This window comes from Phyllobates terribilis, unplaced genomic scaffold (genome assembly GCF_046119375.1).
Source record: "Phyllobates terribilis strain yellow unplaced genomic scaffold, ASM4611937v1 Scaffold_1450__1_contigs__length_283581, whole genome shotgun sequence".
NCBI classification, from domain to species: domain Eukaryota; kingdom Metazoa; phylum Chordata; class Amphibia; order Anura; family Dendrobatidae; genus Phyllobates; species Phyllobates terribilis.
Window position 1 is genome coordinate 210,537 of NW_027364210.1, and position 72,089 is coordinate 282,625.

General features: G+C 54.3%; 1 long non-coding RNA gene across 1 annotated transcript; it reads right to left on the reverse strand.

Annotated features, from left to right (window-relative positions):
* Positions 1-1,494: 1,494 nt before the first annotated feature.
* Positions 1,495-59,358, reverse strand: LOC141244118 (uncharacterized). The gene is made up of 3 exons (XR_012308093.1): positions 59,178-59,358; positions 4,235-4,387; positions 1,495-1,571 (listed from the first exon to the last, which is right to left on the reverse strand). It is a non-coding gene; the product is annotated as an uncharacterized lncRNA (long non-coding RNA).
* Positions 59,359-72,089: the final 12,731 nt, after the last annotated feature.

Genomic DNA, 72,089 nt, shown 5'->3' on the forward strand with positions numbered 1-72,089 from the left:
GCAAGGAGGAACAGGAGGAGCACTGCCAGAGCCCTGCAAAATGACCTCCTGCAGGCCACAAATGATCCTCCTTAAGACTGTCAGAAGGAGCTCACTGATAGATTCTCAGTTAGCTAATTTTGCAGCCAGGAATAGACAGTGCAGCACAGATGCTACAGAAGGCAACATTTTCAATGAAACTCAATTACAGAAATCAATTTTAGCCCCAAATACTTGCATTAAAGTAAAAAAAACAAATGACCCCAAATCTGGACAACCGCTTTAACTCCTTACCAACATCTGCCATACATGTATGGTATAAGTCAGTAGCGGGTGTATGGAGCAGAGTCAGCTCGCCCCGTACATGGCAGATAATGGCTGTGACAAACAACCAGGACCTGCCTCTAAGAGCTGCGAGTGGAGCGAAGATCTGCCCACCGCTGTTAACCTGTTCAGTGCTGCTGTCAATCTCTAACAGCAGCATTAACAGCGCGCCGACATTGGGACGCATCGTTGCATGCGCCCACCGGCGCTCCTGTGACGCGATCACAGGGCGCCGATGGACTGCTATGACATCCGGGGGTCTGCTGAAGCCTCCGTGCCTGTCATCATAAAGCTTCATTTGGGCTGTAAAGAAGACCGTGATTTTGCTATATGGAGCATTACTGTGGTATCGCTGTATATAGCACAAGCAATCAGATAATGTATACAAATGCAGTGAAAATATATAAAAAAAAAAAAAAGTTTAAAATATTAAAACCCCACACGTTCAACTCACCTCCCACTAAAAATAAAGATAATAAAAATATACACATTTGTGGTATGGTCTCTTTCAGAGAAATACAATCTATCCAAATATAAAAAACAAATGATCAGTGAACACAGAAAAAAATTCAAAAAGCCAAAATTGCATTTTTTTCGTTCGCCACAATACTACAGAAAATCCTGTAAGAAGCGATGACCATGTCATATGTGTCCCAAAATGTTATCAATAAAGTCCTCTTGCCCTTCAAAAAATAAGCCCCCACACAGCTCCATCAACCCGAAAAACGAAAATGTTACGGGTCTCAGAAAAAATGGTGACACCATAAAAAAAAGTTTTTTTCTTTTGCCAAAACTATTGGAGAAGTTTGGTCTTGCTGTGATCACACTGAGGAGTAGGATCCTATCACCAGGTCATTTTTACCACACTATGTACGCCGTTAAAACCCTTCCCAGAAAAACAGTGTCAGGCTTTTTTTTTCCTCGCACTTTTACTGCACTTGGACTTTTTTCCCGTTTTCTAGTACTATGTGGTAAATGAATGGTGTGATTTATAAGTACCGCTCATCCTGCAAAATAACAAGACCTCACACTATGTGGACAGACAAGAAAAAGTTATAGCCCTTGGAAAAAGCCAAGGAAAAAACAGAAAAAAAACATCAATTGGTTCTGTTGGGAAGGGGTAAAGCTGAAGAAACGCATGTAACAGCAGAATATGGAGGAAGGTGAGATATCACAGGCTGGTGGATACTACCTGCTCCATCGCTGGCAGAGTAACCCATCCCCATGGAGGCCGCTGAGATCTTCTCTTGTAGAAACGGATCCAAAATCTATAAAACATGGGGAACAGTCAGCAGAGGGTTTGGTGATTGGCTCATATTGACAATATACCCAGGGGCATTACTGGGCACAGGGAAGATTGGGAATGAATAGGATTGGCTGTTAGATATGTGATCTCTTCAATTAAAGGGGATGTCTAGTTGGAACAAGTTCTCACTGATCTCTGGATAGGTGATGACTCTTAGATCGGTGGGTTTGGCCGCTATGACCCAATCAGCAGAACAGCACTTATAGATAGAAGTGAGCGAAGTGCAAATGTTCAACCGCCAGTCCGTTCATTCTCTATGGGGGGCGCTGTACTCCGCTTTCTCCTGCATAGAGAATGAATGGAGCGGTGGTCCGGGGAGGGTCTAGCAGGGATTAGTTGGGTTCCCAGCAGATCTAGAAGTTGTCACTTATCATGTGTTGGGGAATAATGACTTCTCCTCTGATAAATGTGCTGATTCCTGTCAGTTGTGGTCGCTGAGTGCGTGTGATGGGATGTGGCTCCGTCCGTTATATTATATCACGTCTTATACCTATAATCTCGCTGATCGCAGGTGTCTGTCTTCACACTCAGATGAGATGGAACAAACTGACCATATAGAACTTTTTTTTTTTTTCTTCAAATTCAAACCGAGCAATCCTATTGGCTGAGTATGAATGCAGTTACCATGGTGACAGAAGTAGCTGCAGATTTAAAGGGACAAGATACTAATATTGTACTAAAGTGTATTTTATTATATAGTTCACATAACTGACTGGGTACACCTTGGTGCTGGTGGGATGGCTTTTTTTTTTTTTAATCAAAAACCATGTTTACTAAGTACCCTATATTATATATATTTCCTATTGCTTTTTACTTACTTATAGCAGGGTATATGTTCATATTGTTTCTATCCTAAGTTTGTCTATTTTCTAATAGATGGGTAAACTTCTTCCTCGCCTTTGAAGCACAGCTTTCAATTATTCCTATTGTAAACGAGGTAAAAAGCTTCGAGCCGAGCACGATCAGACTCCTTCAGTCCCGCAGCAGGTAAATCTGTGACCATCGCCGGCACTCCTGCTGTTCCTAGTACCGATCCCTCTGAGCGGCTGTGCAGTAATGAAGGCTGGATTCACCCCAAACTTGCTCGTCTTTTTTTTCGATTTCCAGTTCTGGTAATTAGTGATACACATGTGTATATCCAGTGGTCAACTCAAAACCTGTGTATGGAAAATTAATTGTTTGCTGTATGCATCTCATTTGTAGGATGCACACTATTCATTTCAATATGGAGCGGAGTAGGAGGAGACTTTCATTGCTGTCGCCCTTTACTTCCTCCCTGCTGATAGGAAATGCCATGCTGTTTGCTTGTGTCCTGTGATTACAGCAGCCTGCAACAGTTTTCAGCGTGCACTCCCCGGCTCAGGCATCAAGCAGTAAATGATAACATTAAAACGCTGCTACCCCTTTGTTAGTCACTTTTTTATCTTCTTCCCCTTCTACGAATGCTATAGTCCGTTATTCTAGAACTGCTCTGAAAATGGTTCTCTCTGGAGTGTTGGGATTTGGGTTTAGGGTGGGTTATGGGAATTGAAGTTCAGATACTTTGTTCATATTTTTACTATGGAATTACTATGTCATGTATGTTATTATTGGAGTTTTTCAATAAAAATGATTTGATTAAAATAAATATGAAATTAAAATTCCTCTGTTCTTGATAAAGCATAGGATTTTTACTAAGAGGTAAATTGCACGTTCCTTGTTTTCCGGGCACTTACTTTACATTTTTGCTAGTTTTGTACGATTACACAATCCCTTTTATAGGCCAGAGCCAGTTGTACATCTCTCCCTAAACTCTTGTTCACACTATATTTTATGCCAGTTTTCTTATATGGTTTCTAGATGTTGTCCAGCTTTGATAAATAATTAGTATTTATACTTTTGCTTTTAGATAGACTTGAAGAATGCAGATCCGGAAAGGGTGGAGAAACAAATTGAGAAGATGTTTGACGTTCCCGCTAGTGACTGTATCCGGGTACGATGCGCTCCAGATCAAAATCATTCCTGTAGGCAAATTTAACTCCGCTGTCTGTACCTTGTCTTTTTATTTTTTTCTACAAAATGTGGCTGGAAAAGGGGCAATGTAGCGAGGAATTTACATCAATTTTTGGTGTTAAAAAAAAAAAAAAAAACCTTTTGTGACGCATCATTTTTGCGCAAAAATGTGCAGCTTCCGATTTTACAACACTCTTGCAACTTTTAGAAATTGGGCTTGGTAAGCTACACAGGTCTAAGAACGACGGGTGACGTTAAAAGTGGATAAAGATACACGGTGGCTCAGGGGTTAGCATTGTTGTTTTGCAGCACTGGGATCCTGGGTTCAAATCCCACCAAGGACGACATCTGCAAGAAGTTTGTATGTTCTCCCTGTGTTTGCGTGGGTTTCCTCCGGGTTCTCCGGTTTTCTCCCACACTCCAAAGACATACTGATAGGGAATGTAGATTGTGAGCCCCGATGGGGGCAGTGATGATAATGTCTGTAAAGTGCTGTGAAATTAATGACGCTATATAAGTGAGTAAAATAAATAAAGATAGATGGAAGTGCTACATAAACATTTATCAAACATCGTGCAACACTTTGATACATTTGGCACAAATAATGGTAACACAACCACAAGCAAAACTGACCTGAGAAAGTCCCTTTATGATACATTTTTCAGAAAGAATTTGAAAGATTTAAAGCGTTAGAAATGAAGAAGATTATCCAATATCCCAGAAAAAGGAAAAGTCTCCAGATGTCTTTATGCCGGATGCCGGTCTGTGTCCATACCTAAAGAAGAGCTGCCAAAAGAATGGGAAAGGAATCCTTTAGTAAACATAAATATCCATTGGGGTTTTAGGTGTTAAAAAAATGATCATATGAAAGATTTTGTGATCTGTGGTTACATGATTGTAATAACAACATTAAAGCCCCATTCAGATGTACAGGTTTTATCCATGAGAAACTGAGCAGAATGATATATAGGTTTGTGGGAGAAGATTCAGTATAAATTGTAATTTATTCATTAGATTTGAGAGTCTTCAGTGGTTGATACCTTTAATGGCTAACTGAAAAGATGGTAACAAATTGCAAGCTTTCCAGACTACTCCGGCTTCTTCATCAGGCAGACCTGAGACCTGAGTAGTCTGGAAAGCCTGCAATTTGTTACCTTTTAATGGCTAATGGAAAAGATGGTATCAACCACTGAGGACTCTCAAATCTAAATACTCTTCTATCTACTGGCTAATACGGTACAAAGATAGATATTTTTCCTGTATCAATTTATTCAGTGGAATCCTGCTGTTTGTACAGATGAGTCCAGTGGGCGGTCCTACTAATGATTGACAGCTATCTTTGCCTGCATGGTCATACAGGGAACTGTCAATCACTTAGTAGGACCGCCCACTGGACTAATGTACATACGGTAGGACTTTCACTGCATAAAATGCCAGTTTTGCTGACTCTCTTCCCACAGATATGTCTATCAGTCTGATCAACTTCTCTGCTCTACAACACCCCCTACAGATCTTATACCATTTCAGCATGACAGGTTCCTTTAATCACCTGCAGATGACATAAGTAGCCATGTTCTGTGTGGCTTACGGAGGGGCTTGATTGCTTGTCAGCTTCAAACAGGTTTCATTTCTTCTGATTCGTTGTAGCCGAGTTCTAAACTGTATTAAGAAATTCATTTCTCTGTTTATTTCTATTAGATGTCGGGGAAGCTTGGAACAAATGTGGAAAGTGTTCTTCAAGAAGTTGTCAGGAGGCTTCCACCGTGAGTACGGACTAATGCGGCTCTATCCATCTTCTCTTTATTAAAGGGAACCTGTCACCTTGGAAAATGCTATGTACCTGCAGGTATAGGGTTAATCTGCAGATAAATATTGTTACAATGCTGCCCGGCCGCCTTATTGATAGTCTAGGTACCGGGAGAAAATTAACTTCTTTCCTCCCTGCAGCCGCCGGCCTTCACTCATCGTTGTGCACGGAGCGGCTACAGTCTTGGATCACAGCACCGCTCGCTATATCAGGGGCGACGGCTGTAAACCCGGCCCGGATTTTGATTGACAGCTTGCTCTGCACAGATGCGCTGCAGAACCACTTAGAATCTGAGTGAAGGAGTAGTATGTTCACAGATAGAGAATATGGCTCATCCACGTGCAGATCTGCTCCACGTCCGATTACATATTTGTGGGAGAAACCCTAGTGGCAGCCTCATATTTCTGACATGGATCCTCTAGTGCTATTTGTGAAACTGCGGCTCCCAGCATAACTTGATGAGAGACCGTCAGTCTGCTGGGACCTGTAGTTTCACTACAGCAGGAGTGTCACAAGCTGCGGACCTCCGCTCACTCCAGCACTGGTCGGCATTTTCAGCACGTGAACGTACGCTATGCTTTCTGGAGACACAAGGGTGTAGATAATTTTATCAAACCCTTGACTGTATGTTTGCTGAACCCTAAGTGGATTATATTGTTCCCACAGTTTCAGTTTTGGGGAATTTAAAGGGTTCTGGCCACTGATTTTCCTTAAAGGGGATCAGTATCCCTGTATGTCTTTGTATATACTTGATAAAGACCTATAACAGGTCGAAACGTTATGTGATGGCGGAATAAACTTTGTCTTTTGGAATTCATCACTCTGGACTGAACGCGGTTTACTTACCTTTATCCCCCTTAACAGGATGTCTTATTTTTGTGTTTTAGTCCCAAGATTGAAAAGGGCAGCCCTCTTAAAGCCCTGCTGTTTGACTCCACGTTTGATCACTACAGAGGCGTCGTAGCAGCATCGCCCTGTGTGGAGGTGACGTGTGTAAAGGCAATAAAATCGTGTCTGCCCACTCTGGCAAGTGCTATGAAGTCAATGAGGTTGGCATACTGACCCCAGAGGAAGTGCCAGCCGAAAAACTAAGTTTTTTTTTAATAATTTTATTAGCCTTTCCCTCTGTCTTCACCAATCAGCCCTCTGTATTGATGATCAGATCAAAGATCTAGACAGGGATTGTCTCACGCTGCATCTCCTTCCTGATTGTATCACTGAGAAGACAGAAGCTGCCCCATCCCATTCTCCAAGAAATGCAGAACCCAATGCATCTGCTGTCCGTGATCCGCTTATTGTCAGAGGACATCATTAGGGACTGCATTTTCTCATTGCTTAAGAAATTGTTGGGGGATCCAGCTAATTGCTGAATAATAAAAGTGCAGCATCGCTCCATTTAAAGCAGTGTTTCCCAAACTCCAGTCCTCATGGCCCCCAACAGGTCAGGTTTTCAGGATTTCCTCAGTATTACACATGTGATGAAAGTATCATCAAGGAATCATGAATTCTCTCACCTGTGCAATACTGTGGAAATCCTGAAGACATGACCTGTGGGGGGCCGTGAGGACTGGAGTTTAGGAAACACTGATTTTAAAGGGACTGTCAGCACAGAATGACTGTTGAAGCCAAGTACAAGCGCTCCGTGGATCACGGCGTGGGCCAATCCTTTATATACTCCTTCCCACCTGCTTGTTTCACCTCTGTCTCCTTCCTTCTCTGGTTCTATGAAGCCAGAGCTGTCAATCAAAGAAGAGGAGGGTGTGGATAGAGGGCAAACAAGCAGGTGGGAAGGTGTATATAAATGATTGGCCCCGTCATGAAGCACCGAGAGTTGGGACTTAGTTTAAACAGTCATTCTGTGCTGACAGTCCCTTTAGGTGAACGAGATCCAGATGCAGCTCATTTCACCGCGTAAGGCTGTGTGCCCACTATGCGTTTTTTAAGCGTTTCCGCAGCGGCAATTCCGCCGCAGGAACGCTTAAATGCTTGGTAGAAGGTCTGCAATGTTCCTCAATGATAATCCGCATGTGCTGTGCACATGCTGCGGAGATTTCCGCTGCGGATTATCATTGCGGAAAAATCCGCAGCACTACCAATTATTTTGCGTAAGCGCGGCGTTTTTGCCGCCATTGACTTGCATTGAATCGCTTAATATCCGCATGACTACATGTACACATGCGGATATTAAGCGATTCTATGTGCGGATGGTACCCGGGTCTGGAGAAGAGGAGACTCTCCTCCAGCCCCGGGTACCATAGTACCTGTTAAAAAACAAAGAATTTAAAATAAAAAATAAACCTTATACTCACCTTCTGATGGCCCCCGGTCTCCTTAGTGATGCGTTCTGGCTCCCCGGCGGCTCGCGATGGTCTAAAAGGACCTTTCATGACGTCATTTAGTCATGTGACGGGTCGCATCGGATAAGGAGACCGGGGGGCATTGGAAGGTGAGTATAATGTTTTTTTACATTTTTTTACCATTTTTATTCTTTTTTTTAACTAACTTGGTCACACTATATAAAATCCATGCCGGTTGCATGGATTTATATAGTGTGACCAAGTTGTCAAGCACTTTTCCATGTGATGCTAAAATCGCTTGGAAAGCGCTTGACAACCCGCATGCGAAATCGCATGTGCAAAACGCGTGACAAACGCTTGTCCCTGGCTGAAAAAAACGCATGTGAAATCCGCATGCCAGGGAGATACAGAAACATTCAGGAAAAAACCGGAGCATTTCTGCATCGTAGGCACATAGCCTTAGAGTGCCGCTGTGCAGGCAAAGACTGCATCCCCCTCTTTCTGAGAATCAGTGGGGCTTGAAGGGGTACGGCCCCCCATCAGTTATAAAGCCATGTCATATCATCAATCATATGAGTGTTATGAGGCAATGGCGTTGTCTTGACAGCCAAGGATCCTACTGAAGGCCTCCATGTCTTCCATGATTGTACAACTATGAAGCCCGTCCCATAACTGGGATTAATAGGAGATTGGTCATTTTACTCTACACTGTAGCGGTAAAGCGATTGGATGTTTTCAGTGACCTGAGCCTGCAAAGTTAAATTCTCCCGTTACATCATTTTTGGCTTCACCACATCTGTTCGTGTTAAAACTAAAAAAAATATCTTCTAGAAATCCTATCGAGTGGATGATGGAATGAAAAAGAAAAAAAAAGATGAAGCGGCAGAATCTCTGGAGTTTATTTTGTTCACTTTGCCTCACCAAGAAAAGTAATAAAAAGATCAGAAAATATTTATAAAAACTACAGCTCTAACTGCAAAAAAAGTCCAGATACAACGAATCTACTGGAAAAAAAGCCCAGATACAACGAATCTACTGGGAAAAAAGCCCAGATACAACGAATCTACTGGAAAAAAGCCCAGATACAACGAATCTACTGGAAAAAAGCCCAGATACAACGAATCTACTGGAAAAAAAGCCCAGATACAACGAATCTACTGGAAAAAAAGCCCAGATACAACGAATCTACTGGAAAAAAAGCCCAGATACAACGAATCTACTGGAAAAAAAGCCCAGATACAACGAATCTACTGGGAAAAAAGCCCAGATACAACGAATCTACTGGGAAAAAAGCCCAGATACAACGAATCTACTGGGAAAAAAGCCCAGATACAACGAATCTACTGGGAAAAAAGCCCAGATACAACGAATCTACTGGGAAAAAAGCCCAGATACAACGAATCTACTGGAAAAAAGCCCAGATACAACGAATCTACTGGGAAAAAAGCCCAGATACAACGAATCTACTGGGAAAAAAGCCCAGATACAACGAATCTACTGGGAAAAAAGCCCAGATACAACGAATCTACTGGGAAAAAAGCCCAGATACAACGAATCTACTGGGAAAAAAGCCCAGATACAACGAATCTACTGGGAAAAAAGCCCAGATACAACGAATCTACTGGGAAAAAAGCCCAGATACAACGAATCTACTGGGAAAAAAGCCCAGATACAACGAATCTACTGGGAAAAAAGCCCAGATACAACGAATCTACTGGGAAAAAAGCCCAGATACAACGAATCTACTGGGGAAAAAAGCCCAGATACAACGAATCTACTGGAAAAAAAAGCCCAGATACAACGAATCTACTGGAAAAAAAAGCCCAGATACAACGAATCTACTGGAAAAAAAAGCCCAGATACAACGAATCTACTGGAAAAAAAAGCCCAGATACAACGAATCTACTGGAAAAAAAAGCCCAGATACAACGAATCTACTGGAAAAAAAAGCCCAGATACAACGAATCTACTGGAAAAAAAAGCCCAGATACAACGAATCTACTGGGAAAAAAGCCCAGATACAACGAATCTACTGGGAAAAAAGCCCAGATACAACGAATCTACTGGGAAAAAAGCCCAGATACAACGAATCTACTGGAAAAAAAAGCCCAGATACAACGAATCTACTGGGAAAAAAGTTTTATAGCTTTTAGAAGGCAAGGATAAAAAACAATTGTAAAAGTGAAGATTATCCCACATGCACTTTGTCACCCAAGGATCTGCATAAACTGCAGCCGGCCCATCTCAGCACCACTTCTTTTGTTTGTGCTTTTTCCTTATTGCTTTCTGTGTCTTTTTAAAAGGGTTTTTCCATCATTTTTTTAAAGTAATTTTTTCCGATATCCAAAGCATTTAAAATTGTGTGCGACCCTGTGCAGGATATAATAGAGCGACATTTTATCACACTAGGAATATTCTTATAGTGCCACTAGATGGCGCTCTAATCCTGCATGCAGTAGTGATGCTCCTCGGTGCTGCTTTCTATGAATATACATGGATGTTTGGTGCCCAGGAGAGTGCAGAGCTGAAAGGGGAATCTGTTATTAAAGCAAATAAAATGCCAATATTGTGTTATGGAAAGTTCTGCAAATTAAAATACAATTTTGTGTTTTTATTGCCATTCAATACAAATCTCTTGTGGCCGCATGATGGTTCTCAGCTGGTTACAGTGCGATTAGCAGAGCTCTCTGATGTGGTATTTAGGCTCTGGGAAGTTATAACATATATGTTGATAGATCCAAAATAGTTTTACATCCAAAATTCAGTGCTGACTAATCTCACAGCATTTCTGACTTAAATGAATGTAACTAGATGAAATACTATTTTTGCTGCATGCAGCCACCACCAGGGGGAGCTGTTGACATGTGATTATGTACAGCTAGTATTGGACCCAACCGCAGCAGTAGAAGTCTGTCTCCAGTGAGCGCCCTCTAGTGCCAGCTGTATATAGCTGTAGTGAACTCATGCAGTGCTGGGTCTCAGAGCCGTTGCTACCTTCTTTTATGGCTGATTTGTACCTGATATTCAATGTAGAATTTGATGAATCTGCACTAATTGTGAATATATATTACTCTCATTGTTTCTAAGATATGCTGGGCAAGTAGGTTATCTAATGGCTGGGATGAAGGACGCACAGGAAGCACAAATAGGAGACACTCTGCATTTACTGAAGCAGCCAGTGGCTCTGCCCGGCTTTAAGCCTGCGAAACCCATGGTGTTTGCAGGTGAGTTGAACCCTAATACAAATTAAATGGTCCCTGTACTTGATCTCATTCAATAGATAATGTGCAAAATCCCTTTATAAAGTTCAATTAAGTTGGAGTTACTTTTCAGGGGTTAGATAGCCTAAAAGTGTCGGCCGGTAGGGTCTCCCTTCTGTCTAAGTGTAATTTGTCTCTAGCAGCAGAAACCCCCCTATATGGATTGCCGGAAGTGGGGCTTGGCCTTCGACTCTCTGCTCCTGCCTGTCAAACTGTATATGCAGGCTTAACAGAGATTCAGTCTTTCAGTTACTTGTAGGCATCTCATTAAGCAATGTCGGAAGCAATACGTGATGAGTAATGAGAGAAAGGATGTCCCAGGACCTATAGTGCTGACAGAATGCTGTCAGAGGAATCGTCCACTCCAAAAGAGTGGATGGCAAGTTACAGAGCATGTGTATTGGTACTGTTCCAGGACATACTGTTTTATCTACAGTCCATTTAGAATCAAAACTCTGTTCTACATAATATTGTACATGGAACAGAGTATTATGCCAATGTAACTGCAACACGCATCGAAGTCAAAATCTCTGCAGAATTACACCTATAGCCCCCTCAGACTATGCAAAACACCAATTGAGCTTTAACAACTTCAGCTCAAGTGCTCAAAAACTGTAACGGGGTCGGAAAGCTATTGTACAGTATACAGTATATATTTTATTAGCGTAATATTAAAACCTGTATTACAAGAGCACTTAGTTCAAGATTCAGCCTCCAGATGGCGTGACATCAGAGATTAGACACATCTGCAAGAGCGTCCTCAACAATGAATATATAGTCAATCACAGGGACTAGACGTGTAATGTATCAGTACAACAGTATAACGAGTGTTGTGTAGAGATGAGCGAACCCGAACTGTAAAGTTTGGGGTTCATACCGGACACCTAGTGTCCAATGCTGAACTCCGAACACTGACAAGTCCGTTTTAAGAGTGAGAGACCTCCTAGCCCTTACTACGACCATTTTACAGCATCAAAGTTTGTGTCTCTATTGACTTCTATGGGGTTTGGATTCAAGTTCTGGTACCCGAACCGAACTTTGGACTAAAGTTTGGTCGAAACCGAACATCCACGGGGTTCGCTCATCCCTAGTGTAGTGTAAATTCTACATATTTTGCGCCTGAGTACCAGTAATGAGGAGATCCTTACCCATTATGTACCTGCCACTCTCCTAAACACGCGTTTCACTTTTTTAGCTTCTTCAGAGGGACACAGAGTATACCAAACACTGCCCCCCGGGCACCAGATGTACCCCACTGTATCAATTCCTTTAAGGCTAAAGTTACAGCTATAGAATAGATTGACCTTGACAATTCAAGTGCTTTCTTGTGGGAAGTATGTGCACCTCCCGATCATTTCAGTGGAGAGCGACCATTCCCAGCCACCTCTATTGAGAATCCATGACCGACACAGGCGCTGTACCCTCGCCTGTCACACTTTAGTAATCCTACTAATTCCTTGTAACAGCCAGGAACGCCTCCATGATTGGATTAGGAACGGTGATCACAGAGTAGATAAATGCCAGAGAACCTTTATTCTGCAGCCGCATCTTTCATCCCATTAGACTCGGCCTATTTTACCGAAGCCGAGATAATTGAGGAGAGATGTAAGGAAGGAACCTCACGATCCTCCAGGACTAGTCAGCTCAGAGCCGTGACGTGTGGACAAGGTTTTTCTACATTGTGGGGTTGGTAATGACACGCCACCGTGACACATAATGCATGGACTGTCTCCTCTCATTTGTTCTTTGAAGCTTGTTTTCCTCGTGAGTGATGCTCGGCGCATGAGAAAAGCCCAAACAATTAACATCAAATGGGTTTTCTGCGATTTGTAAAATCCTGTGCCCCGCTGATCCCCCGCTGCGGCTCCCCACAGGTGGATTATAATGAGGGCAATCCGGGCTACCGCCCGGGGCCTCGGGTCTCTATGGCCGGATTGCCCTCATTATATGTGCAGCCCCGCGGCACATACCGGCAGACAGTGGCAGGGGGGGCCCCGGACCACTCCCCCAGCAGCGGTGCACAGCCGCTGCTTCTTCAGCCGGGCCAGCACTGCAGCAGTTAACTTCCCTGTGCTGGCCCGGCCGCGTCACTGCTAGGAGACACGGCCCTGTGCGCGGCCGTGTCTCCTAGCTGTGACGTCACGCAGTGCGCGCCCGGCCTGCACTGCTACTTACCACCGGAGAGGAGCAGGAGCCAGGAGGACTGGAGCCAAGCCGGGGGATGGTGAGTGTGTGTGTGTGTGTGTGTGTGTGTGTGTGTGAGTCTGTCTGTGTGTATGTGTATGTATGTATGTGTGTGCAGGCAGATATCATTGTGTGATGTCGGTTTATATGTATTTTTGTGTTTCAAATGTGTTTATGCGTGTATGTATATGTCTGTATATGTTTGTGTGTGTGCGTGACTGCGTGCGGCCTCCTGCTGAGTATAGATGGTGCCGTGTGGCCTCCTGCTGTCTCTGGGGGGGGCGCCGTGCTGCCTCATGCTGTGTATAGATGGCTCCGTGCGGCCTCCCGCTGTGTATAGATGGCACCGTGTGGCCTCCTGCTGTCTCTGGGAGGGGGCGCCGTGCGGCCTCCCGCTGTGTATAGATGGCTCCGTGCGGCCTCCTGCTGTGTATAGGTGGCGCCGTGCGGCCTCCCGCTGTGTATAGATGGCACCGTGCGGCCTCCCACTGTGTATAGATGGCACCGTGTGGCTTCCCGCTGTGTATAGATGGCACCGTGCGGCCTCCCGCTGTGTATAGATGGCTACGTGCGGCTTCCCGCTGTGTATAGATGGCTACGTGCGGCTCCTGCCGTGTATAGATGGCTCTGTGCTGCCTCACGCTGTGTATAGATGGCTCCGTGCTGCCTCACGCTGTGTATAGATGGCTCCGTGCTGCCTCACGCTGTGTATAGATGGCTCCGTGCGGCCTCCCGCTGTGTATAGATGGCACCGTGTGGCCTCCCGCTGTGTATAGATGGCACCGTGTGGCTCCCTGCTGTGTATAGATGGCACCGTGCGGCTCCCTGCTGTGTATAGATGGCACCGTACGGCCTCCTGCTGTGTATAGATGGCACCGTGCGGCCTCCTGCTGTGTATAGATGGCACCGTGCGGCCTCCTGCTGTGTATAGATGGCACCGTGCGGCCTCCTGCTGTGTATAGATGGCACCGTGCGGCCTCCTGCTGTGTATAGATGGCACCGTGCGGCCTCCTGCTGTGTATAGATGGCACCGTGCGGCCTCCTGCTGTGTATAGATGGCACCGTGCGGCTCCCTGCTGTGTATAGATAGCTACGTGCGGCCTCCCGCTGTGTATAGATGGCTACGTGCGGCCTCCCGCTGTGTATAGATGGCTACGTGCGGCCTCCCACTGTGTATAGATGGCACTGTGCGGCTCCCTGCTGTGTATAGATAGCTACGTGCGGCCTCCCGCTGTGTCTAGATGGCTACGTGTGGCCTCCCGCTGTGTATAGATGGCTACGTGCGGCCTCCCACTGTGTATAGATGGCACTGTGCGGCTCCCTGCTGTGTATAGATAGCTACGTGCGGCCTCCCGCTGTGTCTAGATGGCTACGTGTGGCCTCCCGCTGTGTATAGATGGCTACATGCAGCCTCCCGTTGTGTATAAATGGCTACGTGTGGCCTCCCGCTGTGTATAGATGGCTACGTGCGGCCTCCTGCTGTGTATAGATGGCTACGTGCGGCCTCCCGCTGTGTATAGATGGCTACGTGTGGCCTCCCGCTGTGTATAGATGGCTACGTGTGGCCTCCCGCTGTGTATAGATGGCTACGTGCGGCCTCCCGCTGTGTATAGATGGCGCAGTGCGGCCTCCTGCTGTGTATAGATGGTTACGTGTGCTTAATATTGAGTCATAAAATTACCTGCCAGGGACATGCGGATGTGAAGCGTTCTTCACATGCATTTCCGCATGCGGGTTGACAAGCGCTTTCCAAGCGATTTTAGCATCACTTGGAAAGTACTTGACAACTTGGTCACACTATATAAATCCATGCAACCGGCATGGATTTATATAGTGTGACCGTAAAAGAATGGTAAAAAATAAATATATAATTACCTTCTGATGGCCTGCCGACGTCAGCGGTCGCGTGACCCGTCACATGACTAAATGACGTCACGGCAGGTCCTTTTCAGACCATCGTGAGCTGCCGGCAAGCCAGGACGCATCGGATAAAGACACCGGGGGCCATCAGAAGGTAAGTATAATATTTTATATTTTATTTTATTCTTTTTTTACAGGTTCTATGGTACCCGGGTCCGGAGGAGAGTCTCCTTTTCTCCAAACCCGGGTACCATCCGCACATTGAAGCGCATGGAATCTGCATGTACAGATCCAGTGATGCGGATTCCATGTGTTCTAATGCAAGTCAATGGCGGCGAAAGCGCCACGCTTCCGCAAAATAATTGTTATTGCTGCGGATTTTTCCGCAATGATAATCCGCAGCGGAAATTTCCGCAGCATGTGCACAGCACATGCGGATTATCATTGGGGAACATGGCAGACCTTCTACCAAGCGTTTTTTAAGCGTTTCTGCAGAGGAATTGCCGCTGCGGAAAAGCTTAAAAAACGCGTAGTGGGCACACAGCATAAAAAAAATTATTATAATTAATATTGTGACAAATTAATTTCACGTGAACTATCACATGATCTATCACAGGGGATCATGTGACATGTCATACATACAGGTATGTGTGCATGTGTGTGTGTGTGGGGGGGGGAAGGGCCGCGCCTTCTAAACTGCCCGGGGCACTTGCTACTCTTAATCCACCCCTGCGGCTCCCCCACACCCACCACCATGCGGCCATACAATAATATAGTATTCGGACTATAAGACGCACCCCCCACTTTCCTCCAAAATTTTGGAGGAAAAAAGTGCATCTTATAGTCTGAAAAATACTGTAATTATTAAGAATAGGAGATTTTTTTATTTTTTTTTTAAATGTAGGTACAATTCAATTATTCCCAAGATCTCACCCCATGGATGGATCCTTTGTATTTGCTATTGGTGGAGGAAGGGCATTGCTAACAATAGGAATTCCAGAGAATGGAGGACTTAACTACAACTCCCAGTATGTCCTTAGCAATGGTAAGGAGATACTGGGAGTTGTTACCAGTCATCATCAGACTGTGGACCGTATAGGAACCAATGTACTGATTAGATGCAAAAAAAGTAACTTACATTTTGGGATATATATTACATGATTTAGGTCCAATAATTTTGAGCAGATTAGTGTGAATCTGAGACCCTGATCACTCAGAAGATCTCTTAGAAGTGAAGAGGTGAGGAGACATGACTGTGACTTTCTGCTGCATTTGCTCCGCTCAGTGTACTCTCCTATCTACTGAGCTGCGCTCTTCTAGGAGGTCTTTTAAGCAAAGGAGCAAAGGATTGGGGTCCCCACAAATCTGCTCAGAATTAATGACCCTAAACCACATTAAAAACATCCCAAAAGTTGATTTACTCTTTAAGGTTAATTTACTTACACACACACACACACTGTATACGGCGTACGCAACACACACACACACACTGTATACTCCGTACGCACCACACACACACTGTATACGCCGTACGCACCACACACACACTGTATACGCCGTACGCACCACACATACACTGTATACGGCGTACGCACCACACATACACACTGTATACTCCGTACGCACCACACACACACACTGTATACGCCGTACGCACCACACATACACTGTATACTCCGTACGCACCACACATACACTGTATACGGCGTAAGCACCACACATACACACTGTATACTCCGTACGCACGACACACACACACTGTATACGCCGTACGCACCACACATACACTGTATACGCCGTACGCACCACACATACACTGTATACGCCGTACACACCACACATACACACTGTATACTCCATACGCAACACACACACACACTGAATACGGCTTACGCACCACATACACTGTATACGCCGTACGCACCACACACACACACACTGTATACTCCATACGCAACACACACACACACACTGTATACGCCGTACGCACCACACATACACTGTATACGCCGTACGCACCACACACACACACTGTATACTCCGTACGCAACACACACACACACTGTATACTCCATACGCAACACACATACACACTGAATACGGCTTACGCACCACATACACTGTATACGCCGTACGCACCACACACACACACACATACACTGTATACGCCGTACGCACCACACACACACACACACTGTATACTCCATACGCAACACACACACACACTGTATACGCCGTACGCACCACCACACACACACACACACACACTCTGTATGCGCCGTTAGCACCACACACACGGTATACGCCGTACGCAGCCTCTTGCGTGGTAACACCAGCGGAACACTGTCGCAAACACGCCGCCGCCGGGATCAGCCGAATGATTCACTGACTGCCGCCATCTTAGTACAGGAGGAGCGCATGCGCAGTTTTAATGTGACCGCCGCTATCTGCCTGCACAAAGATGGCGGCAGTCTGATTTACTGCGAGGGGAGACAGCTCAAACGAGAGAACACATGAGGGAAGAAGACAGCACAGGGGTGGAGAGAGAGAGCAGACAAGGGGGAGAGCACATGGGGTACACAGGTCAAAGAAGAGATCTCATGAGAGGAGAAGACAGCACATGGGGGAGAGAGAAAGTGCACAGGGGGAGAGAGACAGAGCACAGGGGGGAGACAGCTCAAACGGGACAGCACATGAGGGGAGAACACAGCACAGGAAGGAGAGAGACAGCAGACAAGGGGGAGAGCACATGGGGTACACAGGTCAAAGAAGAGAGCACATGAGAGGAGAAGACAGCAGATGGGGGAGAGAGAAAGTGCACAGGGGGAAAGAGACAGAGCACAGGGGGAGAGAGCTCAAACGGGACAGCACATGAGGGGAGAACACAGCACAGGAAGGAGAGAGACAGCAGACAAGGGGAAGAGCACATGGGGTAGACAGGTCAAAGAAGAGATCACAGACGGGAGAAGTCAGCACATGGGGGAAAGAGAGAGCGGATAGGTGGGTGAGCACATGGGGGGGAGAGATTCTCAGCACTGCAAAGCCTGCCCCCATCGTGACATTACTGCCCTCCCGATGCGATAGCATCGGGCCTCCATCTAGTATATACAGTACAGACCAAAAGTTTGGACATACCTTCTCATTTAAAGATTTTTCTGTATTTTCATGACTATGAAAATTGTACATTCACACTGAAGGCATCAAAACTATGAATTAACACATGTGGAATTATATACTTAACAAAAAAGTGTGAAACAACTGAAAATATGTCTTATATTCTAGGTTCTTCAAAGTAGCCACCTTTTTCTTTGATGACTGCTTTGCACACTCCTGGCATTCTCTTGATGAGCTTCAAGAGGTAGTCACCGGAAATGGTCTTCCAACAATCTTGAAGGAGTTCCCAGGGATGCTTAGCACTTGTTGGCCCTTTTGCCTTCACTCTGCGGTCCAGCTCACCCCAAACCATCTCGATTGGGTTCAGGTCTGGTGACTGTGGAGGCCAGGTCATCTGGCGTAGCACCCCATCACTCTCCTTCTTAGTCAAATAGCCCTTACACAGCCTGGAAGTGTGTTTGGGGTCATTGTCCTGTTGGAAAATAAATGATGGTCCAACTAAACGCAAACTGGATGGAATAGCATGCCGCTGCAAGATGCTGTGGTAGCCATGCTGGTTCAGTATACCTTCAATTTTGAATAAATCCCCAACAGTGTCACCAGCAAAGCACCCCCACACCATCACACCTCCTCCTCCATGCTTCACGGTGGGAACCAGGCATGTAGAGTCCATCCGTTCACCTTTTCTGCGTCGCAGAAAGACACGGTGGTTGGAACCAAAGATCTCAAATTTGGACTCATCAGACCAAAGCACAGATTTCCACTGGTCTAATGTCCATTCTTTGTGTTCTTTAGCCCAAACAAGTCTCTTCTGCTTGTTGCCTGTCCTTAGCAGTGGTTTTCTAGCAGCTATTTTACCATGAAGGCCTGCTGCACAAAGTCTCCTCTTAACAGTTGTTGTAGAGATGTGTCTGCTGCTAGAACTCTGTGTGGCATTGACCTGGTCTCTAATCTGATCTGCTGTTAACCTGCGATTTCTGAGGCTGGTGACTCAGATAAACTTATTCTCAGAAGCAGAGGTGACTCTTGGTCTTCCTTTCCTGGGGCGGTCCTCATGTCAGCCAGTTTCTTTGTAGCGCTTGATGGTCTTTGCAACTGCACTTGGGGACACTTTCAAAGTTTTCCCAATTTTTCAGACTGACTGACCTTCATTTCTTAAAGTAATGATGGCCACTCGTTTTTCTTTACTTAGCTGCTTTTTTCTTGCCATAATACAAATTCTAACAGTCTATTCAGTAGGACTATCAGCTGTGTATCCACCAGGCTTCTGCACAACACAACTGATGGTCCCAACTCCATTTATAAGGCAAGAAATCCCACTTATTAAACCTGACAGGGCACACCTGTGAAGTGAAAACCATTTCCGGTGACTACCTCTTGAAGCTCATCAAGAGAATGCCAAGAGTGTGCATAGCGGTCATCAAAGCAAAAGGTGGCTACTTTGAAGAACCTAGAATATAAGACATATTTTCAGTTGTTTCACACTTTTTTGTTAAGTATATAATTCCACATGTGTTAATTCATAGTTTTGATGCCTTCAGTGTGAATGTACAATTTTCATAGTCATGAAAATACAGAAAAATCTTTAAATGAGGTGTGTCCAAACTTTTGGTCTGTACTGTATATATATTACATATTCTACAAGCAGGGCTTGTGGATTGTCCATTATTATAATATACAACATATAAAGTGCAGTGCAGGAGGGGAAGGCGAAGGACATGACTAATTCCCCCCAAATATTAATGATAGTGTGTAAAATAATCACAGGCTGCAATTACCCACAATGTTTTTTAGTTTTGTTTTTTTAAACAATTAAAATCAACTTTTTCTTGTGGTTGTAAAAGTGAAATAACAGTGAGAGCCATGATGACATCACAATGCACATGACATCATAGACATGACAGTTGGAGTAGAATGTATGAAGTTCTGCACCAGAGCCATCTTGTGTCACTAGGATCTGACAGCTGGAAGGGGACGAGTCCAGGTAGGGAGCACATTACTTTTAAGCTTTGGTATACTTATAGCGTATCCACCGGATTTATCATGGATCTCCAGAAACACTCTGTAATAAGACATTTTCAGGACCACCCCTTACCTAAATGAGGAGTCACTGATGATCTGTTGATATTAACAAGTATGGCAGCTAAACCCCCAGCAATGAGCTGCTATATTGCTGGGGAAGCAGCGTTTTCCATGCCCCCTATAGCAGGAGGATGACAATGTGATGATACATATTTGTTGGGGGTCTTCCAGCGCTTTGCACTGGCTCCCCACTATGGCAGACTACAATGGCGCTCGCCCCCTATGTCACCCCTATGCTCTAGTAAGGCATGTAGATAGGGGGGGCTCAAGTTGGGACATCTTTATGGGGCTCCATTTTTGGATCGTTTTGCCATTGACGTGGTAGAATTACAGCACTTTGTAACAGAAATTTAGTAGCGTATGCCATCATTCTCTGTTGTCAGTTCTTTTGTTCCTGTTGAATTCGGGGGGACATTGGAGTTGTAGGTTACTGGGGTCAGGAATGGCAGGATGGGGTCCTGGGTGGTATTTTAGTACATAGAGCAGTAGGTAATATAGATAAAATAAAAGGCTCCTTTTAAATGTGCCTCATAGAATTATAAAATGAGGTCGGGGTTTTGTCTTTTTATTGAATTAATTTGTTGTTGATGTTGTAAACTGGATCCATAAAAAGCAGTGAGAGTTTTAATGACAACACCGGGCGCGTGACGTCATCGACATCCCATGACATCACAGATGAAATAGAATGTGCACATTGCTAAACCTGAATCATTTTATGTCTTTAACCCCGGACAGCTTGAAGGAGACTGGTCCAGGTAAGCGTCTCTTCACACAATCTTGGGGTCCTGTTTACACATCATGTAGCTGGGGGTGTCTGTGGTGAAGTTCAGCACTGCACCATTTTGCCCCCCAAAAAATCAGAGCCAACACGTCTGTGTCATGTGCTTATTGCTGTGATTGTCAAGGTGATGCCTTTAGGGATCGCTGACACTGCTGAGTAGCCGGCATATAACTCGGATGAGTATAGCACTCACTCCAATGTTATACTATGGGGCAGTGCCAACTAGTGTTTATTTTCTCATGCCAAGTCGGCATGAGAAAAAAATTGCTGCATGCTGCAATTGGCAGAGTATATCAGACGACGCGCCCATACAAGTCTATGGATACGTGAAAAACATCGGACTGCACTCAGATGTCATCTGAGTGCAGTCCAATATACGCCAGCTGACTCACACAATTGAGAAGATGGAGAAATTAAATGCTCCATCTTCTCCACACCTGTGATCCGAATCTCGCATGCGAGAGAATTGGATCACAAACACAATATTGTTGATATTTTCCATTGAAGTAAGGCCCCCCTAAGGCGAACGTCTGGACAGTAAGAAACCCTTCCAGTGTCAATGACCACCTAATGGTTCAAAAATATCTACCCCACTTTTTGCTATAAAGTGTAGATTGAGCATCCCAGAATGCCAAAGGGGATCCAGAAACCAGAATATTTAATACCTTATTTCAATCAGACTTCACCAATCTTTTTTTTTTTTGGTTTGTCCCATAGGGCGGAACGTTAAGTCGTCTGAAGAAACGCAGTGAGAAGGCATTCGTCTTGACTAGCGGAGAGGTTACTCCTTTGCTACAGGAGTCTGACAGGTAAGTGGACATTTTAACTCATCCATCAATTCCTCCCCTTGTAGATTTATTGCAGAATTGCCGTTTTAATCACCCAAAAAGCACATTGACCGGATATTTAACCAACTCACCACTTAGTTCAATCTAGCAATTTTAGGACTTCAATCCTGAAATACTTATTGGGTATAATGGCTCCACCGACTTAATTTCTAATATGTCCATTTTCCAACTTCAACCAAGAGGATATGCTGGTCTTGGAATATTTTCACTAGAACCGGTATAACTATGTCCATCATGCTCCTCCAGTTAGGAGGATAGACTGGGACATTGATGGTTTATCAGCCCCACACTGGCGAATCCAGATCCAACTTCCATTAGGAGGGCAGACTGGTATACGGTGGGGAAAAGAAGTAGTTAATACACTGCCGATTTTGCAAGTTTTCCCACCTACAATGAATGGAGAGGTCTGTAATTTTTATCGTAGGTCACTTCACCTGAGAGACCGAGTTTAAAAATAAAATCCAGAAAAATCACATTGTATGATTAACATTACATAATTCATTTGCATTTTATTGCATGAAATAAGTATTTGATACAATAGAAAAATAGAACTTAATATTTGGTACAGAAACCTTTGTTTGCAATTACAGAGGTCAGATATTTCCTGTAGTTCTTGACCAAGTTTGCACATAATAAAGCAGGGATTTTGGCCCTCTCCTCCATACGGATCTTCTCCAGATCTTTCAAGTTTCGGGGCTGTTGCTGGGCAATATTGAGTTTCAGCTCCCTCCAAAGCTTTTCTACTGGGATCAGGTCTGGAGACTGGCTAGACCACTACAGGACCTTGAAATGCTTCTTATCGAGCCACGCCTTAGGTTGCCCTGGCTGTGTGTTTCGGATCATTGTCATGCTGGAAGACCCAACCACAACCCATCTTCAACGTGCTTACTGGGGGAAGGAAGATACATGACCCCATCCATCCTCCCTTCAATACATTGCAGTCGTCCTGTCCCCTTTGCAAAAAAAAGCACCTCCGAAGTGTGAGGTTTCCCCCGCCATGCTTCATGGTTGGGAGAGTGTTCTTGGGGTTGTACTCATCCTTCTTCCTCCAAACAAGGTGAGTGGAGTGGACACCAAAAAGTTCTATTTTGATCTCATCTGACCACATGACCTTCTCCCATGCCTCCTCTGGATCATCCAGATGGTTATTGGCAACTTCAAACAGGCCTGGATATGTGCTGGGGTGAGCACTGGACCTTGTGTGCCCTGCAGGATTTTAATCCATGATAGCGTAGTGTGTAACTAATGGTAATGTTTGAGACTGTGGTGCCAGCTCTATTTAGGTCATTGACCAGGTCCTCCCATTTAGTTCTGGGCTGATTCCTGACGTTTCTCAGAATCATCCTTACCCCATGAGGCGAGATCTTGCATGGAGCCCCAGACCGAGGAAGACTTGGTCATCTTGTGTTTCTTCCATTTTCTAATAATTGCGCCAACAGTTGTTGGCGTCTCGTGAAGCTGCTTGCTTATTGTCCTGTAGCCCATCCCAGCCTTGTGTCTTTTATACAGGTAATAAGTTCAAACAAGTGCAATTAATACAGGTAATGAGTGCAGAGTAGGAGGGCTTCTTAAAGAAAAGCTAACAAGTATGTGAGAGCCAGAATTCTTGCTGGTTGGTAGGTGATCAAATACTTATTTCATGCAATAAAATGCAATTTAATTATTTAAAAATCATATAATGTGATTTTCTGATTTTTAGATTTTGTCTCTCACAGATGAAGTGACCTACGATAAAAATGACAGACCTCTACACTCTTTGTAGGTAGGAAAACTTGCAAAATCGGCAGTGTATCAAATACTTATTTTCTCCACTGTAGTGCTGTCCAACATGACACCATCAAGCTCATCTTACCACTCCATACCAGGAGGGTAGATTGGGGCATTAACAGTTTAATCACTTTGTGTCCACAAGGCCATCTCTTCCAACTAGGAGCCTTAACTGGACTTACAGTGGTTTTATTCAGCTTATTGCAGCCATGTCCAGCTTGCACCTCCAACAAGGAGAGTAAACTGAAATGTAGATGTTTATCAACTTAAATGCTGAGCAGTCCATCCTATGACACCGGACCAGGAGGAGCAGCTGGACTTACACTGGTTTTGCTCAGCTCAGCCATACCCAACTTACAAATCCAACTTAAAGGATAACCTGGAAACTAAATGGTTAACCAACTTAAACGCCAACCAGTCCAATTTATGACTCCAGACCCCGAATATTAATTGAACTTACAATGATTTCATGTGTCTTATGACCAGTGGCGTAACTAGAGTCTGAATATATATATCTCGAATATGTCCCCCATTCTGCCGCTGTTCTTTATTGTATAAAAAAAGAACTAAGCCATTATACTCACCAGGGGTGTACATTCAAGTCATGGGGCTCCAGAGCTTAAGTATAACGCACTTCCCATAGTCCTTCATATAGTATAATGCATCCCATAGTCCTCCATATAGTATAATGCATCCCATTCTCCTCTATATAATATACTGTACAGCCCATAGTCGTCCATAAAGTATAATGCACAGCTCCTAGTCATACATGTAGTATAATGAACCCCATAGTTTTCAATAAAGTATAAAGCACCTCCACAGTCATACATAGTAGTATAATGCACCACATCATAATATATAGCAGTATAATTCACCCCCATAGTCATATATGGTAATATAATGTACCTCCATAGTCATATAAAGTAGTGTAATGCACCCCATAGTCATATATAGTAGTATAATGCACCTCCATAGTCATATATAGCAGTATAATGCACCCCCATCGTCATATATAGCAGTATAATGCACCTCATCGTCATATATAGCAGTATAATGCAAGCCATAGTCCTATATAGCAGTATAATGCACCCCCAGTCATATATAGTAGTATAATGCACCCCATAGACATGTACAGTAGTATAATGCATCCTCATAGTCATATATAGTAGTATAATACACTTCATAGTCATCCATAGAAGTATAATGCACCCCCATCGTCACATAAAGCAGTATAATGCACTCCATAGTCATATAAGGCAGTATAATGTACCCCCATATAGTTTATATAGTAGTATAATGCACCCCATAGTCATATATAGCAGTATATTGCACCTCCTGGTCATATATAGTTGTATAATGTACCCCCATAGTCATATATAATAGTATACTGCACCCCCATAGTCATATACACTAGTATAAAGCATCCCATAGTCATATATAGTAGTATAAAGCACCCCATAGTCATATATAGTAGTATAAAGCACCCAATAGTCATTTATAGTAGTATAAAGCACCCCATAGTCATTTATAGTAGTATAATGTACCCCCATAGTCATATATAGTAGTATAATGCACCCCACTGTCATATCAGTATAATGCACCCCCATAGTCATATATAGTAGTATAATGCACCCACATAGTCATATATAGTAGTATAATACACCTTCATAGTCATATACAGAAGTATAATGCACCCCCATAGTCATCCGTAGTAGTATAATACAACCCCAATAGTCATCCGTAGTAGTATAATACAACCCCCATAGTCATATATAGTAGTGTAATGCACCTCCATAGTCATAAATAGTAGTATAATGCACCACCATAGTCATAAATAGTAGTAAAATGCACCCTATAGTCATATATAGCACTATATTGCAATTCAGTCATATATAGCAGTATAATGTACCCCCATAGTCATATATAGCAGTATAATGTACATCATAGTCATATATAGCAGTATAATGCACCCTTATAGCCATATATAGTAGTATAGTATACCCCATATTCATATATAGTAGAATAATGTACCCCATAGTCATATAGCAGTATAATGCACCCAGCAGTCATATATAGTAGTATAAAGCACCTCATAGTCATATATAGTGTTATGGGTCCGGGGGGGTAGAACCTCTGTGCTATGGTGCAAGGAGGGACCCAGAGGGGCGTAACTAAGTATCAACCCGGACCGACCCTGGTCGTACGGCGGTTAACGACTCCGTGACCAGGGAGGGACCGAGCCGAGGGACCAGGTGCTACTCTGGGGATGACCTTGTAAGGGAGCAGGTGACCTTCACGGTACAGATGGCAGGGACTGACCGGAATAGCAGGTAGGCACAGCAGGCAGGCTGGCGAGCAGGAGTCTCTAGGTGGGCGGGCAGGTGGTCACGGCAAGTGACGGCAGGAGTCTCTAGGTGGTCACGGCAAGTGACGGCAGGAGTCTCTAGGTGGGCTGGCAAGTGGTCACGGCAAGTGACGGCAGGAGCCTCCAGGAAGGCACGGCAGGTAACAGGCAGGTCACAGGCAAGTGCTCCCAGGTGAGCGGGCTGACAGGCACGGCAGGTACCAGGCAGGCAACAGGCAAGTGCTCCCAGGTGAGCGGGCTGGCAGGCACGGCAGGTAACAGGCTGGTGGGCAAGACTGGTAGTCAGGCTAGCAGCGGGACCTGAGGGCTGAAGCAGAAGTCAGAAACACTGTGCAACAACTTTTGCTCGGGCACCTCCATTTTGGAGGAGGTGCCTTATATATGGGAGGACCCTCGGCTATTGGCCGAGGACTCCTTAGGACGGCGCATGCGGCCCCTTTAAGAGGGAGAGAGCGAGCGCGCCCTAAGCACAGTGCCCGGGGAGCTGCGCGCGCCGGCTGCAGGAAGAGGAGCGCTGGTGAACGCAGAGCGGGGAGCGAGGAGGTGAATGGGACGGCGTCTCTGCCTAGCAGGGGGCAGAGACGCCGATGCTACATATAGTAGTATGGCAACTTATTTAAAATAAATATTTAAATACTCTACCCATCTTCCCTTCACTCCCGCTCCGCAAGTCCTGTTGTGAAGCAGGCAGCTGACTTCGGCCTGTGACGGGAGTGCATGACGTTACTGCCATGCGCCCCGTCATGTGCTGGCCTATGATTGGCCGACAGAATGCATTGTCGCTAAAGGACCCAATAGGTATGTCCACAGCAATACACTTCAACTGGATGTGCGTAGGAGGACACACATCTAATTAAAGGTTCTGCTGGTGTCGGCGGGCCCCTGATCCTCCGGGCCTTTGTGACTTGCTGCGACCGCAGTCGTTACTCCCCTACTAATCACAACCATGACCAACTTCAACTAGAAGGATAACTGGGACATAAATATTTTGCTAAGTAAAATGTCGACCAGTCCATTCTGAGACTCCCGACATCAGACTTAAAATAGCTTCATTCTGTTTAAAGCAACCATTTACACCTCCTACCAACAAGAGGCCAAACTGGGACATGGATAGCACATTGAACAGGTCTGCCTTTATCATCTAAGTATGAGGGATGGACTGGAAATTTGTTGGCCTCACCGGCTACCCTCAGGACTGTACTTTATTAAGGCACCTCCTTGTTGTTTGATAGGATCAGCCGTTATCACCCGGAAGTCATTCTTACCAATATCAGCAGAATTGCTAGTTAATGAAGCATTGAGACAGTAAAGAAAAGAAGCCTACAAACCACAATCGGCTGACATACCACTGAAAGTAGCCCGGGGCGGGCGGGCGGGCCCCACAGTCCGGACCCGGGGCGGGCGGGCCCCACAGTCCGGACCCGGGGCGGGCGGGCCCCACAGTCCGGACCCGGGGCGGGCGGGCCCCACAGTCCGGACCCGGGGCGGGCGGGCCCCACAGTCCGGACCCGGGGCGGGCGGGCCCCACAGTCCGGACCCGGGGCGGGCGGGCCCCACAGTCCGGACCCGGGGCGGGCGTTCCCCACAGTCCGGACCCGGGGCGGGCGGGCCCCACAGTCCGGACCCGGGGCGGGCGGGCCCCACAGTCCGGACCCGGGGCGGGCGGGCCCCACAGTCCGGACCCGGGGCGGGCGGGCCCCACAGTCTGGACCCGGGGCGGGCGGGCCCCACAGTCCGGACCTGAGGCTAGATCCGGGTCAGGCGGCCTAACAATCCAGACACAGGGCGGACGGGTCCCACAGTCCAGGCTCGGGTTGGACGGGCCCCACGGTCCAGGCTCGGGTTGGACGGGCCCCTCGGTCCAGGCTCGGGTTGGACGGGCCCCTCGGTCCAGGCTCGGGTTGGACGGGCCCCTCGGTCCAGGCTCGGGGCGGACAGGCCCCTCGGTCCAGGCTCGGGGCAGACAGGCTCCCCTTTCCCACTCGGGGCGGACATGTCCCACAGTCCAGGCTCGGGGCGGGCGTGCCCCACAGTCCAGACACAGGGCTAGTGGCCCCACAGTCCAGACCTGGGGCTAGACCCGGGGCAGGCGGCCCCAAGTGCGGACACGGGGCGGATGGGCCCCACAGTCTGGACTCGGGGCGGATGGGCCCCACAGTCTGGACTCGGGGCGGATGGGCCCCACAGTCTGGACTCGGGGCGGATGGGCCCCACAGTCTGGACTCGGGGCGGATGGGCCCCACAGTCTGGACTCGGGGCGGATGGGCCCCACAGTCTGGACTCGGGGCGGATGGGCCCCACAGTCTGGACTCGGGGCGGGCGGGCCCCACAGTCTGGACTCGGGGCGGGCGGGCCCCACAGTCAGGACTCGGGGCGGGCGGGCCCCACAGTCAGGACTCGGGGCGGGCGGGCCCCACAGTCAGGACTCGGGGCGGGCGGGCCCCACAGTCAGGACTCGGGGCGGGCGGGCCCCACAGTCAGGACACGGGGCGGGCGGGCCCCACAGTCAGGACACGGGGCGGGCGGGCCCCACAGTCAGGACACTGGGAGGGCGGGCTCCACAGTCAGGACATGGGGCGGGCGGGCCCCACAGTCCGAACACAGGGCTAATCCCGGGGCAGGCGGCCCCACAGTCCAGACCTGGGGCTAGACCCGGGGCAGACGGCCCACAGTCCGGACACGGGGTGGACGGGCCCCACAGTCCGGACACGGAGCAGGCATGCCCCACAGTCCAGACCTGGGGCTAGACCCGGAGCACGCGGCCCACAGTCCAGGCTCGGGGCGGACGGGCCCCACAGTCCAGGCTCGGGGCGGACGGGCCCCACAGTCCGGACACGGGGCTAGCCCCGGGGCAGGCGGCCCCACAGTCCAGACCTGAGGCTAGACCAGGGGCAGGCGGCCCCACAGTCCAGACACGGGGTGGACGGGCCCCACAGTCCTGACTTGGGGCGGACATGCCCCACAGTCCAGACCCGGGGCAGGCTTCCCCACAGTCCAGACTCAGGGTGAGCGGGGGGCCCCACAGTCCGTACCCGGGGCTAGACCCGATGCAGGCGGCCCCACAGTCCGGAAACGGGGCGGACGAACCCCACAGTCAGGACACGGGGCGGGCGAGCCCCACAGTCAGGACACGGGGCGGGCGGGCCCCACAGTCAGGACACGGGGCGGGCGGGCCCAACAGTCAGGACACGGGGCGGGCGGGCCCCACAGTCAGGACACGGGGCGGGTGGGCGGACCCCACAGTCAGGACACGGGGCGGGCGGGCTCCACAGTCAGGACACGGGGTGGGCGGGCTCCACAGTCAGGACACGGGGCGGGCGGGCTCCACAGTCAGCACACGGGCCGGGCGGGCTCCACAGTCAGGACACGGGGCGGTCGGGCTCCACAGTCAGGACACGGGGCGGTCGGGCCCCACAGTCAGGACACGGGGCGGGCGGGCCCCACAGTCCAGAACTGGGGCTAGACCCGGGGCAGGCGGCCCCACAGTCCAGACCTGAGGCTAGACCCGGGGCAGGCGGTCCCATATTCTAGACACGGGGTGGACGGGCTTCACAGATCTGACATGGGGCGGACATGCCCCACAGCCCAGACCGGGGGCTAGACCTGGGGCAGGTGACCCACAGTCCGGACACTGGGTGGACGGGCCCCACAGTCCGGACACTGGGTGGACGGGCCCCACAGTCCGGACACTGGGTGGACGGGCCCCACAGTCCGGACACTGGGTGGACGGGCCCCACAGTCCGGACACTGGGTGGACGGGCCCCACAGTCCGGACACTGGGTGGACGGGCCCCACAGTCCGGACACTGGGTGGACGGGCCCCACAGTCCGGACACTGGGTGGACGGGCCCCACAGTCCGGACACTGGGTGGACGGGCCCCACAGTCCGGACACTGGGTGGACGGGCCCCACAGTCCGGACACGGGGTGGACGGGCCCCACAGTCCGGACACGGGGTGGACGGGCCCCACAGTCCGGACACGGGGTGGACGGGCCCCACAGTCCGGACACGGGGTGGACGGGCCCCACAGTCCGGACACAGGGCTAATCCCGGGGCAGGTGGCCCCACAGTCCAGACCTGGGGCTAGACCCGGGGCAGGCGGCCCACAGTCCAGACACGGGGTGGACGGGCCCCACACTCCAGATACGGGGCGGGCATGCCCCATAGTCAAGACCTGGGGCTAAACCCGGGGCTGGCGGCCCCACAGTCCAGACCTGAGGCTAGACCCGGGGCAGGCGGTCCCATATTCTAGACACGGGGTGGACGGGCTTCACAGATCTGACATGGGGCGGACATGCCCCACAGCCCAGACCGGGGGCTAGACCTGGGGCAGGTGACCCACAGTCCGGACACTGGGTGGACGGGCCCCACAGTCCGGACACTGGGTGGACGGGCCCCACAGTCCGGACACTGGGTGGACGGGCCCCACAGTCCGGACACTGGGTGGACGGGCCCCACAGTCCGGACACTGGGTGGACGGGCCCCACAGTCCGGACACGGGGTGGACGGGCCCCACAGTCCGGACACGGGGTGGACGGGCCCCACAGTCCGGACACGGGGTGGACGGGCCCCACAGTCCGGACACGGGGTGGACGGGCCCCACAGTCCGGACACGGGGTGGACGGGCCCCACAGTCCGGACACGGGGTGGACGGGCCCCACAGTCCGGACACGGGGTGGACGGGCCCCACAGTCCGGACACAGGGCTAATCCCGGGGCAGGTGGCCCCACAGTCCAGACCTGGGGCTAGACCCGGGGCAGGCGGCCCACAGTCCAGACACGGGGTGGACGGGCCCCACACTCCAGATACGGGGCGGGCATGCCCCATAGTCAAGACCTGGGGCTAAACCCGGGGCTGGCGGCCCCACAGTCCAGACCTGAGGCTAGACCCGGGGCAGGCGGCCCCACATTCTAGACACGGGGTGGACGGGCCCCACAGTCCGGATACGGGGCGGGCATGACCCATAGTCAAGACCTGGGGCTAGACCCGGGGCAGGCGGCCCCACAGTCCAGACACGGAGCGGATGAGCCCCACAGTCTGGACACGGGGCGGGCGAGCCCCACAGTCAGGACACGGGGCGGGCGGGACCCACAGTCAGGACACGGGGCGGGCGGGACCCACAGTCAAGACACGGGGCGGGCGGGACCCACAGTCAGGACACGGGGCGGGCGGGCCCCACAGTCAGGACACGGGGCGGGCGGGCCCCACAGTCTGGACACGGGGCGGGCGGGCCCCACAGTCAGGACACGGGCCGGGCGGGCCCCACAGTCAGGACACGGGGCGGGCGGGCTCCACAGTCAGGACACGGGGCGGGTGGGCCCCACAGTCAGGACACGGGGCGGGCGGGCCCCACAGTCCAGACCTGGGGCTAGACCCGGGGCAGGCGGCTCATAGTCCAGACACGGGGTGGACGGGCCCCACAGTCCGGACACGGGGCGGGCATGCCCCATAGTCCAGACCTGGGGCTAGACCCGGGGCAGGCGGCCCCACAGTCCAGACCTGAGGCTAGACCCGGGGCAGGCGGTCCCATATTCTAGACACGGGGTGGACGGGCTTCACAGACCTGACATGGGGTGGACATGCCCCACAGTCCAGACCTGGGGCTAGACCAGGGGCGGACGGGCCCCACAGTCCGGACACGGGGCGGACGGGCCCCACAGTCCGGACACGGGGCGGACGGGCCCCACAGTCCGGACACGGGGCGGACGGGCCCCACAGTCCGGACACGGGGCGGACGGGCCCCACAGTCCGGACACGGGGCGGACGGGCCCCACAGTCCGGACACGGGGCGGACGGGCCCCACAGTCCGGACACGGGGCGGACGGGCCCCACAGTCCGGACACGGGGCGGACGGGCCCCACAGTCCGGACACGGGGCGGACGGGCCCCACAGTCCGGACACGGGGCGGACGGGCCCCACAGTCCGGACACGGGGCGGACGGGCCCCACAGTCCGGACACGGGGCGGACGGGCCCCACAGTCCGGACACGGGGCGGACGGGCCCCACAGTCCGGACACGGGGCGGACGGGCCCCACAGTCCGGACACGGGGCGGACGGGCCCCACAGTCCGGACACGGGGCGGACGGGCCCCACAGTCCGGACACGGGGCGGACGGGCCCCACAGTCCGGACACGGGGCGGACGGGCCCCACAGTCCGGACACGGGGCGGACGGGCCCCACAGTCCGGACACGGGGCGGACGGGCCCCACAGTCCGGACACGGGGCGGACGGGCCCCACAGTCAAGACCTGGGGCTAGACCCGGGGCAGGGGGCCCACAGTCCAGACACGGGGTGGACGGGCCCCACAGTCCAGATACGGGGCGGGATGCCCCATAGTCAAGACCTGGGGCTAAACCCGGGGCTGGCGGCCCCACAGTCCAGACCTGAGGCTAGACCCGGGGCGGGCGAGCCCCACAGTCAAGACACGGGGCGGGCGGGACCCACAGTCAGGACACGGGGCGGGCGGGACCCACAGTCAGGACACGGGGCGGGCGGGACCCACAGTCAGGACACGGGGCGGGCGGGACCCACAGTCAGGACACGGGGCGGGCGGGCCCCACAGTCTGGACTCGGGGCGGGCGGGCCCCACAGTCTGGACTCGGGGCGGGCGGGCCCCACAGTCTGGACTCGGGGCGGGCGGGCCCCACAGTCTGGACTCTGGGCGGGCGGGCCCCACAGTCTGGACTCGGGGCGGGCGGGCCCCACAGTCTGGACTCGGGGCGGGCGGGCCCCACAGTCTGGACTCGGGGCGGGCGGGCCCCACAGTCTGGACTCGGGGCGGGCGGGCCCCACAGTCTGGACTCGGGGCGGGCGGGCCCCACAGTCTGGACTCGGGGCGGGCGGGCCCCACAGTCTGGACTCGGGGCGGGCGGGCCCCACAGTCAGGACACTAGGAGGGCGGGCTCCACAGTCCGAACACAGGGCTAATCCCGGGGCAGGCGGCCCCACAGTCCAGACCTGGGGCTAGACCCGGGGCAGACGGCCCACAGTCCGGACACGGGGTGGACGGGCCCCACAGTCCGGACACGGAGCAGGCATGCCCCACAGTCCAGACCTGAGGCTAGACCCGGAGCACGCGGCCCACAGTCCAGGCTCGGGGCGGACGGGCCCCACAGTCCAGGCTCGGGGCGGACGGGCCCCACAGTCCGGACACGGGGCTAGCCCCGGGGCAGGCGGCCCCACAGTCCAGACCTGAGGCTAGACCAGGGGCAGGCGGCCCCACAGTCCAGACACGGGGTGGACGGGCCCCACAGTCCTGACATGGGGCGGACATGCCCCACAGTCCAGACCCGGGGCAGGCTTCCCCACAGTCCAGACTCAGGGTGAGCGGGGGGCCCCACAGTCCGTACCCGGGGCTGGCGGGGGGCCCCACAGTCCAGACCTGGGGCTAGACTCGGGGCGGGCGGCCCCACTGTCCAGACCTGGGGCTAGACCCGATGCAGGCGGCCCCACAGTCCGGAAACGGGGCGGACGGGCCCATAGTCCGGACACTGGGCGGCCGCAGTCCGGATATAGGGCGGCCGGGCCCCACAGTCCAGGCTCGGGGCTAGACCCGGGAGGGACGGGCCCCACAGTCCAAGCTTGGGGCGGGCGTGCCCCACAGACCGGAAACGGGGCTAGACCCGGGGCAGGCGGCCCCAAAGTCCGGACACGGGGCGGGCGAGCCCCACAGTCCGGACACGGGGCGGGCGAGCCCCACAATCCGGACACGGGGCGGGCGAGCCCCACAGTCAGGACACGGGGCGGGCGAGCCCCACAGTCAGGACACGGGGCGGGCGGGCCCCACAGTCAGGACACGGGGCGGGCGGGCCCCACAGTCAGGACACGGGGCGGGCGGGCCCCACAGTCAGGACACGGGGCGGACGGGCCCCACAGTCAGGACACGGGGCGGGCGGGCTCCACAGTCAGGACACGGGGCGGGCGGGCTCCACAGTCAGGACATGGGGCGGGCGGGCCCCACAGTCAGGACACGGGGCGGGCAGGCCCCACAGTCCAGACCTGGGGCTAGACCCGGGGCAGGCGGCCCATAGTCCAGACACGGGGTGGACGGGCCCCACAGTCCGGACACGGGGCGGGCATGCCCCATAGTCCAGACCTGGGGCTAGACCCGGGGCAGGCGGCCCCACAGTCCAGACCTGAGGCTAGACCCAGGGCAGGCGGTCCCATATTCTAGACACGGGGTGGACGGGCTTCACAGACCTGACATGGGGTGGACATGCCCCACAGTCCAGACCTGGGGCTAGACCCGGGGTGGACGGGCCCCACAGTCCGGACACGGGGCGGACGGGCCCCACAGTCCGGACACGGGGCGGACGGGCCCCACAGTCCGGACACGGGGCGGACGGGCCCCACAGTCCGGACACGGGGCGGACGGGCCCCACAGTCCGGACACGGGGCGGACGGGCCCCACAGTCCGGACACGGGGCGGACGGGCCCCACAGTCCGGACACGGGGCGGACGGGCCCCACAGTCCGGACACGGGGCGGACGGGCCCCACAGTCCGGACACGGGGCGGACGGGCCCCACAGTCCGGACACGGGGCGGACGGGCCCCACAGTCCGGACACGGGGCGGACGGGCCCCACAGTCCGGACACGGGGCGGACGGGCCCCACAGTCCGGACACGGGGCGGACGGGCCCCACAGTCCGGACACGGGGCGGACGGGCCCCACAGTCCGGACACGGGGCGGACGGGCCCCACAGTCCGGACACGGCGCGGACGGGCCCCACAGTCCGGACACGGGGCGGACGGGCCCCACAGTCCAGATACGGGGCGGGCATGCCCCATAGTCAAGACCTGGGGCTAATCCCGGGGCAGGTGGCCCCACAGTCCAGACCTGGGGCTAGACCCGGGGCAGGCGGCCCACAGTCCAGACACGGGGTGGACGGGCCCCACAGTCCAGATACGGGGCGGGATGCCCCATAGTCAAGACCTGGGGCTAAACCCGGGGCTGGCGGCCCCACAGTCCAGACCTGAGGCTTGACCCGGGGCAGGCGGTCCCATATTCTAGACACGGGGTGGACGGGCTTCACAGACCTGACATGGGGCGGACATGCCCCACAGTCCAGACCTGGGGCTAGACCCGGGGTGGACGGGCCCCACAGTCCGGACACGGGGCGGGCGGGCCCCACAGTCAGGACACGGGGCGGGCGGGCCCCACAGTCAGGACACGGGGCGGGCGGGCCCCACAGTCAGGACACGGGGCGGGCGGGCCCCACAGTCAGGACACGGGGCGGGCGGGCCCCACAGTCAGGACACGGGGCGGGCGGGCTCCACAGTCAGGACACGGGGCGGGCGGGCTCCACAGTCAGGACATGGGGCGGGCGGGCCCCACAGTCAGGACACGGGGCGGGCAGGCCCCACAGTCCAGACCTGGGGCTAGACCCGGGGCAGGCGGCCCATAGTCCAGGCACGGGGTGGACGGGCCCCACAGTCCGGACACGGGGCGGGCATGCCCCATAGTCCAGACCTGGGGCTAGACCCGGGGCAGGCGGCCCCACAGTCCAGACCTGAGGCTAGACCCAGGGCAGGCGGTCCCATATTCTAGACACGGGGTGGACGGGCTTCACAGACCTGACATGGGGTGGACATGCCCCACAGTCCAGACCTGGGGCTAGACCCGGGGTGGACGGGCCCCACAGTCCGGACACGGGGTGGACGGGCCCCACAGTCCGGACACGGGGTGGACGGGCCCCACAGTCCGGACACGGGGCGGACGGGCCCCACAGTCCGGACACGGGGCGGACGGGCCCCACAGTCCGGACACGGGGCGGACGGGCCCCACAGTCCGGACACGGGGCGGACGGGCCCCACAGTCCGGACACGGGGCGGACGGGCCCCACAGTCCGGACACGGGGCGGACGGGCCCCACAGTCCGGACACGGGGCGGACGGGCCCCACAGTCCGGACACGGGGCGGACGGGCCCCACAGTCCGGACACGGGGCGGACGGGCCCCACAGTCCGGACACGGGGCGGACGGGCCCCACAGTCCGGACACGGGGCGGACGGGCCCCACAGTCCGGACACGGGGCGGACGGGCCCCACAGTCCGGACACGGGGCGGACGGGCCCCACAGTCCGGACACGGGGCGGACGGGCCCCACAGTCCGGACACGGGGCGGACGGGCCCCACAGTCCGGACACGGCGCGGACGGGCCCCACAGTCCGGACACGGCGCGGACGGGCCCCACAGTCAAGACCTAGGGCTAATCCCGGGGCAGGTGGCCCCACAGTCCAGACCTGGGGCTAGACCCGGGGCAGGAGGCCCACAGTCCAGACACGGGGTGGACGGGCCCCACAGTCCAGATACGGGGCGGGATGCCCCATAGTCAAGACCTGGGGCTAAACCCGGGGCTGGCGGCCCCACAGTCCAGACCTGAGGCTAGACCCGGGGCGGGCGAGCCCCACAGTCAGGACACGGGGCGGGCGGGACCCACAGTCAGGACACGGGGCGGGCGGGCCCCACAGTCAGGACACGGGGCGGGCGGGCCCCACAGTCAGGACACGGGGCGGGCGGGCCCCACAGTCAGGACACGGGGCGGGCGGGCCCCACAGTCAGGACACGGGACGGGCGGGCCCCACAGTCAGGACACGGGGCGGACGGGCCCCACAGTCCGGACACGGGGCGGACGGGCCCCACAGTCCGGACACGGGGCTAGTCCCGGGGCAGGCGGCCCCAAAGTCCGGACACGGGGAGGAGGAGCCCCACAGTCTGGACACGGGGCGGACGAGCCCCACAGTCAGGACACGGGGCGGGCGAGCCCCACAGTCAGGACACGGGGCGGGCGAGCCCCACAGTCAGGACACGGGGCGGGCGAGCCCCACAGTCTGGACACGGGGAGGGCGAGCCCCACAGTCTGGACACGGGGCGGGCGAGCCCCACAGTCTGGACACGGGGCGGGCGAGCCCCACAGTCAGGACACGGGGCGGGCGAGCCCCACAGTCAGGACACGGGGCGGGCGAGCCCCACAGTCAGGACACGGGGTGGATGAGCCCCACAGTATTGGCTCGGAGAGAACGGGCTCCACAGTCCACGCTCTGGCCCCACAGTCCGGACACGGGGCGGACGAGCCCCACAGTCCGGACACGGGGCGGACGGGCCCCACAGTCCGGACACAGGGCTAGTCCCGGGGCAGGTGGCCCCACAGTCCGGACACGGGGCGGACGGGCCCCACAGTCCGGACACGGGGCGGACGGGCCCCACAGTCCGGACACGGGGCGGACGGGCCCCACACTCCGGACACAGGGCTAGTCCCGGGGCAGGTGGCCCCACAGTCCGGACACGGGGCGGACGGGCCCCACAGTCCGGACACGGAGCGGACGGGCCCCACAGTCCGGACACGGGGCGGACGGGCCCCACAGTCAGGACACGGGGCGGACGGGCCCCACAGTCAGGACACGGGGCGGACGGGCCCCACAGTCAGGACACGGGGCGGACGGGCCCCACAGTCCGGACACGGGGCGGACGGGCCCCACAATCCGGACACGGGGCTAGTCCCGGGGCAGGCGGCCCCAAAGTCCGGACACGGGGCGGGCGAGCCCCACAGTCCGGACACGGGGCGGGCGAGCCCCACAGTCCGGACACGGGGCGGGCGAGCCCCACAGTCCGGACACGGGGCGGGCGAGCCCCACAGTCTGGACACGGGGCGGGCGAGCCCCACAGTCTGGACACGGGGCGGGCGAGCCCCACAGTCTGGACACGGGGCGGGCGAGCCCCACAGTCTGGACACGGGGCGGGCGAGCCCCACAGTCTGGACACGGGGCGGGCGAGCCCCACAGTCTGGACACGGGGCGGGCGAGCCCCACAGTCTGGACACGGGGCGGGCGAGCCCCACAGTCTGGACACGGGGCGGGCGAGCCCCACAGTCTGGACACGGGGCGGGCGAGCCCCACAGTCTGGACACGGGGCGGGCGAGCCCCACAGTCTGGACACGGGGCGGGCGAGCCCCACAGTCTGGACACGGGGCGGGCGAGCCCCACAGTCTGGACACGGGGCGGGCGAGCCCCACAGTCTGGACACGGGCGGGCGAGCCCCACAGTCTGGACACGGGGCGGGCGAGCCCCACAGTCTGGACACGGGGCGGGCGAGCCCCACAGTCTGGACACGGGGCGGGCGGGACCCACAGTCTGGACACGGGGCGGGCGAGCCCCACAGTCTGGACACGGGGCGGGCGGGACCCACAGTCCGGACACGGGGCGGACGGGCCCCACAGTCCGGACACGGGGCGGACGGGCCCCACAGTCCGGACACGGGGCGGACGGGCCCCACAGTCCGGACACGGGGCTAGTCCCGGGGCAGGCGGCCCGGACACGGGGCTAGTCCCGGGGCAGGCGGCCCCAAAGTCCGGACACGGGGCGGGCGAGCCCCACCGTCCGGACACGGGGCGGGCGAGCCCCACCGTCCGGACACGGGGCGGGCGAGCCCCACAGTCCGGACACGGGGCGGGCGAGCCCCACAGTCTGGACACGGGGCGGGCGAGCCCCACAGTCTGGACACGGGGCGGGCGAGCCCCACAGTCTGGACACGGGGCGGGCGAGCCCCACAGTCTGGACACGGGGCGGGCGAGCCCCACAGTCTGGACACGGGGCGGGCGAGCCCCACAGTCTGGACACGGGGCGGGCGAGCCCCACAGTCTGGACACGGGGCGGGCGAGCCCCACAGTCTGGACACGGGGCGGGCGAGCCCCACAGTCTGGACACGGGGCGGGCGAGCCCCACAGTCTGGACACGGGGCGGGCGAGCCCCACAGTCTGGACACGGGGCGGGCGAGCCCCACAGTCTGGACACGGGGCGGGCGAGCCCCACAGTCTGGACACGGGGCGGGCGAGCCCCACAGTCTGGACACGGGGCGGGCGAGCCCCACAGTCTGGACACGGGGCGGGCGAGCCCCACAGTCTGGACACGGGGCGGGCGAGCCCCACAGTCTGGACACGGGGCGGGCGAGCCCCACAGTCTGGACACGGGGCGGGCGAGCCCCACAGTCTGGACACGGGGCGGGCGAGCCCCACAGTCTGGACACGGGGCGGGCGAGCCCCACAGTCTGGACACGGGGCGGGCGAGCCCCACAGTCTGGACACGGGGCGGGCGAGCCCCACAGTCTGGACACGGGGCGGGCGAGCCCCACAGTCAGGACACGGGGCGGGCCACAGTCAGGACACAGGGCGGACCCCACAGTCAGGACATTGGGCGGGCGGGCTCCACAGTCAGGACACAGGGCGGACCCCACAGTCAGGACATTGGGCGGGCGGGCTCCACAGTCAGGATACAGGGCGGGCAGGCCCCACAGTCCGGACACAGGGCTAATCCCGGGGCAGGTTGCCCCACAGTCCAGAACTGGGGCTAGACCCGGGGCAGGCGGTCCACAGTCCAGACACGGGGTGGACGGGCCCCACAGTCCGGATACGGGGCGGGCATGCCCCATAGTCAAGACCTGGGGCTAAACCCGGGGCTGGCGGCCCCACAGTCCAGACCTGAGGCTAGACCCGGGGCAGGCGGCCCCACATTCTAGACACGGGGTGGACGGGCCCCACAGTCCGGATACGGGGCGGGCATGACCCATAGTCAAGACCTGGGGCTAGACCCGGGGCAGGCGGCCCTACAGTCCAGACCTGAGGCTAGACCCGGGGCAGGCGGCCCCACATTCTAGACACAGGGTGGACGGGCCCCACAGTCCTGACACGGGGCGGACATGCCCCACAGTCCAGACCTGGGGCTACACCCGGTGTAGACTGCCCCAAAGTCCAGACACGGGGTGACGAGCCCCACAGTCCGGACACGGGGTGGGCGGGCCCCACAGTCCAGGCTCGGGGCTAAACCCGGGGAAGCCAGCCCCACATTTCAGACCCGGGGCGGGGGGCCACACAGTCCAGACTCGGGACTGATGGGCCCCACAGTCCAGACTCGGGGCGGATGGGCCCCACAGTATTGACTCGGAGCGAACGGGCCCCACAGTCCACGCTCTGGCCCCACAGTCCACGCTCAGGGCGGACGGGCCCCACAGTCCACGCTTGGAGCGGACGGGCCCCACAGTCCAGACTCGGGGCGGACGGGCCCCACAGTCCAGGCTCAGGGCTAGACCCGGGGCGGGGGGAACACACAGTCCAGGCTCGGGGCTAGACCCGGGGAAGCCGGCCCCACATTTCAGACCCGGGGCGCGGGGCCCCACAGTCCAGGCTCGGGGCGGGCGGGCTCACAGTCCGGACACGGGGCCGGCGGGGGGCCCCACAGTCCAGACCTGGGGCTAGACTCGGGGCGGGGGGCCCCACAGTCCAGACCTGGGGCTAGACCCGATGCAGGCGGCCCCACAGTCCGGACACGGGGCGGACGGGCCCACAGTCCGGACACGGGGTCGCCGCAGTCCGGATATAGGGCGGCCGGGCCCCACAGTCCAGGCTCGGGGCTAGACCCGGCACGGACGGGCCCCACAGTCCAAGCTCGGGGGCGGGCGTGCCCCACAGTCCGGACACGGGGCTAGTCCCGGGGCAGATGGCCCCACAGTCAAGACCTGGGGCAGGCGGCCCCACAGTCTGGACACGGGGCGGTTGAGCCCCACAGTCTGGACACGGGGCGGTTGAGCCCCACAGTCTGGACACGGGGCGGGCGAGCCCCACAGTCAGGACACGGGGTGGGTGGGCCCCGGGTGGGTGGGCCCCACAGTCCGGACACAGGGCTGGCGGGCCCCACAGTCAGGACACAGGGCTGGCGGCACCCCACAGTCAGGACACAGGGCGGGCGGGCCCCAAAGTCAGGACACAGGGCGGGCGGGCCCCCCAAAGTCAGGACACAGGGTGGGCGGGCCCCAAAGTCAGGACACAGGGTGGGCGGGCCCCACAGTCAGGACACAGGGCGGGCCCCACAATCAGGACACAGGGCGGGCCCCACAGTCAGGACACAGGGCGGGCCCCACAGTCAGGACACAGGGCGGGCCCCACAGTCAGGACATGGGGCTAATCCCGGGGCAGGTGGCCCCACAGTCCAGACCTGGGGCTAGACCAGGGGCAGACGGCCCACAGTCCAGACACGGGGTGGACGGGCCCCACAGTCTGGACGCGGGGCGGGCATGCCCCATAGTCCAGACCTGGGGCTAGACCCGGGGCAGGGGGCCCCACAGTTCAGACCTGAGGCTAGACCCGGGGCAGGCGGCCCACAGTCCGGACACGGGGTGGATTGGCCCCACAGTCTGGACACGGGGCGGGCATGCCCCACAGTCCAGACCTGGGGCTAGACCCGGAGCAGGCGGCCCACAGTCCGGACACGGGGTGGACGGTCCCCACATTCCGGACACGGGGGGGCCACAGTCCGGACATAAGGCGGGCGGGCCCCACAGTCCAGGCTCGGGGCTAGACCCGGGGGCAGTCGGCCCCACAGTCCAGTCCCGGGGCGGGTGGCCCCACAGTCCGGACCCAGGGCAAGCAGAGGATCCCACAGTCCGGACCAGGGGCGGGCGAGGGGCCCCACAGTCTGGAATCGAGGCGGGCGTCGGGCCCCACAGTCCGGGCCTGGGGCTAGACCCGGGGCAGGCGGCCCCACAGTCCGGACACGGGGCGACCGCAGTCCGGATATAGGGCGAGGCCCACAGTCCGGACACGGGGCGGCCACAGTCCAGACATAGGGTGGGCGGGCCCCACAGTCCAGGCTCGGGGCTAGACCCGGGGCAGCCGGCCCCACATTTCAGACCAGGGGCGGGGGGCCCCACAGTCCAGGCTCGGGGCGGACGGGCCCCACAGTCCAGGCTCGGTGCAGGCGGGCCCCACAGTCCGTACACGGGGCTAGTCCCGGGGAAGGCGGCCCCACAGTTCTGACACGGGGCGGGCATGCCCCACAGTCCTGACCTGGGGCTAGAGCCGGGGCAGGCGGCCCCACAGTCCAGACACGGGGTGGACGGGCCCCACAGTCCGGACACGGGGCGGCCATAGTACGGACATAGGGCGGGCGGGCCCCACAGTCAGGACACGGGGCGGGCGGGCTCCACAGTCAGGACACGGGGCGGGCGAGGTCTGGACTGTGAAGCCGCCTGCCCCGGGATTAGCTCAGTGTCCGGACTGTGGCGGCCGGGCCCCACAGTCCAGGCTCGGGGCTAGACCCGGGGGCAGTCGGCCCCACAGTCCAGACCCGGGGAGGGGGGCCCCACTGTCCGGACCCGGGGCAAGCGGGGGATCCCACAGTCCAGACCCGGGGCGGGCGAGGGGCCCCACAGTCTGGAATCAGGGCGGGCGGGGGGCCCCACAGTCCGGACCTGGGGCTAGACCCGGGGCAGGCGGCCCCACAGTCCGGACACGTGGCGGCCGCAGTCCGGATATAGGGCGAGCCCCACAGTCTTGACTCGGGGTGGCCACAGTCCAGACATAGGGTGGGCGGGCCCCACAGTCCAGGCTCAGGGCTAGACCCGGGGCGGGGGGAACACACAGTCCAGGCTCGGGGCTAGACCCGGGGAAGCCGGCCCCACATTTCAGACCCGGGGCGCAGGGCCCCACAGTCCAGGCTCGGGGCGGACGGGCCCCACAGTCCAGGCTCGGGGCGGACGGGCCCCATTGTCCGGACATGGGGCTAGTCCCGGGGCAGGCGGCCCTACAGTCAAGACCTGAGGCTCGACTCGGGGCAGGCGGCCCCACAGTCCAGACACGGGGTGGACGAGCCCCACAGTCCTGACATGGGGCGGACATGCCCCACAGTCCAGACACGGGGCAGGCGGCCCCACAGTCCGGACACGGGGTGGGCGAGCCCTACAGTCCGGACACAGGGCGTCCGCAGTCCGGACATAGGGTGGGCGGGCCGCACAGTCCAGGCTCGGGGCCAGACCCTGGGCCAGACCCGGGGCAACCGGCCCCACAGTCCAGACTCGGGGCGGGCGGGGGGCCCCACAGTCCGTACCCGGGGCTGGCGGGGGGTCCCACAGTCCAGACCTGGGGCTAGACTCGGGGCGGGGGGCCCCACAGTCCAGACCTGGGGCTAGACCCGATGCAGGCGGCCCCACAGTCCGGACACGGGGCGGGCGGGCCCACAGTCCGGACACGGGGCCGCCGCAGTCCTGATATAGGGCGGCCGGGCCCCACAGTCCAGGCTCGGGGCTAGACCCGGCACGGACGGGCCCCACAGTCCAAGCTCGGGGCAGACGGGCCCCACAGTCCAAGCTCGGGGCGGGCGTGCCCCACAGTCCGGACACGGGGCTAGTCCCGGGGCAGATGGCCCCACAGTCAAGACCTGGGGCAGGCGGCCCCAAAGTCCGGACACGGGGCGGATGAGCCCCACAGTCTGGACACGGGGCGGGCGAGCCCCACAGTCAGGACACAGGGCTGGCGGGCCCCACAGTCAGGACACAGGGCTGTCGGCACCCCACAGTCAGGACACAGGGCGGGCGGGCCCCAAAGTCAGGACACAGGGCGGGCGGGCCCCAAAGTCAGGACACAGGGCGGGCGGGCCCCAAAGTCAGGACACAGGGCGGGCGGGCCCCAAAGTCAGGACACAGGGCGGGCGGGCGGGCCCCAAAGTCAGGACACAGGGCGGGCGGGACCCACAGTCAGGACACAGGGCGGGCGGGCCCCGCCCGGGCCCCACAGTCAGGACACAGGGCGGGCCCCACAGTCAGGACATGGGGCGGGCGGGCTCCACAGTCAGGATACGGGGCGGGCGGGCCCCACAGTCCGGACACGGGGCTAATCCCGGGGCAGGTGGCCCTACAGTCCAGACCTGGGGCTAGACCAGGGGCAGGCGGCCCACAGTCCAGACACGGGGTGGATGGGCCCCACAGTCCGGACACGGGGCGGGCATGCCCCACAGTCCAGACCTGGGGCTAGACCCGGAGCAGGCGGCCCACAGTCCGGACACGGGGTGGACGGTCCCCACAGTCCGGACACGGGGGAGGCCACAGTCCGGACATAAGGCGGGCGGGCCCCACAGTCCAGGCTCGGGGCTAGACCCGGGGGCAGTCGGCCCCACAGTCCAGTCCCGGGGCGGGTGGCCCCACAGTCCAGACCCGGGGCAAGCAGAGGATCCCACAGTCCGGACCAGGGGCGGGCGAGGGGCCCCACAGTCTGGAATCGGGGCGGGCGTCGGGCCCCACAGTCCGGGCGTGGGGCTAGACCCGGGGCAGGCGGCCCCACAGTCCGGACACGGGGCGACCGCAGTCCGGATATAGGGCGAGGCCCACAGTCCGGACACGGGGCGGCCACAGTCCAGACATAGGGTGGGCGGGCCCCACAGTCCAGGCTCGGGGCTAGACCCGGGGCAGCCGGCCCCACATTTCAGACCAGGGGCGGGGGGCCCCACAGTCCAGGCTCGGGGCGGACGGGCCCCACAGTCCGGACACGGGGCTAGTCCCGGGGTAGGCGGCCCCACAGTCCTGACATGGGGCGGATATGCCCCACAGTCCGGACCCGGGGAAGGCGGCCCCACAGTCCGGACACAGGGTGGACGAGCCCTACAGTCCGGACACGGGGCAGCCGCAGTCCGGACATAGGGTGTGCGGGCCGCACAGTTCAGGCTCGTGGCCAGACCCAGGGCAACCGGCCCCACAGTCCAGACTCGGGGCGGGCGGAGGGCCCCACAGTCCGTACACGGGGCGGGCAGGCCCCACAGTCCGTACCCGGGGCTGGCGGGGGGCTCCACAGTCCAGACCTGGGGCTAGACTCGGGGCGGGCGACCCCACCGTCCAGACTTGGGGCTAGATCCAAAGCAGACGGCCCCACAGTCCGTACACGGGGCGGACGGGCCCACACTCCAGACACGGGGCGGCCGCAGTCCGGATATAGGGCGGACGGGCCGCACAGTCCAGGCTCGGGGCTAGACCCGAGGTGGACGGGCCCCACAGCCCAGGCTCGGGGCGGACGGGCCCCACAGCCCAGGCTCGGGGCGGACGGGCCCCACAGCCCAGGCTCGGGGCGGACGGGCCCCACAGCCCAGGCTCGGGGCGGACGGGCCCCACAGCCCAGGCTCGGGGCGGACGGGCCCCACAGCCCAGGCTCGGGGCGGACGGGCCCCACAGCCCTGGCTCGGGGCGGACGGGCCCCACAGCCCAGGCTCGGGGCGGACGGGCCCCACAGCCCTGGCTCGGGGCGGACGGGCCCCACAGTCCAGGCTCGGGGCGGACGGGCCCCACAGTCCAGGCTTGGGGGCGAACGGGCCCCACAGTCCAGGCTCGGGGCGGACAGGCCCCACAGTCCAGACCTGAGGCTAGACCCGGGGTAGGCGGCCCCACAGTCCAGATACGGGGTGGACGGGGCCCCACAGTCCAGACCTGGGGCTAGACCCGGGGTTGGCAGCCCCAAAGTCCGGACACGGGGTGGACGAACCCCACAGTCTGGACACGGGGAGGCCACAGTCCAGACATAGGGTGGGCGGGCCCCACAGTCCAGGCTCGGGGCTAGACCCGGGGTAGCCGGCCCCACATTTCTGACCTGGGGCGGGGAGCCCCACAGTCCAGGCTTGGGGCGGACGGGCCCCACAGTCCAGGCTCGGGGCGGATGGGCCCCACAGTACTGGCTCGGGGCGAACGGGCCCCACAGTCCACGCTCGGGCCCCACTGTCCATGCTCTGGATGGACGGGCCCCACAGTCCACGCTTGGAGCGGACGGGCCCCACAGTCCAGGCTCGGGGCGGACGGGCCCCACAGTCCAGGCTCGGGGAGGGCGGGCCCATAGTTACGACACGGGGTGGGCGGGCCCTACAGTCCGGACACGGGGCTAGTCCCAGGGCAGGCGGCCCCACAATTCGGACACGGGGCGGACGGGCCCCACAGTCCTGACATGGGGCGGGCATGCCCCACAGTCCTGACCAGGGGCTAGAGCCGCGGCAGGCGGCCCCACAGTCCGGACACGGGGTGGACGTGCCCCATAGTCCAGGCTCGGGACTAGACCCGGGGGCAGCTGGCCCCAAAGTCCAGACCCGGGGTGGGCGGGGGAGCCCCACAGTCCAGACTCGGGGCGGACGGGCCCCACAGTCCAGGCTCGGGGCGTACGGGCCCCACAGTCCAGGCTCGGGGCGTACGGGCCCCACAGTCCAGGCTCGGGGCGTACGGGCCCCACAGTCCAGGCTCGGGGCGGACGGGCCCCACAGTCCAGGCTCGGGGCGGACGGGCCCTACAGTCCAGGCTCGGGGCGGACGGGCCCCACAGTCCACTCTCGGGCCCCACAGTCCATGCTCGGGGTGGACTGGCCCCACAGTCCAGGCTCGGGGCGGACGGGCCCCACAGTCCAGGCTCGGAGCGGATGGGCCTCCCTTTCCCGCTCGGGGCGGGCGTGCCCCACAGTCCAGGCTCGGGGCTAGTCCCGGGGCAGGTGGCCCCACAGTCGAGACCTGGGGCTAGACCCGGGGCAGGCGGCCCCAAGTCAGGACACGGGACTAGACCCGGGGGCAGCTGGCCCCAAAGTCCAGACCCGGGGCGGGCAGGGGAGGTCTGGACCGCCCAGGGTCTGGACTGTGGGGCCGGCTGCCCCCAGGTCTAGCCCCGAGCCTAGACTGTGGGGCCCGCCCGCCCTATGTCCGTACTGTGGCCGCCCCGTGTCTGGACTGTGGGGCTGCCTGCCCCGGGTCTAGCCCCAGGTCTGGACTGTGGGGCATGCCCACCCCGTGTCAGGACTGTGGGGCCCGTCCGCCCCGTGTCCGGACTGTGGGGCCGCCTGCCCCGGGACAAGCCCTGTCCCCGGACTGTGGGTCCCGCCCCGTGTCCTAACTATGGGCCCGCCCACACTGTGTCCTGACTGTGGGGCCCGTCCGCCCCGAGCCTGGACTGTGGGGCCGGTTGCCCCCGGGTCTAGCCCCGAGCCTGGACTGTGGGGACCGCCCGCCCTATGTCCGGACTGTGGCCGCCTCGTGTCCGTACTGTGGGGCCCCTCCACCCCGTGTCCGGACTGTGGGGCTGCCTGCCCCGGGTCTAGCCCCAACTCTGGACTGTGGGGCATGCCCGCCCCGTGTCAGGACTGTGGGGCCCGTCCGACCCGTGTCCGGACTTTGCGGCCACCAGCCCCGGGTCTAGCCGCAGGTCTGGACTGTTGGGCCGCCTGCCCCAGGACTAGCACCGTGTCCTAACTGTGGGGCCCCTCCACCCCGTGTCCGGACTGTGGGGCTGCCTGCCCCAGGTCTAGCCCCAACTCTGGACTGTGGGGCATGCCCACCCCGTGTCCTGACTGTGGGCCCGACACTGTGGGGCCGACTGCCCCGGGTCTAGCCCCGAGCCTGGACTGTGGGGCCTGCCCGCCTTATGTCCGGACTGTGGTCCCCCCCGTGTCCGGACTGTGGGACTGTCCACCCCGTGTCCGGACTGTGGGCCGCCTGCTCCGGGTCTAGCCCCAGGTCTGGACTGTGGGGCATGCCCGCCCCGTGTCCGGACTGTGGGGCCCGTCCACCCCGTGTCCGGACAGTGGGCCGCCTGCCCGGACTGTGGGCCGCCTGCCCCGGGTCTAGCCCCAGGTCTAGACTGTGAGGCCGCCTGCCCCGGGATTAGCTCCGTGTCCGGACTGTGGGGCCCGCCCGCCCCGTGTCCTGACTGTGGGGCCCACCCGCCCCGCCCGCCCCGTGTCCTGACTGTGGAGCCCGCCCGTCCCGTGTCCTGACTGTGGGCACCGCACGCCCCGAGCCTGGACTGTGTGGCACGCCCGCCCCGAGCGGGAAAGGGGGGCCCGTCCGCCCCGAGCCTGGACTGTGGGGCCCGTCCGCCCCGAGCCTGGACTGTGGGGCCCGTCCGCCCCGAGCCTGGACTGTGGGGCCCGTCCGCCCCGAGCCTGAACTGTGGGGCCGGCTGCCCCGGGTCTAGCCCCGAGCCTGGACTTTGGGGCCCACCCTATGTCCGGACTGTGGCCGCCCCGTGTCCGTACTGTGGGGCTCATCCACCCCGCGTCCGGACTTTGGGGACTCCCTGCCCCGGGTCTAGCTCCAGGTCTGGACTGTGGGGCATGTCAAGCCCGTGTCAGGACTGTGGGTCCCATCCTCCCCGTGTCTGGACTGTGGGGCCACCTGCCCATGGTCTAGCCTCAGGTCTGGACTGTGGGGCCGCCAGCCCTGGTACTAGCCCCGTGTCCGGACTGTGGGGCCCGTCCGCTCCGAGCCTGGACTGTGGTGCCCGTCCGCTCCGAGCCTAGACTGCGGGGCCCGTCCGCTCCGAGCCTGGATTGTGGGGCCCGCCTGTCTCGGGTCTAGCCCCGAGCCTGGACTGTGGGGCCCGCCCTATATCCGGACTGCGGCCGCCCCGTGTCCGGACTGTGGGGCGGTTGCCCCGGGTCTAGCCCCGAACCTGGAATGTGCGGCCCGCCCACCCTATGTCCGGACTGTGGCCGCCCCGTGTCCGGACTGTAGGGCTCGTCCACCCCGTGTCCGAACTGTGGGGCATGTCCGCCCCATGTCAGGACTGTGGGGCCGGTTGCCCCGGGTCTTGCCCCGAACCTGGAATGTGCGGCCCACCCTATGTCCGGACTGTGGCCGCCCCGTGTCCGGACTGTAGGGCTCGTCCGCCCCGTGTCCGGACTGTGGGCCGCCTGCTGCGGGTCTAGACCTAGGTCTGGACTGTGGGCATGCCCGCCCCGTATACGGACTGTGGGGCCCGTCCACCCCTTGTCCGGACTGTGGGCCGCCTGCCCCGGGTCTAGCCCCAGGTCTGGACTGTGAAGCCGCCTGTCCCGGGATTAGCCCCGTGTCCGGCCTGTGGGGCCCGCCCGCCACGTGTCCTGACTGTAGGGCTCGCCCGCCCCGAGTCCAGACTGTGGGGCCCATCCGGGCCCCACAGTCCAGGCTCGGGGCGGACGGGCCCCACAGTCCAGGCTCGGGGCGGACGGGCCCCACAGTCCAGGCTCGGGGCGGACGGGCCCCACAGTCCAGGCTCGGGGCGGACGGGCCCCACAGTCCAGGCTCGGGGCGGACGGGCCCCACAGTCCAGGCTCGGGGCGGACGGGCCCCACAGTCCAGGCTCGGGGCGGACGGGCCCCACAGTCCAGGCTCGGGGCGGACGGGCCCCACAGTCCAGGCTCGGGGCGGACGGGCCCCACAGTCCAGACACGGGGGATAGTCCCGGGGCAGGCGGCCCCACAGTCCAGACCTGGGGTTAGACCCAGGGCAGGCGGCCCCACAGTCCAGACACAGGGCGGACGGGCCCCACAGTCCAGACACAGGGCGGACGGGCCCCACAGTCCAGACACAGGGCGGACGGGCCCCACAGTCCAGACACAGGGCGGATGGGCCCCACAGTCCAGACACAGGGCGGACGGGCCCCACAGTCCAGACACAGGGCGGACGGGCCCCACAGTCCAGACACAGGGCGGACGGGCCCCACAGTCCAGACACAGGGCGGACGGGCCCCACAGTCCAGACACAGGGCGGACGGACCCCACAGTCCAGACCCAGGGCGGACGGGCCCAACAGTCCAGACCCAGGGCGGACGGGCCCAACAGTCCAGACCCGAGGCGGGCGGCCCAACAGTCCAGACCCGAGGCGAGCGGCCCACCAGTCCAGAACCGAGGTGGGCGGCCCAACAGTCCAGACCCGAGGCGGGCGGCCCAACAGTCCAGACCCGAGGCGAGCGGCCCACCAGTCCAGAACCAAGGTGGGCGGCCCAACAGTCCAGATCTGAGTCGGGCGGCCCAACAGTCCAGACCCGAGTCGGGCGGCCCAACAGTCCAGACATGGGGCCAGACCCGAGGAGGGTGGCCAATTGGTGCAACATGTGCAGTTCCACAGGGACCCAAGATGTAAAGGGGCCACCATCACCTCCTAATCAGGTGAATTGTGCATTATGATGAGCGATGCCAATATACTGATAGAGGGGAACTGTCCAGACCCGAGGCGGGCGGCCCAATTGTCCAGACCCGAAGTGGGAGGTCCAACAGTCCAGACTCAAGGCGGGAAGTCCCACAGTCCAGACACGAAGCCAGGCCCGAGGTGTGCGGCCCAACAGTCCAGACACGGGGCCATGCCCGAGGCGGCCCGCCCAACAGTTCAGACACGGGGCTAGATATACTGTTCTGATAGAGGGGCCCTCTTCTGGCTGTGTCTGCCCCTGACGTACAGATATACAGCAATATGCAGCAGGAGAGACAAGATCCAGGGAGATATCCGATCGCCAGAACTGGGGTCAGGAAGGAATTTTTTTCCCCCCTAGGGGGTTTTCTTCGCCTTCCTCTGGATCTTTGGTTCCAGTGGCTCTCATCAGGTCTGCACTATCCGCAGCAAGTTCTGTAGTCTCTATCGGGCCTGACCTGAGAGTCATTGTGAACTTTAATTTATTAAAGGGCCAGTAATATTTTTATTACAATGTGGCTTATTGCTATTCCAATAAAAAAATTAATAATAATATATTGTGTTGTGTGTTTTATTTGTGTGGACTTCACCCTACAGAAACAATGATGAGAGTGAACGCTGACGCTCAATATTCCAGAACTAGAACCAGACTTGGCTGATCCGGCATATAATAAAGTGTCTGTCTCATCTGCTGTATACATGATGGCAGCTGCTGCAGGACCAGGGAGTATAGAGGGTGCTACATACAGGAGCATCTCACAAAATTAGAATATCATCAAAAAGTTAATTTCAGTTCTTCAATATAAAATGTCAAAGTCATATATTATATAGAGTCATTACAAACAGAGTGATCTATTTCAAGTGTTTATTTCTGTTAATGTTGATGGTTATGGCTTACAGCCAATGAAAACACAACAGTCATTATCTCAGTAAACTTAAATAATTAACAAAAAACACCTGCAAAGGCTTCCTAAGCATTTAAAAAGTCCCTTAGTCTGTTTCAGTAGGCTCCGCAATCATGGGGAAGACTGTTGACTTGACAGATGTCCAGAAGGCAGTCATTGACACACTCCACAAGGTCCCAGAGTTCCAATTTTAATTTGTTTCATTTCATTTGTTTAGCTGCTGGAGGTCTAGTGTGAAGTTTCCACCATCAGTGATGGTTTGGGGAGCCATGTCATCTTCTGGTGTAGGTCCACTGTGTTTTATCAAGACCAAACTCAGCGCAGCCGCCTACCAGGATATTTTAGAGCACTTCATGCTTCCCTCTGCAGACAAACTTTTGGAGATGGAAATTTCATTCTCCAGCAGGACTTGGCCCCTGTCCACACGGCCAAAAGTACCAATACCTGGTTTACACACAACAGTATCACTGTGCTTGATTGGCAGCAAACTCGCCTGACCTTAACCCCATAGAGCAGAGGTCCCCAACCGCCGGTCCGCGGACCAGGACCGGGCCGTTGGGGTTTTTCAGCCGGTCCGCGGGGAGAGGGGGCCCCTCCAGCCTCCAGCAGGGCCGCCATCAGGGCATGACTGCCCTGACTCCAGTATGGGGCCCGGCCGGTAGGAGCCCCCTCGGAGCCCCCCTCTTGTGCGTCTCTCTCCTCATGGGGCCCCCGGCCGCATGCTAAGCGCCGGGTCCGGGACATCTTAGCGCTGCGCTGCTGCGGCAGCACCTTCATGATTCCCCTGACTTCCGGTCATGTGACGGCGCCGTCACATGGCCGGAAGTCAGGAGAACCTGGTGTCAGCGATTTGGACGAGCGCCAGGATTCTGCAGGGGTCGCATGGGGGTAAGTATAACAAGTTTTATTTTTTTTTAAATACAATTAACTAGGAGTGGGGGGAATGGGAGATGCACATGGGGGGAGGGGAGAGATGAGAGATGCACATGGGGGAGGGGAGAGATGAGAGATGCACATGGGGGGGGAGGGGAGAGATGAGAGATGCACATGGGGGAGGGGAGAGATGAGAGATCCACATGGGGGGGAGGGGAGAGATGAGAGATCCACATGGGGGGGAGGGGAGAGATTAGAGATGCACATGGGAGGGAGGGGAGAGATGAGAGATGCACATGGGGGGGAGGGGAGAGATGAGAGATGCACATGGGGGGAGGGGAGAGATGAGAGATGCACATGGGGGGAGGGGAGAGATGAGAGATGCACATGGGAGGGAGGGGAGAGATAAGAGATCCACATGGGGGGGAGGGGAGAGATGAGAGATGCACATGGGGGAGGGGAGAGATGAGAGATGCACATGGGGGGGAGGGGAGAGATGAGAGATGCACATGGGGGGGAGGGGAGAGATGAGAGATGCACATGGGGGGGAGGGGAGAGATGAGAGATGCACATGGGAGGGAGGGGAGAGATGAGAGATGCACGGGGGGGTGAGAGATGCACAGGGGGATGAGAGATGCACGGGGGGGATGAGAGATGCACGGGGGGTGGATGAGAGATGCACGGGGGGTGGATGAGAGATGCACGGGGGGTGGATGAGAGATGCACGGGGGGTGGATGAGAGATGCACGGGGGGGTGAGAGATGCACGGGGGGTGGATGAGAGATGCACGGGGGGTGGATGAGAGATGCACGGGGGGTGGATGAGAGATGCACGGGGGGGATGAGAGATGCACGGGGGGGATGAGAGATGCACGGAGGGGATGAGAGATGCACGGAGGGGATGAGAGATGCACGGGGGGTGGATGAGAGATGCACGGAGGGGGATGAGAGATGCACGGGGGTGAGCTGCACATGGGGGGGTGAGAGATGCACATGGGGGGGTTATGTTTACATAACTTTGTTGCCTTATGAAGGACGGGGGGGGCCCCCAAAAATTTCTTGCACAGGGGCCCACTACAGTCTGTGTCCGCCCCTGGGATAAAGTAAATGCAGCTGAACAGCAGCTGTCAGGACAGCTGCCCTGTCCTGCTGCAGGGCGTGATGGGGCCTCAGTGATGCGGCTCCTGGCACAGCACATTATGTGGGGCTCCTGGCATAGCTCTTGGCGGGGACCTGGTCTACACTATATGATAAGTATGCACTAAACTCCAAATCCCTCCATTACCCCGCCCCCATATGACCAAAGCCCCGCCCACCCCACCCCCTCCTTGCTGGGCCATGGAAAAATGATCTTGCTTCAAGCCGGTCCCTGGTGCAAAAAAGGTTGGGGACCACTGCCATAGAGAATCTATTATAGAGAATCTATGGGGTATTGTCAAGAGGAAGATGAGAGACCCCAGACACAACAATGCAGACGAGCTGAAGGCTGCTATCAAAGCCACCTGGGCTTCCATAACCCCTCAGCAGGGCCACAGGCTGATCGCCTCCATGCCACATTGCCGCATTGATGCAGTAATTGATGCAAAAGGAGCCCCGACCAAGTATTGAGGGCATTTACTGAATATACATTTCAATAGGCCAATATTTCGGATTTTAAAATAATTTTTCAAGCTGTTATAAAGTATTCTAATTTACTGAGATAATGACTGTTGTGTTTCCATTGGCTGTAAGCCATAATCATCAACATTAACAGAAATAAACACGTGAAATAGATCCCTCTGTGTGTAATGACTGTATATAATATAGGAGTTTCACTTTTTGTATTGAAGAACTGAAATAAAGTAACTTTTTGATGATATTCTAGTTCTGTGAGATGCACCTGTACATAGAGCAGGTCACATATAACTCCAGCCCAAGTTACATCACCAGTGTTTTGGGGGTCGGTCTCTGTGATGGGGGCACTTATATTGTATTGATCCTATAAAACACACTACCTGAAAGACTGATGACCAGATCACAGCAAAGCAGAATGCAGGAAACCCAGGAAAATGGCTAAATAGGTGTCACAGGGTGCAATAAGTAGCCATGGGCCCCAAGACAAAACTAGGGCCTCACTCAGAAATGAACACAATAGCCCATTTACCAAGGCTGGCTATAGGTAGTAAAGCAGATACTTGGAGGGATTTGTGCCAAATTTTCCACCTATTTATTAGAACGAAGAAAATAGTGTTACAGGGTCAGGATAGGGTTAAAAATCTTGTGAGTTTATTTGTAGTAAAAAATATATAAAAACATCACCATAGGTCGCGATCCTAACCAGAATAATGTTTAACCGCAAATGCGTTTCCGACTTGCATCTATAGTTATTGCAATAGGATAGGACAGATACACAATTCCAGTTAAAGGGAATCTGTCAGAAGGTTTTGCTACGTAATCCGAGATCAGCATGATGTAGGGGCAGAGAGCCTGATTCCAGCGATGCATCACTTACTAGACTGCTTGGTGCAGTTTTGATAGAATCCCTGCTTTCTCTGTTGTAAATGAAGCAGTGCTCAGAATGTTAAGCCCTGTGTAACCCCGCCCACGCTGGCAGATTCCTGTGTACAAACTGCAAATCAGTGGTGAGGGCGGGGTTACACAGATGAGCCTGACTGGCCTGTACCTGAGACCTAGTCAGGCAGTGATCATCTCCTGTTGATAAAACATGGATTGTATTGAAACTACAACACACAGCCTAATAAGTGACACATCCCTGGAATCAGGATATCTTGCTCTACATCATGCTGCTCTCAGATTAAGTAGCAAAAATCTGCTGACAGATTCCCTTTAATAAAGTACATGTCCTGTTTTGTATCTCCCAGAGCAATGTCATCAGTGTCGCTCACCACCAATGCAGATGTGAGTGGTGCCGGACAACCTCTTTATGTCAAATAATTCCCTGCAGAGCTGGCATCCATCTGAGGAGATGTACACAGATCTGCCTGACAGGTGGGTGGAGATGAATTGGTTGATATATCCCACTCTTAGTCCACTTGGCTAAAAAGATGATTTACATCCAGGGAAGAGGGACAGAGGGGCAGGAACACAAGAAAAGCAACGCCGTATTCAGAACAGGGGCATTTACACCAGGTAAAAAATTACATCGTTATGGAAAGTGACAGGTTCTCTTTAAAGGGATTTCAGAAGACTGAGAACCCCTACAACACCTGAAATGGATGACCCACATCTCTGGTTTACTCTAATATGACCGGCTATTAATGGAAAAAGTATGGAAATGGGACCAGTCGTGTGCAGGGTCCTCATATACAAAGGTTGAAAAAAAAAGATGATGGGGCTGGTATCTACTATAGACAAGTTGTGGGGCCGCACATCAACTAGTCCATAAACCTCCTGCAATCAGCAGCAAACCAAAGACAAGTGCGAAGCATCATGCTCCGTGTGCATTACCTAATTCCCTATTAGTTATTCATTTGTGGGGATCATTTGGGACATTAATTTGACTGCTGGTTCTATTAGCTCAATAGGTCCACAGGAATCCTTGATTAGTTTAGGAATGGGCATCCACTATGGTTACTGGACACATGAAGTCCCCCACAACCACCATACCCATACACAATAGATACAAGGTAGAAAGTCTTGCCCTGTTGAACACTACACCTGACTTGAGGCCACCACCTCTTGGTTGTCCAATGTTCTTGCTTCTCTAGGGCTCTTCTCAGATATTCATTATACCAGCTCCCCAGAATACCAAAGCTAGGGTGGATGACCGCGAGCCCTGGTGGATGTCATAACTGCGGCCACCCAGGGGCAATACTCCATAACAACAATCCCCTGAGGTGGTGTAGGATGTAAGGACCTATTCACACTACATTCAGCGCTGCATTCAGGTCTTTACACAAGGCTTACAACTGAATCCCTGAAATTCAGGATTGTGCTGTCTGAAATGAGACATCTGAAAGCAGAGCAAATGGAGCCTAAAGATTCATACTTTAGGCTCGGTTTGCCTTTGTTCAAATCAATGGAAAAAATCCCCATCTCTACATGTCTGACAGCCATTCCATTCCAGCGTCAGCTGAATTCCAACCACAGTCCACCTCATTTTACTTAATGTGCTTCTGATTAGGTGATCACCTGAACCAAATCTTATGTAACGAGGGAAAGGATAAAAAACACTGCTGTGGGCTTCACAGTCCTCTTGCAATAGGGCAAGCTGGATGGCAAAACAAGTGCTAGGAATAGCACAAAAGTAATATGAATGAAAAACTAACTTTTAACCATGCCAAAGGAGTTGAAAAGAAGTCTTGAGTGAGGAAAAGAAGGGCTCAATTCTGGCTTCTCTAGCAGAGGGATACAGTGAGCGTCATGTTGCCTCCATCCATAAAATTTCAAAGACGGCAGTCCATTACAACAAGGTCAAGCAGCAGACATTGGGGACAACAAAGCTACAGACCGGCAGAGGGCGAAAGCGACTCTCCACTGACCGGGATGACCGTCATCTTATTCTAATGTCACTCAGCAACCGCAGGATGACATCAAGTGACCTACAGAAGGAATGGCAAATGGCAGCTGAGGTGAAGTGCACGGCAAGAACAGTTCATAACGGGCTCCTAGAGACCTCAAGTCATGTAAAGCTAGAAAAAAGCCTTTCATCAATGAGAAGCAAAGGAGAGCCAGCCTGAAGTTTGCCAAAGACCATAAGGATTGGACCATAGAGGACTGGAGTAAGGTAATCTTCTCTGATGAGTCTAATTTTCAGCTTTGCCCAACACCTGGTCATCTAATGGTTAGACGGAGACCTGGAGAGGCATACAAGTCACAGTGTCTTGCACCCACTGTGAAATTTGGTGGAGGATCGGTGATGATCTGGGGATGCTTCAGCAAGGCTGGAATTGGGCAGGTTAATCTTTGCGAAGGACGTATGAATCAAGCCGCATACAAGGTTATCCTTGAAAAAACACTTGCTTCCTTCTGCTCAGGCAATGTTCCCCAACTCTGAGGACTGGTTTTTCCAGCAGGACAATGCCCCATGCCACACAGCTAGGTCAATCAATGTGTGGATGAAGGAGCTCCACATCAAGACCCTGTCATGGCCAGCCCAATCTCCAGACCTGAACCCTATTGAAAACCTCTGGAATGTAATCAAGAGGTAGATGGATAGTCACAAGCCATCAAACAAAGATGAACTGCTTACATTTTTGTGCCAGGAGTGGCGTAAGGTCACCCAAAAGCAGCGTGAAAGACTGGTAGAAAGCAGCCAAGACGCATGAAAGCTGGGATTAAAAATCATGGTTATTCCACCAAATATTGATTTCTGAACTCTTCCTGAGTTAAAACATGAGTATTGTTGTTTCTAAATGAATAAGAGCTTGTTTTCTTTGCAGTATTTGAGGTCTGACAGCACTGGTTCTCTGGTTCTTTTTTATTATTTTGACGATTTCTCATTTGCTGCAAATAAATACAAAGTTTTTAGCTTTGATTTTTAGAGACAAGTTGTCAGTAGCTTATAGAATAAAACAACAATGTACATTTTACTCAAAAATAGACCTATAAAGAGAAAAATCAGAGAAAATGAAAATGAGCTGTGTATATATAGATATATATAGATATATACACACACACATTACATACATACACACATATTATATACACACACACATATATATGTGGCGCCCCTGAGGGTTCGGTCGCCACAGAGGTACTGCATCTCACCCAGAGCTGTGGTATCTCACTCTCAGGTAAGGAAGGAGTACAGCTCAGGACCCTAACACCTGCATTCATTACACCACACTTCAGAGGGCGGGGCGAGATTGCTCCTACGGGAGAGCACAGTCCCTGGTCCAAGGCTGGGGTGGGGGGAACCTAGTAAAGGGGTGTGGGTGGAGGACGTAGTTAAGAGGAGCACATAGAAGGAAGATATAAAAAGAGAAACCATCTTAGAAAGACAGATTAGTCTGAGGAGGAAAGTGCCAGGAGCAGAGGCTCTGTAGGAGCTCTTTTCCAGAGGCGGGCCTAGCCAGTGAGGCCCAAGGCTGAGAGGAAGAAGAGAAGGAGAGGAGAGGGAGCAGGAAGGCTCCAGGAACCAGAAGAAAGGATCCCAGGGGTACAGGCAGTGCGAGAGGCCACCCGTACGCCCAAATATGGTGGAGGGGTCAGGCTGCATACAGGGAACTGGTCCCTCAACTAGTAGAAGATTGCACGTCTTAACTAGAAACCGGAGGCTGCAGTATTTCATGTCCAGTAGCCAACATTCCAAATCAGTCTCACCAGGAAGGTAGCTATATAGGACCCAGGGGACGGAACAGACGTCGCCCGCCAAGGCCCGCAGGTACTGGACTGGGACACTTGGTATGAGGTTCAGGGAGACAGCCAGAGAGAGGACACAGAAGGGGGTCCTGCTATGTACTCCGGAGTTACCTGGGGGTGGACTGAACCCCTCACTGAGTAAATGCTGCACGGCACGGGAAGTTACCTTGACGTCTGTAACTTGGACTGCAATAACCGTGAGTAAAGATCCAGAGGACTGCACCACCTTGTCTGTGTTTCTGGCAGCGCCATCACTCCCTGCACTACAATGCCCAGCGCAACCTACAACAACATCTACACTGCCCTGGAGCTAGCTCTTCCTGTGGAGAGCCACACCATCCCTGCTGCAGTAACATCAGCTTCAGAGGACGGCTCCACAGCGGCCGCTCCCTTTAGCCGCATTCCACAGGTGGCGTCACAAACTTTAACATCCTACTAATATTATAAATGCGAAAGTTTGTGAGTATGTATGTTTGTTACTCTTTCACGAAAAAACTACTGGACGGATTTGCATGAAACTTTACAGTAATATAGATTATACATCGGAATAACATATAGGCTACAATTTGTAATGATTTTATGTAATTTTGGTCGTAATATAACGATACATGTCAATTAAGTCGGAAAAAAATCTGGCCTCTGAGAGTTATCTTGGCGTACGCTGCCTAAACCGTTGGAGTTACACAAAGATGATGTACCGTAGAATTGTTTGTCTTGAATAGTTCTAAATAAAAGTCCGCGACAGCATATATCTACCTTTTATGTGGAAGCCACTATGACCAAAATTGTGAACCATAAATTTAATTAAATTAGATACTATTTTACAATGCACATTTTAGTATATTTATCAAACTTTTTAGTATATTTATCAAACTCTTATATACACACATACACAGGTGATATTTAAATGGCTGATTTACAGCAGTCAGAAGAGATTGATAATACAATAATTTGCCCATAGTGGATCATTGTATAGTGAGGTCACAGTTGCCGCCTGTGCACAGTCAGAATACAGGGGTGATCATATACCGTGGCCAGGTACAAGTGTGGCACAGGGGGTTCATACACGACCCCCAGGGACTGACATTTCCTAGAAACTTTGGCAGCTGTCAGTCATGAGCTCACCCTGATACATTACACTCTGGAAACAGCTGAAGGGAGAAGGATAATTTATGACATTTTCTCAGACTTAAAAAAAAAAAAAAATAGCCCAGAAAACAGCCCATATGTCAGGAACAGGTTACTAGGGAGCTACACGTCCCAGCACGGCCTGCCCGCGCCCACAACCCGGGGGGAGTGTGAGGCTTCCTCCTGCAGGTTGCCCGGGGGCACCGGGCCGTCATTGTCCTCACACAGGGGGTCCCCGCCGCCATTGTCCCTCCACATAACACCGTATAATAAAACATGCGCTCACCTGCGCCAGCTGCTGCAGCCGGGAAAGTTCCGAGCGCCTCACCTGGGCGGAGGGGAAGTGACTCACACACGGGGAGGGGCAGTAACCTGAGCGCGGCTCCATGGAGGATGCACACACTGCAGCCTGACAGCACCGGCAGCAGCGCTACACAAATGGCGTCCTCCCCTCCTGTGTGCAGCACAGCCCTGTGTGTGTGCAGCGCAGCATGTCACCCACAGCACCAGCAGGCTGCTCTCAGCTCCCACAGAGCACTGGGAATGGTTGCTATGGGTAACCGCGCCACAGCTGCTCCTCATAGACCAGTCATATACAACTGATATCGCCTGTACAGCGATCGTAATATAACTAATTAGATTGTTTTAGTATTTTGTTTGAACTTTACTAAGTATCTATTTTGTAATTAGCACTTATAAAAATGCCGCGAAAGCGTAAGTCTAACATTTCCCAAAGCTCTAATAAAGCCCGAGCTCTGAAAATAATTAGACGTGATGAGACGTCTCAACAAGCCGAGCAACGAAGGGGGATGAGAGATGCACGGAGGGGATGAGAGATGCACGGAGGGGATGAGAGATGCACGGGGGGTGGATGAGAGATGCACGGAGGGGGATGAGAGATGCACGGAGGGGGATGAGAGATGCACGGAGGGGGATGAGAGATGCACGGGGGTGAGCTGCACATGGGGGGGTGAGAGATGCACATGGGGGGGTTATGTTTACATAACTTTGTTGCCTTATGAAGGACGGGGGGGGCCCCCAAAAATTTCTTGCACAGGGGCCCACTACAGTCTGTGTCCGCCCCTGGGATAAAGTAAATGCAGCTGAACAGCAGCTGTCAGGACAGCTGCCCTGTCCTGCTGCAGGGCGTGATGGGGCCTCAGTGATGCGGCTCCTGGCACAGCACATTATGTGGGGCTCCTGGCATAGCTCCTGGCGGGGACCTGGTCTACACTATATGATAAGTATGCACTAAACTCCAAATCCCTCCATTACCCCGCCCCCATATGACCAAAGCCCCGCCCACCCCACCCCCTCCTTGCTGGGCCATGGAAAAATGATCTTGCTTCAAGCCGGTCCCTGGTGCAAAAAAGGTTGGGGACCACTGCCATAGAGAATCTATTATAGAGAATCTATGGGGTATTGTCAAGAGGAAGATGAGAGACCCCAGACACAACAATGCAGACGAGCTGAAGGCTGCTATCAAAGCCACCTGGGCTTCCATAACCCCTCAGCAGTGCCACAGGCTGATCGCCTCCATGCCACATTGCCGCATTGATGCAGTAATTGATGCAAAAGGAGCCCCGACCAAGTATTGAGGGCATTTACTGAATATACATTTCAATAGGCCAATATTTCGGATTTTAAAATAATTTTTCAAGCTGTTATAAAGTATTCTAATTTACTGAGATAATGACTGTTGTGTTTCCATTGGCTGTAAGCCATAATCATCAACATTAACAGAAATAAACACGTGAAATAGATCCCTCTGTGTGTAATGACTGTATATAATATAGGAGTTTCACTTTTTGTATTGAAGAACTGAAATAAAGTAACTTTTTGATGATATTCTAGTTTTGTGAGATGCACCTGTACATAGAGCAGGTCACATATAACTCCAGCCCAAGTTACATCACCAGTGTTTTGGGGGTCGGTCTCTGTGATGGGGGCACTTATATTGTATTGATCCTATAAAACACACTACCTGAAAGACTGATGACCAGATCACAGCAAAGCAGAATGCAGGAAACCCAGGAAAATGGCTAAATAGGTGTCACAGGGTGCAATAAGTAGCCATGGGCCCCAAGACAAAACTAGGGCCTCACTCAGAAATGAACACAATAGCCCATTTACCAAGGCTGGCTATAGGTAGTAAAGCAGATACTTGGAGGGATTTGTGCCAAATTTTCCACCTATTTATTAGAACGAAGAAAATAGTGTTACAGGGTCAGGATAGGGTTAAAAATCTTGTGAGTTTATTTGTAGTAAAAAATATATAAAAACATCACCATAGGTCGCGATCCTAACCAGAATAATGTTTAACCGCAAATGCGTTTCCGACTTGCATCTATAGTTATTGCAATAGGATAGGACAGATACACAATTCCAGTTAAAGGGAATCTGTCAGAAGGTTTTGCTACGTAATCCGAGATCAGCATGATGTAGGGGCAGAGAGCCTGATTCCAGCGATGCATCACTTACTAGACTGCTTGGTGCAGTTTTGATAGAATCCCTGCTTTCTCTGTTGTAAATGAAGCAGTGCTCAGAATGTTAAGCCCTGTGTAACCCCGCCCACGCTGGCAGATTCCTGTGTACAAACTGCAAATCAGTGGTGAGGGCGGGGTTACACAGATGAGCCTGACTGGCCTGTACCTGAGACCTAGTCAGGCAGTGATCATCTCCTGTTGATAAAACATGGATTGTATTGAAACTACAACACACAGCCTAATAAGTGACACATCCCTGGAATCAGGATATCTTGCTCTACATCATGCTGCTCTCAGATTAAGTAGCAAAAATCTGCTGACAGATTCCCTTTAATAAAGTACATGTCCTGTTTTGTATCTCCCAGAGCAATGTCATCAGTGTCGCTCACCACCAATGCAGATGTGAGTGGTGCCGGACAACCTCTTTATGTCAAATAATTCCCTGCAGAGCTGGCATCCATCTGAGGAGATATACACAGATCTGCCTGACAGGTGGGTGGAGATGAATTGGTTGATATATCCCACTCTTAGTCCACTTGGCTAAAAAGATGATTTACATCCAGGGAAGAGGGACAGAGGGGCAGGAACACAAGAAAAGCAACGCCGTATTCAGAACAGGGGCATTTACACCAGGTAAAAAATTACATCGTTATGGAAAGTGACAGGTTCTCTTTAAAGGGATTTCAGAAGACTGAGAACACCTACAACACCTGAAATGGACGACCCCCATCTCTGGTTTACTCTATTATGACCGGCTATTAATGGAAAAAGTATGGAAATGGGACCAGTCGTGTGCAGGGTCCTCACATACAAAGGTTGAAAAAAAGATGATGGGGCTGGTATCTACTATAGACAAGTTGTGGGGCCGCACATCAACTAGTCCATAAACCTCCTGCAATCCGCAGCAAACCAAAGACAAGTGCGAAGCATCATGCTCCGTGTGCATTACCTAATTCCCTATTAGTTATTCATTTGTGGGGATCATTTGGGACATTAATTTGACTGCTGGTTCTATTAGCTCAATAGGTCCACAGGAATCCTTGATTAGTTTAGGAATGGGCATCCACTATGGTTACTGGACACATGAAGTCCCCCACAACCACGATACCCATACACAATAGATACAAGTTAGAAAGTCTTGCCCTGTTGAACACTACACCTGACTTCAGGCCACCACATCTTGGTTGTCCAATGTTCTTGCTTCTCTAGGGCTCTTCTCAGATATTCATTATACCAGCTCCCCAGAATACCAAAGCTAGGGTGGGTGACCGCGAGCCCTGGTGGTGGTCATAACTGCGGCCACCCAGGGGCAATACTCCATAACAACAATCCCCTGAGGTGGTGTAGGATGTAAGGACCTATTCACACTACATTCAGCGCTGCATTCAGGTCTTTACACAAGGCTTACAACTGAATCCCTGAAATTCAGGATTGTGCTGTCTGAAATGAGACATCTGAAAGCAGAGCAAATGGAGCCTAAAGATTCATACTTTAGGCTCGGTTTGCCTTTGTTCAAATCAATGGAAAAAATCCCCATCTCTACATGTCTGACAGCCATTCCATTCCAGCGTCAGCTGAATTCCAACCACAGTCCACCTCATTTTACTTAATGTGCTTCTGATTAGGTGATCACCTGAACCAAATCTTATGTAATGAGGGAAAGGATAAAAAACACTGCTGTGGGCTTCACAGTCCTCTTGCAATAGGGCAAGCTGGATGGCAAAACAAGTGCTAGGAATAGCACAAAAGTAATATGAATGAAAAACTAACTTTTAACCATGCCAAAGGAGTTGAAAAGAAGTCTTGAGTGAGGAAAAGAAGGGCTCAATTCTGGCTTCTCTAGCAGAGGGATACAGTGAGAGTCATGTTGCCTCCATCCTTAAAATTTCAAAGACGGCAGTCCATTACAACAAGGTCAAGCAGCAGACATTGGGGACAACAAAGCTACAGACCGGCAGAGGGCGAAAGCGACTCTCCACTGACCGGGATGACCGTCATCTTATTCTAATGTCACTCAGCAACCGCAGGATGACATCAAGTGACCTACAGAAGGAATGGCAAATGGCAGCTGAGGTGAAGTGCACGGCAAGAACAGTTCATAACGGGCTCCTAGAGACCTCAAGTCATGTAAAGCTAGAAAAAAGCCTTTCATCAATGAGAAGCAAAGGAGAACCAGCCTGAAGTTTGCCAAAGACCATAAGGATTGGACCATAGAGGACTGGAGTAAGGTAATCTTCTCTGATGAGTCTAATTTTCAGCTTTGCCCAACACCTGGTCATCTAATGGTTAGACGGAGACCTGGAGAGGCATACAAGTCACAGTGTCTTGCACCCACTGTGAAATTTGGTGGAGGATCGGTGATGATCTGGGGATGCTTCAGCAAGGCTGGAATTGGGCAGGTTAATCTTTGCGAAGGACGTATGAATCAAGCCGCATACAAGGTTATCCTTGAAAAAACACTTGCTTCCTTCTGCTCAGGCAATGTTCCCCAACTCTGAGGACTGTTTTTTCCAGCAGGACAATGCCCCATGCCACACAGCTAGGTCAATCAATGTGTGGATGAAGGAGCTCCACATCAAGACCCTGTCATGGCCAGCCCAATCTCCAGACCTGAACCCTATTGAAAACCTCTGGAATGTAATCAAGAGGTAGATGGATAGTCACAAGCCATCAAACAAAGATGAACTGCTTACATTTTTGTGCCAGGAGTGGCGTAAGGTCACCCAAAAGCAGCGTGAAAGACTGGTAGAAAGCAGCCAAGACGCATGAAAGCTGAGATTAAAAATCATGGTTATTCCACCAAATATTGATTTCTGAACTCTTCCTGAGTTAAAACATGAGTATTGTTGTTTCTAAATGAATAAGAGCTTGTTTTCTTTGCAGTATTTGAGGTCTGACAGCACTGGTTCTCTGGTTCTTTTTTATTATTTTGACGATTTCTCATTTGCTGCAAATAAATACAAAGTTTTTAGCTTTGATTTTTAGAGACAAGTTGTCAGTAGTTTATAGAATAAAACAACAATGTACATTTTACTCAAAAATAGACCTAGAAAGAGAAAAATCAGAGAAAATGAAAATGAGCTGTGTATATATAGATATATATAGATATATACACACACACATTACATACATACACACATATTATATACACACACACATATATATGTGGCGCCCCTGAGGGTTCGGTCGCCACAGAGGTACTGCATCTCACCCAGAGCTGTGGTATCTCACTCTCAGGTAAGGAAGGAGTACAGCTCAGGACCCTAACACCTGCATTCATTACACCACACTTCAGAGGGCGGGGCGAGATTGCTCCTACGGGAGAGCACAGTCCCTGGTCCAAGGCTGGGGTGGGGGGAACCTAGTAAAGGGGTGTGGGTGGAGGACGTAGTTAAGAGGAGCACATAGAAGGAAGATATAAAAAGAGAAACCATCTTAGAAAGACAGATTAGTCTGAGGAGGAAAGTGCCAGGAGCAGAGGCTCTGTAGGAGCTCTTTTCCAGAGGCGGGCCTAGCCAGTGAGGCCCAAGGCTGAGAGGAAGAAGAGAAGGAGAGGAGAGGGAGCAGGAAGGCTCCAGGAACCAGAAGAAAGGATCCCAGGGGTACAGGCAGTGCGAGAGGCCACCCGTACGCCCAAATATGGTGGAGGGGTCAGGCTGCATACAGGGAACTGGTCCCTCAACTAGTAGAAGATTGCACGTCTTAACTAGAAACCGGAGGCTGCAGTATTTCATGTCCAGTAGCCAACATTCCAAATCAGTCTCACCAGGAAGGTAGCTATATAGGACCCAGGGGACGGAACAGACGTCGCCCGCCAAGGCCCGCAGGTACTGGACTGGGACACTTGGTATGAGGTTCAGGGAGACAGCCAGAGAGAGGACACAGAAGGGGGTCCTGCTATGTACTCCGGAGTTACCTGGGGGTGGACTGAACCCCTCACTGAGTAAATGCTGCACGGCACGGGAAGTTACCTTGACGTCTGTAACTTGGACTGCAATAACCGTGAGTAAAGATCCAGAGGACTGCACCACCTTGTCTGTGTTTCTGGCAGCGCCATCACTCCCTGCACTACAACGTCCAGCGCAACCTACAACAACATCTACACTGCCCTGGAGCTATCTCTTCCTGTGGAGAGCCACACCATCCCTGCTGCAGTAACATCAGCTTCAGAAGACGGCTCCTCAGCGGCCGCTCCCTTTAGCCGCATTCCACAGGTGGCGTCACAAACTTTAACATCCTACTAATATTATAAATGCGAAAGTTTGTGAGTATGTATGTTTGTTACTCTTTCACGAAAAAACTACTGGACGGATTTGCATGAAACTTTACAGTAATATAGATTATACATCGGAATAACATATAGGCTACAATTTGTAATGATTTTATGTAATTTTGGTCGTAATATAACGATACATGTCAATTAAGTCGGAAAAAAATCTGGCCTCTGAGAGTTATCTTGGCGTACGCTGCCTAAACCGTTGGAGTTACACAAAGATGATGTACCGTAGAATTGTTTGTCTTGAATAGTTCTAAATAAAAGTCTGCGACAGCATATATCTACCTTTTATGTGGAAGCCACTATGACCAAAATTGTGAACCATAAATTTAATTAAATTAGATACTATTTTACAATGCACATTTTAGTATATTTATCAAACTTTTTAGTATATTTATCAAACTCTTATATACACACATACACAGGTGATATTTAAATGGCTGATTTACAGCAGTCAGAAGAGATTGATAATACAATAATTTGCCCATAGTGGATCATTGTATAGTGAGGTCACAGTTGCCGCCTGTGCACAGTCAGAATACAGGGGTGATCATATACCGTGGCCAGGTACAAGTGTGGCACAGGGGGTTCACACACGACCCCCAGGGACTGACATTTCCTAGAAACTTTGGCAGCTGTCAGTCATGAGCTCACCCTGATACATTACACTCTGGAAACAGCTGAAGGGAGAAGGATAATTTATGACATTTTCTCAGACTTAAAAAAAAAAAAAAAATAGCCCAGAAAACAGCCCATATGTCAGGAACAGGTTACTAGGGAGCTACACGTCCCAGCACGGCCTGCCCGCGCCCACAACCCGGGGGGAGTGTGAGGCTTCCTCCTGCAGGTTGCCCGGGGGCACCGGGCCGTCATTGTCCTTACACAGGGGGTCCCCGCCGCCATTGTCCCTCCACATAACACCGTATAATAAAACATGCGCTCACCTGCGCCAGCTGCTGCAGCCGGGAAAGTTCCGAGCGCCTCACCTGGGCGGAGGGGAAGTGACTCACACACGGGGAGGGGCAGTAACCTGAGCGCGGCTCCATGGAGGATGCACACACTGCAGCCTGACAGCACCGGCAGCAGCGCTACACAAATGGCGTCCTCCCCTCCTGTGTGCAGCACAGCCCTGTGTGTGTGCAGCGCAGCATGTCACCCACAGCACCAGCAGGCTGCTCTCAGCTCCCACAGAGCACTGGGAATGGTTGCTATGGGTAACCGCGCCACAGCTGCTCCTCATAGACCAGTCATATACAACTGATATCGTCTGTACAGCGATCGTAATATAACTAATTAGATTGTTTTAGTATTTTGTTTGAACTTTACTAAGTATCTATTTTGTAATTAGCACTTATAAAAATGCCGCGAAAGCGTAAGTCTAACATTTCCCAAAGCTCTAATAAAGCCCGAGCTCTGAAAATAATTAGACGTGATGAGACGTCTCAACAAGCCGAGCAACGAAGGCTTGAGCAGGCGGTGCGTTGTGCGGCACATAGAGCTGCAGAGACTCCAGAACAATCCCAAGCCCGACGTGAACAGCATGCGGAGTTTTTGGCATCTCAACGGGCTGCTGAAACTCAAGAACAGTCCCAAGCCCGACGTGAACAGCATGCGGAGTATCTGGCGTCTCAACGGGCTGCTGAAACTCCAGAACAGTCCCAAGCCCGACGTGAACAGCATGCGGAGTATCTGGCGTCTCAACGGGCTGCTGAAACTCCAGAACAGTCCCAAGCCCGACGTGAACAGCATGCGGAGTATCTGGCGTCTCAACGGGCTGCTGAAACTCCAGAACAGTCCCAAGCTCAACGTGAACAGCATGAGGAGTATCTGGCGTCTCAACGGGCTGCTGAAACTCCAGAACAGTCCCAAGCCCGACGTGAACAGCATGCGGAGTATCTGGCGTCTCAACGGGCTGCTGAAACTCCAGAACAGTCCCAAGCCCGACGTGAACAGCATGCGGAGTATCTGGCGTCTCAACGGGCTGCTGAAACTCCAGAACAGTCCCAAGCTCAACGTGAACAGCATGAGGAGTATCTGGCGTCTCAACGGGCTGCAGAAACTCCAGAACAGTCCCAAGCCCGACGTGAACAGCATGCGGAGTATCTGGCGTCTCAACGGGCTGCTGAAACTCCAGAACAGTCCCAAGCTCAACGTGAACAGCATGAGGAGTATCTGGCGTCTCAACGGGCTGCTGAAACTCCAGAACAGTCCCAAGCCCGACGTGAACAGCATGCGGAGTATCTGGCGTCTCAACGGGCTGCTGAAACTCCAGAACAGTCCCAAGCTCGACGTCAGCAGCAAGCGACTTACATGGCGTCCCAAAGAGCCACTGAAACTTATGAAATGGCCGAATCTCGCAGACGCACTGTTGCTAAAAGGGCAGCACAGCGACGTCAAACATTTACAAGAAATACATGGATATTGTTTAATAAAGCTGCATTTGAGTATGACAAGACTCTTGATTATGAAACTCACAAGCTTATAAAAATAGAAGCAATGACCATAGATTGCAAATATTGCGGAGCTCTTAAGTGGAAAGAGGAAGCAGCAGGTATGTGTTGTTTGGGCGGGAAAGTAGCTCTTCCTTATATAGACGAGCCAGTTCAACCTTTAAAAGAGCTTTTATCTAATGAAACTGATGAATCTCGCCTTTTTCTAAATAATATAAGAAAATACAACATGTGCTTTCATATTACGTCTTTTGGAGCAGATCAAATTGTCTCAATGCCAGGGTTTTGCCCGACCTTTACAACACAAGGACAAGTATACCACCGTATTGGTTCTTTAATTCCTACGTCCATTTCGCAACCACAATTTTTACAAGTTTATTTCATAGGTGACGAAGAAGAACAAATCAACAGGCATACTGAGTGCGTGCAAAGCGTAGATAGAAACATAGTTAAAAAATTACAACGAGTACTTCACGACCACAACATTTTGGTGCATGAATTTAAAACGGCTAGAGACAGAATGATCAATGACGATCATTTCAAAGTAGTGATTCACCTAGACCGTGTACCACGTGGTCAACATGAGAGACGATTCAATGCCCCTACTACAAATGAAATAGCTGCTGTAATAGTTAGTAGCGAACAAACTATGTCTCGGGACATTGTTGTGCAGCCGTGCGATGGCATGCTCACTAGGGTTCCCGATACACATAGATTCTATGACGCTCTCAAGTACCCAATATTTTTTTGGAAAGGACAAGAGGGGTTTAGCATTGATATTCCTCAGATAAATCCAATTACCAAACAAGCAATACCAAGCAAAGAGGTGTCCTGCAAAGATTTTTATGCCTTTCACTTGATGGTCCGTCGCAGCAATTTTAATTTGATGCTTAAGTGTAGGCTCCTACTTCATCAGTTTCTGGTCGACATGTATGTAAAGATGGAAAGTGAGCGCTTAAGGTTCATTTCTTTAAATAAAAAAAAACTGCGCGCAGAAAATTATATTCACTTGCAAGATGCAATAAGAAATGATGCGGATTTGGATCCAAATAACTTAGGTCAGATGGTGATTCTCCCGTCATCATTTGTAAATAGCCCGAGATACCTACACGAATACACACAAGATGCGTTCACATACGTACGTAATTATGGGAGGCCTGATTTATTTATTACAATGACTTGCAACCCCGCTTTGCCAGAAATCACCAAAGAGCTTATGGCTGGTCAAAATTCAACGGACAGACATGACTTAACAGCCCGAGTATTTAGAATAAAAGTACAGAAGTTGGTAGCTCTAATTACAAAAGGTAACATATTTGGTGATATGCAATGCTTCATGTACTCGATCGAGTGGCAAAAGCGAGGTTTGCCTCATGTGCACTTACTGCTGTGGTTAAAGGAAAAATTGCATCCGAACCAAATTGACGAAATCATATGTGCTGAGATACCAAACCCAGAAACCGATCAAAAGCTCTATGATACAGTGACAAAGAATATGATTCACGGGCCATATGGTACATTCAATTCTTCATCGCCATGCATGAAGGAAGGAAAATGTACAAAAAAATATCCGAGGAAGCTTTTAAAAGATACTCAAACCAATGACAAAGGTTATCCTTTGTACAGGCGCAGAGCACCAGAGAATGGTGGACGCACGACGATTATAAAAAGCCGTAGAGGAACACAGGAAATATTGGTGGACAATAGCTGGGTGGTCCCATATTCTCCACTCTTATCAAAATTTTTTAATTCTCATTTAAATGCAGAGTTCTGTAATACGGTACAGACGATAAAATATATTTGTAAATATATTAATAAGGGTAGCGACCAGGCTATTTTTAACATCCGCCAGCAAGGGAATGTTAACATTGACCCAAGAGATGAGGTGCAGACCTTTAGAACCGGCCGATATGTTAGTAGTAACGAAGCAGCGTGGCGGATCTTAGGTCTGCCTCTGCACGAGAGACACCCAACCGTTACTCATCTCGCGATTCATTTACCCAATAGCGAGAGGGTTTACTTTACGGAAAATAATTTTAGAGAGAGATTAGAAGCACCACCTAAAACTACACTAACTGCATTTTTCCTGTTGTGCCAAAGTGATACGTTTGCAAAAACATTACTTTACATTGACGTGCCTCGCTACTATACTTGGAATGTGGCACGGAAGCAATGGAAACGTCGTTTACAAGGAACACCTGTCGATGGCTGGCCAGGTGTGAAGGCAGGAGACGCTCTAGGTCGCATTTACACGGTGCACGTTAGCAATTTTGAATGTTATTGCTTGCGTATGCTGCTGAATGTAATAAGGGGTCCAACCAACTTCTCGGATTTAAAAACATTTGAAGGTCAAGAATTTGCAACTTTTCGGCAGGTGTGTGAGAAGATGGGGTTGTTGGAATATGATAACCACTGGGATACCACCTTAGAAGAGGCCGTGCTATGTCGCTCCCCGGCGCAAATAAGAGAGCTGTTTGCCATATTGATATGCACTTGCGGTTTATCCAATCCTCTACAACTCTGGCACAAGTATAAAACTGCGTTATCAGAGGATATCATGCACAGATTTGAAAGAATGGATCACGTTAACGATGATCTCTGTTTCAATGAGGCGTTGGGGCTTATTGAGGACAAAATATTAATAATTTCTGGAAAGAAATTGTCCGATTTTGGTCTACCCTCACCGCGGCGTAGAGGAGAGCTGTCGAACGAGTTGATAAAAGAGCTAAGCTATGATACCAACCAGTTAGACGCTCACATTTGCGAAACTGAGCCACGTTTGCTACCTGATCAAAGAGAGATTTATCACAAAATAGTAGGACGAGTTGAGAATGGTGAAGGCGGACTTTTTTTCCTTGATGCCCCGGGTGGTACAGGAAAAACTTTCTTGCTTAATTTACTTTTAGCAAAAATTCGTAGCAGTCATAACGTTGCATTAGCTGTGGCTTCCTCTGGAATTGCTGCAACATTGCTAAGCGGTGGACGGACGGCACATTCAGTCTTTAAATTACCTCTTAATCTGGTGAACGAAGAAACCCCATCGTGTAATATCAGCAAGAGCAGCGTCCGTGGCCTCCTGTTGCAACAGTGCAAACTAATCGTGTGGGACGAGTGCACAATGTCACACAAACGTGCCATCGAAGCTCTTGATCGTTGTCTACAAGACTTACACAGTAAACAAACAATAATGGGTGGTGTGGTTGTTTTATTGGCTGGGGACTTTAGGCAAACTTTGCCTGTCATCGAGCGAGGCACTGCAGCAGACGAAATTAACGCATGTCTGAAATCCTCATATTTATGGACCAAAGTTGAAAAGCTGCACCTCACCACCAACATGCGTGTCCAGTTATTCAGTGATCTAGAGTTGGGCGCGTACGCTGAGAAACTGCTCGAGATCGGTGAAGGTCGAATCGAAACTGACGAAGAAGGTATGGTTCTATTCACTAACTAATTTTGTCATGTTGTGGATTCGGAAGACGCACTTATTGCTCAAGTTTTTCCAAATTTGCAACAAAACATCCACGATGAAAATTGGCTATGTGAAAGAACTATACTAGCACCAAGAAATGAAACAGTTGCGAAAATCAATAAAATTATCTTGGACCAAGTAACCAGCGATGCAACAACCTACAACTTCATCGACACAGTCATGTCATCTGAAGACTGTACGAGCTACCCAGTGGAGTTTCTTAACTCTTTGGAGCTATCCGGGGTCCCATCTCATAAGCTCGAATTAAAGGTCGGTATACCCGTTTTGTTAATGCGCAACTTGGACGCCCCGAGATTATGTAATGGCACAAGATTGCGAGATACTGAACTAGGCGGGCACATTGTAAAGGCCACAATTTTAACTGGAGAAGCTAAGGGTGAAAATATTCTTATACCACGCATCCCAATAATACCCAATAACTTACCCTTTAATTTTAAACGTTTGCAGTTCCCACTTAAAGTTGCATTTTCAATGACCATCAATAAATCGCAAGGGC